The sequence below is a fragment of the Nelumbo nucifera genome, chromosome 4 (assembly GCF_055504915.1).
Source record: "Nelumbo nucifera cultivar China Antique chromosome 4, China Antique-T2T, whole genome shotgun sequence".
Classification (NCBI taxonomy): domain Eukaryota; kingdom Viridiplantae; phylum Streptophyta; class Magnoliopsida; order Proteales; family Nelumbonaceae; genus Nelumbo; species Nelumbo nucifera.
In genome coordinates, this window is record NC_142652.1 from 12,438,138 (window position 1) to 12,499,394 (window position 61,257).

The window sequence follows — 61,257 nt, forward strand, 5'->3', positions numbered from 1 at the left end:
ACAGTGTTTAGTTCTTCCAGAGGATTCTTGTGAAGGATCCTGTGTGTAGGACGCACCCTGCTGGTTCTGTTCCATCCACAGCTGTGTCATCTTCAGCAGGAACGGATCTTGGAGCGTTCTTTGGGCGTGAACACCAACTTTGGGAGATAGTGCTTCTCCGGATCAGGTATATTCCTCCCATTTACCTTTTGGTACAGATCTGGTTTGATTATGGTTCAAGTAGGATCCTTGAATAATATATTCTAAATTTAGGGAATATGATTCCCAGTTGGGAGAAGGTAGGAAATTTTTGAAATTCGCCCACCCATTCCGCAACCTTTATGGCGTCCATTGGATGGATCCTACCATTCTTTCAGTAGGAACTACCAAACTAGTAGAATACTAGTTCAGTTCGGGTCGGGTTGGTTTCGGTTTTCACGCAAGAAAACTGAAACCGACCCGAGATTTTGGTTTATGTGTGTGCCCAACCCAAAACCGACTGGTACGGATGAAAACCCGGCTGACTCGGGTTGGGTCGGTCTAGGTTGGTCGGTTTGGTCGGGTTGGGCATTCTTATGAACAGCCCTACTAACCCTTCCCTCCTCTCAGCCGCGACACCCAACCGATCACCTGCGGCGGCCACAACCTATGGCATCCGATGACGACACACAGCGACCGATGGCAGTGAGCTTTATCTATGGCGGCCAGCATTGATTTTGCAGCAGATCCAGCCGTAACAGTTGTGGGTTGCGGCAGTAGCAGGTCTAGCAATGGACAATTTTGCAACCTTACCTATAGTGACGGTGATTCCTACCCACTATTCTCCCATGCTTGCGAGAGTAAGTTTATTCTTCTATCTGCAACTTCTAGGAACCACCCAACCTTCAGTCCTTCGAGCTTGAAGGTATAAAATTCAAAAAAAAAATGTAAAACTTTTGGTTTCCCACCAATTTCGAGCTTGACAAGCTGACACTCAGTTGGGAACCCAAAAGTTTTGCTTTTTTTTTTGAATTTTATACCTTCAGGTCCGAAGGACTGAAGGTCAGGTGGTTTCCAAAATTGAAAATATATTTTTTATTTTTTAATTTATTTATGACATCACGGGCCAAATCGTTCGACCTGGATGATTGAACTGCTTAACTGGAAACCAATCCCCTGATCGGTTCTGTTTCCAATTTGTTTTTAAAAACCTTGGGTAACTCCATGCTTGGAGGACAGTTTGGACATCGGGCTAGTGATGTCACTTGGTCGAGTTACAAAACAAGGCAATCAGAGTGCATGGAGTGTTTTACCCGATGTGAGCACTTCGATGCTTAAGTTAGCGATGTGGAGATTTGAGAGAGATGAGAACTTAATTGCAGGGAAATTCGAGAGTTAAATCACGCGTACCTTGTGAGGCTAGATGTAAGGCCTTTATAAGTTCATATAGGCAAGCTACTATGGGCCTCACAATACGTGTCTGAGATCGTGGGTCCGTCTAGTCCGGAGTTAGTTTCGCACCCGAAGATGGACTCTAAGTAAACTGATAAGGCTTATCCAGGTCCGTCCAAATCGGGGGGGGGGGGGGGGGGGAATAGATAAGATCCATTGACATATATTGTGATTCTGATAAGATTGAAGATAGCTGGATTGCTTCTAAAAGAAGACTACGTGGCACCTTGGCAGGTTGGTGCATGTAATTGAACTACTTGGGCCTCAGTCTAGCTAGGTGACCCGAAATGTCCCAAGGTGACTGGAATCGCTGAAGTGTCATTACATCATTCCGTCACTCCACATGTCATATCATTGGACATGCCAAATTATTGCTCACCAATTTCTATTATTGTTTCTCTCACATAGTCATTTTTTCCATAAAACATGAAATGTTGTTTGGTCAAACTGTTTACCAAATAGATATTTTTTTTGGGATTGCGTGAGTTATATGTTCGGGATATTTTCCCCATCGGATTTCATCCTCACAATATTGTGCTCACACCATTCACGCAGTCCCTTACAGCCTTTGCATTGGGACTATCTCCCCATAATAGTCCCAATGCATGACTGTAAAAGGCTACAAGGACGGTCTTGTAAGCATTGAATCTGATCTCTTCCACCTCAGTGTCGGCTTTGGCTTTTGAACTTATGCGGCACCTAATATTGTCAAAATGCGCTTAAAAAAAAAAAAATTCAACAATTTTTGTTGCCTTTCAAGATATGTCATACAAAACATTTTTGTAAACAAATGGCAATAGAATTAAATAGAATTAAACAGCCCCTCCCCTACATTATCGAGTGTCCAAGTGTGGTATCACAAGGGACCATTCCAACGTTGTAAGACCACAAAATGGGGGCCTTTTCCGGGTCCTGATTTTAATGATGGTTTTGGCAGTTTTACAAGTTTAATGGGATAACTACCTGGTTGATAAGCAAAATCAGAACCCGTAGAGCATTTCGAGTCTTGGTCCAATTCAAGGATTGCAACATTGGACCGTTGCGAACATCTCCATGACAAATACAAATATGTAGAATACAAAACCTTAAATATTGTATGTAATATTTGTATTTGTAATCTTTCCAAACTGAACCATACTATTTGAATCTACTGAGCCCCACTAATGATGTGGTTGAAGAAACCATACCACACTTCATAAGGTGATTTGAACTGTGGCATGGTCCGCGTGGATGCATTGTTAGAAAATTTTTAAGGAAAAATCTATGCTGACAAAGAGCTTTGACCAATCAAATCCCCCTCCCCTCCCCATGAGTTGTAATAAATAGAACCTGACTGGTTCCAACTTTTATTTCAGCGGTTTCATTGGTTAAAAGTTTTTCCGGGTATCATAGTCGAACCCAAATTTTAAATAAAATATTTCAGCAATCATCCAATTAATGCTGTGTGGACTGCTCCACAAGATTAAAGAAATTGCAATATTTTGTTTTCCGCTCCAAAACCATGTGTGACTGGGTGGAGGATGTGGATCACTTGTTCTTTGTCCTTTTGCCAGAGCAGCGTAGTTGGAATCTGTGGTGAGTTGTCTAGTGAAATTGGATGGCCAGTTTGTTGGAATTGCTTGGCTGTAGCCTGTGACAACAGATCAATGCGATGAGGAGAGATTTTGCCAAGAGGAAGCGACTCGTACCTTTGGTGGATATGATCTATGAAAGCAAGAACAAGGTTATCTTTGAGGGAGGGGAAGCAGATCCGAGATGGGTGTGGTTGAACTCTGGTGTGGCGGTGGGGGATGCCGATCCAGCACACAGACTGAATCCATTCGACTGGATAAACTGCATTGTTTCAAAATTAAAATCATGGAGCAAAGGGGTCACTATGGCTTCCGAACACCATTTCTAAATTAGTTAGTAAGAGAGAAGGGAGCAGAAAGTGAAGCACTTTCTGGGACTTTATTCTTCAAAGTTCAGAATCAAGAAGACCATTGGGATAGAAACTATAAACTAGAAATTGACATATATTCACATAACTATCCAACTTGTACTTACAAACAAGAGTCTGAGTGCATAAAGTTTCATTGAAGAAAGCCATCCTCAGCTTATCTTTATCTCCTCTTAACTATCCAACCAGCAGACAGAGACCGCTCTGATGGGCTTTCCTGGCGAGTGAAATCCATAATGGCAGCTTGTATCATTCCATCTAATATTCCACCATCGTAAGTTGAGACATCACTGTTTTCATGTTCCTCATCTCCTTTCTGGAGGTCTTCCTTCAGAACCATGGATGTATCCGGCTCACCATCAAAACTAATCATATCCTTCAATTGGTCAGCTAAGATTTGTTCTTTTGACAACTGATGGTGACATGAAACATCCAAATCAAGCGAGTAAACAGGCTCCCTACAAATCTTCTGATTTTCTACTTTATGAATCTTAAATATTAGACAAACATGAGACTGAATCAGCCCAGCAAGCCTAAGCAAAAATGCCCAAGGAGTTGAGCTAGCAACTGCGCTTCTGATGTCGGAGAAGATTATCACTACTTGAGTCCCCAGAATGATTTGGCAATGCTTCCATGTCTTGCTGAAACAGTGAGGGCTGAAGACGTCCTGTCTACACATTGACATGTCAAGGTATAAGTATTCAATACTCTTCATGCAATACGGGTATGAAAGAAGAAAAACTCACGCGAGCGAGAAACCGATGAGCTGCAAGCCACATTGCCAGGCTTAGTAAACATGCAATTCCCAGTCCAAGCGCCCAGACCCAGGTTGATCCCAGCTCTGGAAGAAAACAGACAGATGTTACTTGATTCACATATGAGAAAAGAAAATCTTCATTCACATGGCAAATAAAGTTCTTATAATGTTCCCAGGGTATGAGAATGACACTAAAACAGTATACTCGGCAGATGTTGTGTTCCCAAGAATAAGTATACAATTGAAAACCAAAAGCATGAAATACAAAAAAAGGCACCAGAATACTAGAGGTATAAAAACCGGTTAGAGTTCCCAGAATGTTCTGGTAAAAGAATTCTCTTAGCCATCCAGCCAGGTCATTGCGATCTAACTTTGTATTACTGTGTAGTGTCAGCTGCAACTTTTGGTTTCATGACTGTCCCTTTAGTCCTTAAACAACACTAAATTTTAAACCTTTAGTTATATTATATATGACCTCAATGGTAAATTAGCTGCTAGGGACCATAAAGAAGCATCCTCCATGGTTGCCATGGCATGTGTACCTACAATCTTGATGACAAATGGGCTTCACAATACCTGTACTAAATCAGTCAAATAATTGTGAACCAGTCCATGTAAAATTTGCTGGAAGCTTACTTAATTGAGAATGCGCACAATCCTCATGCTTCAGAATCATTTCTCGGACCAACCTATTTCCACGATCAGAAATCAATAAGGAGCATCTTTCAGATATGAAGATAAGCTCAAAATCTTCTGAGAAAGATGCACTCTGTGCAGGTCCATCCATTTTCCCTGGACCCTTTGAGTAGCCTCCAGCAATAGTAGTAACACCTGAAAACGTCATCAACAGTCCAAAAACTCACTCATAATTACAAAAAAAAAAAAAAACAATAATAACAGAGATTTATTCAGGTAGGAAAAAAAAAAGTAGAATGAATTGGATAACAAGAAACACACCGAAGACAAAGTAAATCACAAATATTACCACAAGGTATTATTGTTATTTTAATTGTAGGCATATCAAATAAATTTCATTCTGTATCCAGTCCAGCCTTCCCAATACCCCACACATCTGTGACCAACATCAGGTAATGGCCCTTTTCACATTTCATGATAAATATCAGTAGGAAGAGAAAATAGAAATTAGATACGGACCACCTAAACCCTAAGCACATTAACTTCCAGATTTCCAAATCTCCAAGTAGAAATTTGGTATCTGTGTTGGCTCTGAAAGAAGGGACCTACTTGCCTCCTAGAGTTGCAAGTGAACTGCGAAGACATAGAGTCTAAAACTCTAAATCCGTCCAAGAAGTTGAAGTTATGCTGTAAGGAATGTGGTAGGTGCATAACCATCTAAGCTTTAAATTTTGAAGAAAAGGAAAATATAACAAAAACAAATAATATAATACCCAAACAAAACATTGACCTTTTAACATTTCCAAGTAATTTTGTACAAATAAAAACAAAAAAAAAATCACCAAGTAAATGGCACATCCTAATGTCAATCCATTTGATGTCATCAGTTGGAAAACCCCAACCAATAGGCGGCATCTACGGTTCAGTAGGCTGGCCAGCATTGTTCTATCTGTGTACATTCTTAGGAGCTATTAAGATGAATGAGAAAACACATATTACATTGTTTTTGAACTCCATAATTGTAATTTGGAATTCTATGTCTGGAAACAGCAATTTAGCCTCATAATCAGTAGCACCTGTAAAGTTTCAAAACAGCATTAGTGCAATATGAAGGGAAAGGTCCTCTCCATTTGGACTGCTAAATTGTTCTACCACTCCCCTTCCCTCTTGTAAATGTTTCCTTCACACCCACCATCCCGTCAGAAATATGCCCACTTATCTGGATAATCCAATGAAAAAATAATAGAGCCACAAAGAACTAAAAATGAATACAGGCAAAACTACGTCAAAGAAAGTGGTTAGATGTGAAATTAATTATCATTCACTTTGTTCAACTGGTGGGAAACCTATTGATGAGTCTCAGAATCAAATCAAAGTTGACGAAAACTACTATTTCGTGAATTCATGCTCAACTTCAATTCCATGGGTATTGCAATTTTTTTTTTCACTTGATTGCTAGGAGTAGCCGAGTAGAACTACTCGATCTTGTGCAGTTGGAATCTTCATTTTATTGTTAGATGTGAAATTAATTATCATTCACGTTGTTCAACTGGTGGGGAAACCTATTGATGAGTCTCAGAATCACATCAAAGTTGACAAAAACTACTATTTCGTGAATTCATGCTCAACTTCAATTCCATGGTTATTGCAAATTTTTTTTCACTTGATTGCTAGGAGTAGCCGAGTAGGACTACTCGATCTTGTGCAGTTGGAATCTTCATTTTATTCTGAAAGGGCAGTTACAATCTTCTTGTCTACAGCCAATATTATGGCTTATGGATGACCAGACCCTCTGGATGCCCAAGTTCAATGTGCATGAAATGTGAACAATAGTGGAGGTTAACTGGTAAACTTGGCTAGGTCGACCTTTTTATTCTTGATGACATAAAATCAATCAATAGAAGAGATCAATGGAGATAAAACCAAAAAAGACTACCCAATAAAAAGAATTTTCACCCACTTAGCATACCAAAAAAAAGGATTTAGGAAATATATGTTCTTCGCAAATCTCAATCCAGAGGGGGGTAGTGATGATTACCTATCAAAAAAAAAATTGTAAATAGCGATGGAAATGTAGTATCTAAAAGAAGTAAAGATAACAAAGTTTCTACTGTGCAATGACAACAGATGAAACCCCGGAAAATAAAACGAAGAAGTCGAAATACCTGACTTGCTAATCTTCCGTATAGCATGGTTGGACCTATCAGCGACGTAAATATTTCCCTTGAGATCAACAGCAAAGCTCCGTGGATGACTGAACATTGCAGAAACGGAATCTCCATCAGAGAATCCGCGAGAACCATTTCCCGCTAACTGCCTGACCTCACAATCTGCGAAAGGTAAACAGCGAAACCCTAAAAAAAATCAACTACATTCGTCTCCCTGTGTTGTTTTAAGCTTCTGGGTTTAAGGTGTTACATACCTTGAGAGAAAGGGGACGAAACAGTGTAGAAGGCATTGCCAGAGGAGTCGAGGATGATAAGGTCATGAGTTCCGGGTCGGGGGAGGACGGATGAAGGGTTAACACGTAGTTTGTTACCGTCGAGTATGGTCGACACTGTATATCCCTCCTCCAATACGAGTTCAGATGTCACTGCAAGAACAAGGAAAACTATGACCATTGTTGCTTTGTATAAGAAGCCAAATAAGAAATAGAAGAAGAAAAGGAAGAAGTTAAGCCCATTAATTCAGAGAAAGCGTGATGTTTGTCATCACCTCGATTCGAAGCTAAACAGAGGATAACTAGGAGAAGGAGATGGAGTAACATCGCCATGAAGTTCCAAGTTTGGGGGTGCTTCTGCTTGCTGCCTGAGAACAAAGATGACAGTGCGGACTGCGGACTTTATAAAGAAAAAGGTGACACTCGGGTGACCTCTGTGTAAAAAGGTGAATGAAACAAAATTTGGTGAAATTTGTGAATTACTTTGGAGGCCTGGTTAATTATTAGTGATTGATTCTCGTTCTGCGGCTGCGTTATTACTACGAGTGTAAGTGCTCGCCCACGGCTCGTTCGACAGTCATGGCCTGAACAAAATATCATGCGCCCGTCCCATCCACCGGCCGGTGCGGGGTGTGCGTGTGTGAATGATCCGTTCACAGTACGCGACACCCTGCGTAAGTACTCCGGATCTCCACATTTCCAGCATCTTTTTATGAGATCGTAAAACCCCTTAGGCTGTGTTTGGTTGCAAACTTGCAATTCAAATTTATTTTCACTTATGCAAAAGCATGGTAGTACAAATGATTTCGGTGCAAATTATAATTTATTTGTTTCAAAATTTATCACATTTTGTTTGATTGTCGTACAAAATGAAGTAAAATAAGACTGACGCAAACAAAATTAAATCAGAATTTGCATTTTTTTCATTTGCACTCTTAGCCACTTGTATTAAAGACAAACAAAATAGCACTACAACCAAATACAGCCTTAGGGGTGTTTTTTTTTTGGATTTTGGGAGGTGGAAAAATTGGTTTATAGGATTTTGGTTCCCATTGATCATTGGGCAGTGTTTGGTGCCGACATCGTTGCCCCAAAAAATGGTGCTGCATTGGTGCTATGTCAGAAAAACGTTGCCCCATAAAAATGGCCTCATGTTTGGTTCCATTTTTTCAAACAAATGTTGCCCCAAACCACACCTTGAAAATCAGGAAGCAAGGTTCAAAGTATCATTATGGTCGATACGTATTGTATCGAGAGCACCCCGATACGCCCCTACGGAGGATGTATCGGGGTTTTGACCGATTCAGGGGGGGGAGGAACCGTAAACCGCCCCCTAAACCGGATTTGAAAAAAAAAAAAGTACCGATACATAGGGGTGGAGCTAGGGGGACCCAGGGGAGCCATGTCCCCCCCTATGGTTCAGAAACTCCCCACTGAAAAACAGTTTTCCCTATAAATTTTATCCTCTCCTCACTCTCCATTTCAATGGTTGGCCCCCCTATGGTCCCATCCATATTTCATTTATGTTTTGCCCCCCCTTATAACAATTTCCTAGCTCCACCCCTACCGATATGCCCCCTACTGGCGTATCAATATTTAGAACCTTGTCGGGAAGGTGTGGTCTAAGGAAACGCCAAATTCAACATTTTCTAAGGTTCCAACTCGTTGTTGTTAACGGTACAATGACATGGCACCAATGTGGCATCATCTGAAGCATCGGATAATGTAAACCAATGCTGAAAACGGTTATACAACATTGGTACCAAAGAAAAACAGCGTTGTTTCCCCATAAAACTAATTATGTGGTAGCATCAATGCCAAACAAAAAAAAAAGGAACTGTTTTTCTCAGAAAAACAGTGTAACAAAACCCTCATCCATACATCATTGTTTTCTCAAAAAATAACTCTGAAGCAATAGCATTGATGCCAAACACCTACCAAGATATTAATGTTCTTTTTTCAGATTTATGTGGAATTCATATATTCTTAGGTATTTTCGGATAAGTAGTACCAATTTCTTAGGTGGGTGAGTAACTTTCCCACATGTGGGAAACTTGTCAACACTTGAATGGAACAAAAGTGTCCCTTTTAATAATGGATTGATAGGGTTAAAACAATCATTATCTTATTTACTTGAGAAATTAAAAAAAAAACATAAAATAAATGCATTGATCCAAATAAATAAATTATGGAAAAGCAAATGGGGTCTTACCATTACAATATGCTTACATGTATGGTTTCTTTTAAACTTAACTTTATCTTTTTTGGTCCACAATGCCTTTTAACTTTGACCCCTTGGAATTATAGGCAACCTTTTTTCCTATTTTATTCTTCATCAGTCATGAAAAAGAGCATGTTCTATATCTCTAATGGAAAACTTGCACAAAGTTCCAACAAGTGAATCCATGATTCATGACTGAATAAGAACGAACTTAAACTAAGCTCTCCTCGAAAGTTCTAACACCTTCCTTGACATAGTAACCATGGTAGTCTTGCAAGGGTTTCGATTCCAAATGGGTCATGTTGATGGATGTGGAGTCAAAGTTCAATGTATCGACACGTATCAGCCCGTATCATCCGATACATATCATGTCAATGACTTTCCGATACGTCCTTCCAGGGATTGTATCAGGTCAGACAATGGTTTAGAGGGTAATCGGGCCTTAAACCAACCCCTCTAAATCAGTTTTGAAAAAAAAACAAATAAAACTTTAAAAAGTACCGATACAGGCTGATCAGGCTGATACACCCTAGTGGTGGTGTATCGGCCTGTATCGATATTTTGAACCTTGTATAGAGTTTAAGGGCATGGGGACCATGTTCGGAGTGATTTCATGTTTTTGGGTTTCTCTAGATCGATTCAAAGAAGTATTAAGAGAGATAACAAATGTTTCATTAAACTTAATTTTTTTATGTAATGGCATGTACCAATAATAACTACTAATAGAAATAATAAAGGCTTTAAGTTTTGCCTTTGTTTTTTTGTAATGGCATGCATCAAAATTTCATTTTCATTCGTTCATAAAAGTTTGGCTAAAATTTTATTGAATGATTCAATAAGGTCACTTTGACCAAGTTCCCTTTGGCTGAGTTTGGAAGGAGTACAAATGCAAATATGTAGAGCACAAAACCTTATATTTTGTATGTATTTACATTGTACATATTTGCATTTTTACTCTTTCCAAACTGAGCCAAATTTAGTTTATAAGAGGTATGATGCAGTTCATGATTACTAATGCCAGGTTTCACAGCACTGCAATGCAAAGAATGAAATAATAGTTGTGAAGATGATGAACCTAACCGTGAAGAAATCCAGCCTTCTATGAGATTCCAGCGCATAGAAACTGCTATGAGGCCCCAGCGCACACTAGTAAGCATTGCAATGCAACTATTGTAAAGTGTGATGATGACCCAAAGGTTTAGGGTCCATTTAGTTTGCAGTTAGAATTGAAGCCGAAATCTTTTGGAATTGGAATTTGAATGGTATATTCTCATAATCTGTTTGGTTCAGACTTCAGATAGGAATGAGAATGAATATTGTAATCAACAGAAATAAAATTTCATTCCCAAAGGAGGGAAAGGAAATGGCCACTCTCTCAAATGAAAAAATGCCAATAAGAATGAAAGTGGGATTCCAATTCCATCCAATCAAACAGTTAGAATCGGAACAATCCCAAACCCCTATTCCTACGACCCAAACGAGTGCTTAGTGTTCCTGTCATTGGCCCCTCTACGAGTCTTCCTCCATTTAAGAGTACCCAGCCACACCAAGATACAATGGAATAAAATCTCTTTTTAAGCTTAGTTTTGATGTCTCCACCATAGCGTCCTAAACCTGCTTCCATTTAATTTAATATTCGAAAAAAAAAAAGAAAATGAAGAAGAGAAGTCGATGGGAATAAGGGGAGAATAAGGGGATTGACTTCAAATATGATGGCAGTTGCACTGATCACTCATTTCTCAACCACAATAAGCGCAAAATAAATAAGATTTTATTCTTTCAAGAAAGGATTAGAAGAACAATTTCAAAATATGGGTTTCTTGTGTCCATTGCCCAATCCATACCAGGTAAATCTCCCCTTGTAAATCACAGGAACTCAGGAAGAAAAAATGTATTGCCCATTTGCATCTTCTCCTCACGTCTTGAGCATTGACTACTATGAATGTTTTGAGAAACAAGCTTCAATAATTAGATGTTTATTCTCCAAAGTGGCAATATAATAAAGGGAAAATTCCTAATTAGTATCCTCTATAATTTGTGCCTAATGCCACTTTGGTCTCTAAACTGTAAAATGCGATAATTTAGTATTCAAACTTTTAAAACTAACAATCCAGTACTTGTCATTAATTAGCAGTTAACTTGTCATTAAGTGACATTTGAAAAGCACATAAATGCCCTCCGAGTATCATTTAATTTTCTTTATCAACTATCTAAACATTGACAAAAAATTAACAATCCTAAATCCTCGCTTCTTCCATTCAAGAAAGTTGGGGTTGCATTTGAGTGGACATTCTGGTGACCATAACTTTCTTGAATATAAGAGTCAAGGATTTGAGACTATTAATTTTTTTGTTAGTGTTTGGGTACTGAATTGTCGCATTTTAAAGTTCGATGACCAAAGTGACACTATGCCCAAAGTACAGGGTATTAATCGAGAATTTTCCCTATAATAAAATGTATTTTGGATTAATCAAACACTTTACATGAACCCCTTGATCCATAGTTAAGAAATAGTGCCCTGAATCAATAGTAAGTCTAAGCTAACAACCTCAAAGCTCTTCAATAGCAGTAAGCCTATAACTACTGTTTTAAATTTTGGACCAGACCGAATGGTTGAACCGTTTGACCCAGGAACTAGTCAGTTTTTAGGTCCATTTTAAGATTGGACTGCTCTTTTTTTTTTGAAAAAAAAAGTTGAATTGGTGAAAGAACCGTTAACCCAAATGGTTGAACCACTAAACTGTTTGACCCAGGCAATGATTTAATATTTTTTTAAAGATTATTAACAGATAAAATAAATGAGATTGAGAGATGGGGGAGGGACTGAGAATCCGAGACACAATCTCATATCTGAGATATCGATGAAATCAGAGAGAGAAAAAGAGGTTGGAGAGAAAGAGATACAAGCTGAGATTAGAGATTAGAGAAAGAGAAAATCGAAATATGAGATCTCTAATCTGGGATAAGAGAAAGAGATCATCGTCTCCATTGTTGTTGCCAGAGAACGTTGCCTTCTTCTTCTTTTTTTTTTTATTATTATTTCCGTCTTTCTTCCTTTCTTTACTTCCCTTCCTTTCCGCTTTTTCCTTTCTTTCATTTCCTTTTTGTTTTCTTAGCCAATAACCACATAGCTCTAGCTCTCTCCTCATAAAAGAAGAGAGATAGCACCTTAATATTCCAAAGGTCAAACAACTATTTGATACGGTTGAACCATAGACCTGAAAACCAGTGATCAAAGAGGTTCCGTTTCCAGGTCGGTTTTTTAAATCATGCATAAAACTTCGAAGATAGTTATGTTTGCTCCTCATGTTTCTCTTGCGGATGTATTTAAAAGGGTTGTTACTAGATTTGAATTTGGGTTATTTTCTCTAAATTTGATGTTTATGGTTAGAAAAAATGTGTTTGTTTGTAAATAAAATATTTTATTTTTGTATTTTCTACTTAATCTTAGCATTGTTGAAAATTTGGATCCATTGGGTATTATTTTGAAAACTCTAAGAGAATGAAGGCAAATTCAACATTTGAATATTTCCTTCACGATGTTAATTGACATAAAATTTATGAGTACTTAAAGGGATTTTGCAAATAGTATGGAAAGTTTTAGTATGTTTCCTAAAACTTGTGGTAGCTTAAGGGATTTAGCCTTTTATATAAATAGGTACTAGAGAATGACCCCCCATACTAAGTATGGGGCCAATATTCAATATTCAGAATTTTTTTCATGTATTTTGATGAATTTTGTTTGACACTTACTTTTGTTTAAGAGAGTTAACTTTTTATATAAATAGGCATACATATATACCATACACATCCAGTTATACTTCAATCCATTTTATACCGATTTTGGCTCTGACAACCCTTGAGCTTTGTGAAAGGGCCAATTTCAATCCTAAAGAATTTAAAATGACCATTTTCAATCTTAGACTTCGGAGAAAAATGACAACTCTAAAAAAAATAGACAGCATTTGAAAGGATGTTGATAGATTTGTTAGACAACGTTATGTAACACTGCTAAAGTTCGAAAAATGTCACTTTTGATCCTAAAGTGTGAAAATGTGCCGATTTAGTAAAGTTAATTAAGTAAATTACTTCATGGTCTAATTAAATGACCATAAAATATTTAATTTATTTAATTAAATTATATTATTTAAGATAATTAAAGGAAAATTCTGTACTTTAGGTCAAGTGCCAATTTAATATCCAAACTTTAAAATACCACAATCTAATACCCAAACTTTCATTTTGGACAATCTAATAGTTTATATTAATTCATCATAGGAAAAAAGACCCCTTAAGTTTCATCTAATTTTCTTTATCAAATGAATCCCAAACGAAAAAGATAATCTTTTCAAACTCCAACGTTCCACCACCCCCACCACTTATTGCCCTCGCGAAGTCCAACCACCTCTGCTCGCGGATGGGGGCGTTATCTGCCCCTCCTGAGAAAAGGCGAACTCAGGAGCGCATGGAGAGCGTTTTGGACCTTGTTTACGTGCTTGTGGTGGCGGATGCGTCGAAGGACGTTGTCTTTGTCCAGAGTTTCGGAGGCGTGAGAAGGTTTTAGATACATGCAGTTTGTGATGGGGTTTTGGGTTTCAGGGTTCTTCTTCTAATCTCGATTTTTTTACTGCTCATCGTCTCCTTCGTTGAACAGCGGCGGCACTCCTACTCTTCTACCACAATACTCCTATGATCCCTTCATCCCTCATCATTTTCCTGCTTTCTTCCATCGAGCAAGAATCAAAAACTCCATTTTAATTTGCTAATTCGAACCTAAATTCACTGATCACCTTCTTCGATTCAACACAGCGGCGGCTAACACTCAATCAGCTCGCAGTGGTGAAATCCAACTACTTTTTTAGCCACATTCTAGTGGCTCCTGATCATTTCTTGGGGGTAAATCTTCGTACAAAATGCTTCATCTGTCTCCCCGTCATCGTTGACTCCTCAAACACATCCAAAGCCATTACCTAAAGACAAAAAGTCAAAACTGAGCGAATAGAATCGTCTCTTGCCACATCGTCTGAGTTCAGGTTATGACATAACCCATATGCATTTTAATTCAACCTATTGAAAATGGTGCACCAAATACCAACCGCAGACCTAGCTGATGAAGCAAGCAGCCATCGGAAGGGCTTAAACGCAGTAAGTGGTGGCCAGCGCGTGCTGTTCATTAGACGGACGGTCTTAAACTCGTGATCTTCATCGTCGGTCTAATGCAAAATCAACCCATAGCTTTGTTTTCTATGAAAAGAAACAAAAAGGCTTGCATCAACACCGGGGAGCACTAGACTATCTTCAAAGACAACTAATTAATTATTAACGATTGTCTTAAACAGGGGAATATAAGCTTGCCTTTGCAATCTCTCCGCGAGGGTGGGAGAGGCTCTCGAAATTTTTGTACTGCTTCAATCTCGTCTCTTGGTACTTATCCCTCGTAAAGTTCATCCTCTCCCATGGAATTCCCTGAATATCCTTTCCATTTTGAGCCTCAAGAGCCGAAGTATCAGGCTTCGCCTTATTCTGAAACAAGATAAAAAACAAAGCCAAAGCCCAAATCAAATCAATTACTTCGACTCTAAGGTCAAATAAATTTAGTAAAGAGCCAATTACAATCCTCTAAACACACCATGTCGAAGTCGTCTTCAAAATCCGTATCTTCTCAATTTCTATTTTGCTATGTTTCTTCAAAAGGATCATCCTCGAAATCAATCAAGTCATAGTAATCATCAACCATGTATTCATGCTCGTCGTTCTGGTACTGATCCATTAGCCTATAATTCAGATAGACTTTAGTGAGCAATAGTAGAATAACCTTTACATGAACCGTTGAGTCCAAATGAAAAAAAAAAAAAAAACTAATGAGATGAAGAGAAAATAAGAAAAACAATAAGCGAAAAAATCAACATCTCTCAAACACACAAGGTCAAGAAAGAAAAGAAGAAAACAAAAGACAACAGAAAAGGCAAACCTGTAAACAAAAATATCATATAATCAACATTGGGTGGAACACAATTATCGATTCAACCCAAATCATAAAAGATGAAACCAGACAATCGTAAAACATAACCAAAGCAGGAAAACGGGAAAAAAATCGAACAAAGAACTCCACGGCACCGCTTTCTCAAAATAAAAAAGCACTGACCACAAAATAAGCAAGAGCATAACTCAAACAACGAAAGGACGACCACGAAACCTTGATTAGCACCAGTAAGCAACTAAGCACAATTAGTTAAAAAGATGATAGCGACGAATGAAAAGAAGAACATGAATAAAGAACTATAACTCACCTCCGAATCTTGAAAGAAGAAGATCGAGAAACATAATTAAGAAAGGCAGATCTCAAAAGGGAATTTTGACATTTTCAAAAGTCTTAAATCGCACATGAGGTCATGTGATATATATAATTGACGGTTCATTAACGGTAGCTACTTGATTGTTGCAAAATAAAAGGTTGGATACTAGATTGTGGCATTTTAAAGTTTGGGTATTAAGTTGGTACTCGACCTAAAGTATAGGGTACCTATCGGGAATTTTCCCTTAAATTAATTAAGAGACAAAGTTAATTAATTAGATTAATTAAAATAAAAGCAAATAAATAATAAATAATTAACAAAAATATATAATTGAAATGGATCAACCCATGACATTAAAAATTAAAATATAATTAAAATAAATCATAATTTAAAAACCATTTAATATATTGAATAATTTAGCACTTGAATCGTATGGGACAATGGTTTGTTAACCAAATCAATGTTTTTTTTTGAAAAGTTTATGGATCAGACAATTGACCAGTTCTTGGGTTGAATGGTTCTACCACCTAGGTATAAAATGGAACTAGACAATTGATTATTTCTTTGGTTGAACAGTTTGATCGCTTGAAATTTCAACAAACAACTGACCCAAAATGGTTGAACTGCTACATTATTCAATCCGATAAATGGTTTTTTAGGTCATTTTTTTTCAAAGCATCATGGATTGATCCATTTGGACCAAACAAAACGAACCCCTAAATGCCATGCTTTATGGCCATTTTTAGTTGATTACCTTCATTTATTTAATTTAATTTACTGATTTAGTTGCTTAATTATCTAAATTAGTATAATTTATTTAATTTAACTAAATAAATTAAATATGTTAGGGTCATTTGATTAGACCTTGAAGTAATTACTTAATTAACTTTATTAAATTGGCCAAATTTCAAACTTTAGGGTTAAAAGTGGTATTTTTCAAACTTTAACATTGCCACATAACCGTACTAATGGTTGAAATTGACCTTTTTGTAAAATTCAGGGGTTATTAAAGCCAAAATATTGATGTGTGTGTAACCCTTTAAAGGAGCATTCTTTTTTTTTTTTTTTTGAATTTTGAGAGGGGGGAAAGTTGGTCAATGGGATTTTGATTTCCATTGATTAAGAAACCTATGTTCTTATTTCAGATTTATGTAGGGACCAAGAAACTGGGTACCGCTTACCCGAATAAGTGATATCTATATCCTAAGTGGGTAAATAATGTTTTCACCCGGGGAAAAGTCACTAATACTTGAATGGGAATAAAAATGTCCATTTTAATAATGACTTTTTATGGTTAAAATGGTCATTACCATATTTACCTATAAAATAAAAGAACATGAATAAATGCACTTAATCAGGTAAGTATTTTCCAGGAAAGATTTACCTAGATAAATAACTTATTGAAAAAACAAATAAGACTTAAATACATGCACACGATAGATTTGGATTTGTCATGTCTTTATTGCATAATGCTGATGCTTGTGTTGCCTTGATGTCTTAGACCATAAAAGCTAAACTGTAAATATTTTAATGGCCATCGTATAATGTCAATGTTTGCAACTAGTGCTTGTCGAAATATTTTAATATTTAAACCCAATCAATGAGTTAAAGACATCTAAAGAAATATGGTGAAAAAATATTTACTAGTTATTCCCCTCATATTTTTGTTGTCCAAAAGGCATTTCCTAAATTTTAACCATTTTCTCTAAAACTAGTGGAATAATATATGCCTTGCATGTGTTCAAAGTAAAAATAAAAAGGCAAAAAGATAGAAGAATATTTAGATTTTTAAAATATATTTTTCTTTAAATGCCCTAACTCATAGATTATATTTAAAATTTAAAATATTGGAGGCACTATCATATATAAACATTAACATTGTATGATATTAATAAAATAATTCTGATTTCAATCCTATGCTCTGGACATGAAGCCAGTGCAAGTGCTCCTCTAATCTGTAAGTGTAATATATGGAAATTTAATAAAAAGGTGTAGTACATGGAGGCTGTTATTTAGGCGGTGTTTGGTTGATGGTTCTAAAAAATGTTATGGTTCAATAAATGAATCAATTTATTTTTTCTTCCTATAAAATGGATCGAGATCCCATTTTCAGACATGTAAGGCATTCTATTAGTGAGGTAGTGGTTAACTGGTTATGTTTGGACTATACGGTATTGTATATGTTGTTTTGTTTTTGTTTTTGATCAAACACGTTGTAACATTTTTCTTTGTAAAAATTTTATCTCTCACCACAGGCCTTTGATCATACGGCTAATATCGATCGAATGTCATTTTGGATAGAGATCTCAGCGCTATGCAGTACGATTCTAATGTGTAATATATACCAATCACTTGTCTTATGTATATTATTTTAACATGCCAAAAAACCCCATTTTTTTTACCATATATTGCATGGGTGGGAATGCCGTAAATCACGTGTTAACAAATGTCCATTTTCCTCCTGATTATGAAACCATGGATTAGAGGTGTCAATCGGACCTGATTTGGTCCAATGCGATCCAGTCCAATAGAAGACCATTATAAATGGATTAGATCCGATCCAATTGATGGATACTTTTGGTTATTTTAGATCGGTTCAGTTTAATGCCTAAACTCTCTAATATGTTCAAATTGATTTTAATTTTGATGGGTTCCAATGCAAATTTGGTTTATTGACACATATATTTTTATCTTCTATCAATAAATTAGATGATTTATTTGGTTTGATTGATCCAATCTAATATAAATCTATTATGGATGGATTAGGTCCAATCCAATCCAATAAATATTTTGAACCATTAAACCTGGACGGGTCCAATTTAATATGTCTATTGGTTTGTCCTATTTGTCTAAATTGGTTTTGATTTGGACAAGGTGGAATCCAAAACCCCATTGACAATTTGACACCTTAATATCAACAATTTATCAAACAACAATTCCACCTTTTTTTTTTTTGGTAGTTTAGAGATATGCACCACTATTAAGTATTAACCCCCAGTCCCCCTCTCCAAAGTTGGTAGTTGTGGGAATTGAGCCCGTGTTTATGCTGGAGGCCTGGAGCGAACCAGTTAACATACCAGCTTAGCCATCACTCAATTGGCATCAAATAGAGCTGTAAATCAGGCAATGCTTCTCGTGGTCTACACGACATGGGCTGGGCCAGCACGACCAGCCACTGTAGCACACGAGCTGTGCTGGTACGGGCCCGCGGCCTGGCCTGGAACACGATCCATATATATTATATAATTATGTATATATATATGTATGCATGTATGTATATATATAATTCTATAGGTAACAATAATTATAATATATATATATATATTCAATTTCATTATACTATTTTATTCCAATTGTATTATATATTTTTTTTTAATTTCATTTTATTATCTCATATATAAACAATTGTAAACATCAAATTTCATATAAAATAAAATCTCAAGGTTTTTTTTTTCATTTTTTTGTCTATTTTGTTAATTTATTTTAAAATTTTCATTATTTTTTTAAAATATGCCTCTCATGGCCTAGCTTAGCCTACGACCCAGCCGGCCTGAACCCTCCTGAGCTCGTGTTCTAGGCTGTGCCGGGCCTGACCTCTGAAGTATCTAAGAAGAGGCAAGCATGGTCCAACACAGCCCGCCAAAGACTGGCACGACCTGATTTACACCTCTAATATCAAATAATAATTCCACTTGTGGCACATTCTAGAACCAAATGAAACTTAAAATGCATTCTTGACCCAAACGCAACCTTGGTTAGGAACATTTTTCTCCGTCGATACGTGTTGGTGTGGTCCGTGGAGTCGTCATTGTTTTCCAGCGATTTCAATCGTAGATGAAAAATGATCTCGAGTATTTCGATTTCGAACCTTCGATGGAACCGCAGGTGGGCCATGTCTACAGATCTACTGAACTGTAAACAAAATTTACGGCCCAAAACCCATTCAAGGTCCATTCAACTGGGTCCGGAGTTCGACTTCTCGTGAGGACGTTGTGTTGGGATTAATTCACAATGGTACATGCGTTTCATAAAAATAAATAATTTTGATTAAATTTATGGAATTAAAGCCTTGAATTCGAAGATCTGTTCTCTCCCATCCTTCCGTTTACAGGACAGACGGGAGAGAAATCATAAAAGAAAAAGAAAAAAACCATCGCGGAAACAAATAGCTCTCTCAGTAGCACTATATCTTTCCCCGATCCAAATCCCTCCTCTGAATCTCTCTCATTCTCTTACATCCCACTGCGTTCCCTCAAATTGTCACCTCGGATCTTGACCTTTGTCTTCTCCCATCCCTTCTAACTTTCGATCTTCGGCTTCTTTCGTGATTGAGATTTCCCCGCTTCTGTTCTTATTTGGATCGGATCGAGCTCCCCCGGATATTCACAAGGGACCAAATCATGAATCCTTTCTCTTCAGGAACGCGGTTGCGGTAAGTGGCGAAGCACTGTTTCCTCTTTGTTAGATCGAGTATGCGGAAAATGTTGATTTTGTGTTTATGACCCTTATTGATTGCGAGATGTGAGCTTAGAGTGGTTGAACTACCGCGGATTTCAATTGGCTTCTCTATGATAGCAATGGGATTGATAATCAATGGCATTAGAATTCTTACCAACGGATACATTTCTGTGGGGAAATGAAACCAAATTTGTGGAAAAAAGTGCATTTTTTCCTCCTATTTTATGTTTTTTTGCTTAATCTGGAATTGTCACTGGAGTCTGGTTAGAGCTAAATTAGAAATTGAAACTAGATTTGTCCACTGCAAAACGAGATGCAGGTGAAAATGCTCGATTCACGCCGTATACTCTCAAATACAATCTTCTGTGTTAGGATGTTTCCTGGACGTCTTCCATTAGGTAGGGTGCAGATGACCTCAACCTTTTGCATTATGGCACACCTATGGGAGATTATTATTTTTATTGCTCCTAGAGCAAGGGGGACGGAACCTGTCTTGATAAGAAGAGGAACGTGATGTTAAATGGTGCTAAGATTCGGGTGATTTTATTTCGTTCTTATTCCATATTCATAGTTCTAGGAACGAACAAGAGAAAAAATACATAAGGCTTGCTGTCAAATTGTTCCTATAAACGGCCTCCCTTTTAACTCCCTGATCCAAGCGGGTCCCCTATCTATAGTTCTAGGAACCAACAGTCACCAACTTAACTTTCCTTCTCTATGGTTGACATGGTCTCTTTTCTTATTGATTGTCTATTGGTGAGTTTATGGCTTGGGGAGAACACGGGGACTTAAAGAAGCACGTGGGCACTGCTTTGAATTCTTCGTTAGGTTTAGCATTGGGATTAGAAGGCAAGCAAGTTGCTCACTTACTCATGGAGGCAATTGACTAGATCAAGTTGAAGGAAGACATTTTTTTTTTCTGGAAAAAATTATGGGACCTATAATAGTCTTGTTGCTGTAGGAGTGTTTGCTTCAATTAAGGGCCATTACAATTCATGAGTGATTGCTCTAAAAGAAGATAACTTATTTCCTGGAAAAATTACAGGGCCTATAATAGTCTTGCCCTTTCAGGAGTGTTTGTTCTAAAGCATTAAAATAAAGGGCCATTACCCAGTGTTTGTCTCGGCAACCTGGGCTCTTGGGAGGGTTGGCTAGATACGGACCTAACCTTTGGAATATATTAGCATTAAGTGGCTACTCTCAGACTGAAACCTGCATTCTCACAATAGGTGAGTTTGGTTTCTCTTCACCATTTATCAAGATATGAGTTCACAGAAAATACTGTCCTGATTTGTGGACAATGTCACATTCTCATAGGCAAGGTGAGTGGTTTGAGGTTCTAATTGGTAAGTTAGGGGTGGATTTGGGTTGGATTAGTGGAAGAGTGCAGAATGCCAAAAACGGTGATGTTCATGAGGTAAGGTTAGCAGCAAAGGTTTCTTGCCAAGGAGAACCTTAGAAGTACTGGGAATCATTTTAAAGGCACCAACAATCTTGGTGCATGTAACTAAAAAGTTCTCAAGGTTGAAGAGTTGCTTGTGTGGTGCATGCCCATGTTAGAAGTTCAACAGAGTTTATGAGAGAAAGAGGATCAAAGGTCAGGGATGTAGAAATTGCCAATATGAGGAATTGTCACTGCTTGATAATTCATTGGCTGAGTTTAATTGAATGGGATCTTTCAGGGAGGTAATGGTCAAAATAGACATTGGGTAGGATTTAGGCATCCAGTGTGAGACAGGGTAGAAGATAAAGCTCCTAGTGATGAGAAGAATTGTGGGAACATGGCTGAGGATGACCCTTATCAGATCAAACGTTTTAGAATTGGATTCAAGGAGGGGCTGGTGGCATTCAATTGGATGAAGAAGTGCAAGGCAATAAAAAATAGAGATCAAGATGGTGGTTGATAAAGCTAAATTTTGATGGAAGTAGTGAAGGTAACCCAGGCCCTTCAGGTGTAGGAGGTGTCTTCAGAGATGAGGAGGGGAAAGTGTTGGCATTGTATTCAGGCTCCATTGGGATTGGGGATTCTTTGAGAGCTGAGATCTATGCTGTATTGAAAGGTATTAGAAAGAGCAAGGAACTGAATATACAAAAATTAATTATTGAAGGGGACTCAAAGTTGGTGTTGATCTGGATGCAGAGGGGGAGTGGCCTTTGGAAGTTCACTAATGAAAGAAAGGAAATCAAATGACTAACTAGGGAGATGGAAATACAATCTCAGTGGGTGAAAAGAACAGCAAATGCCTTTGCAGATGCTTTGGCAAAGCAGGGTGTGGGAAGGGTTCATTTGTACTGGGCTGTATTTGTGAGCTTGTTGTTGCTTTCTTGGGAGTGTTAAGCCTTTTTAACTCTCTCTGATTGCTGTACTGTTGTTTTTATATATTAATATAATAAAATTCTGTTATTGATAGAAAAAATGGTGGTCGATATAGAGGTTGAACCGTTGAAGAGAATGCAATTTTTTTTTAAATTATTTATTTATTTTTTGTATGGAATTAGATGAAAGAAAGATAAAGAAGATTATATCAATCTTCAACCTTCAAACTGGCTGTTCTCAGGTCCGGTGGGAATAGGGTATTCTACAACGGCTGAGTTATTGGCTGCAGTACAAGGGATCCAGATTGCCAACCAACTTGGAGTGGAGAAATTATTAATTGAAGGGGACTCAGGTGATTTTGGCCTGGTTCTCGAATCCAGATTCAGTCATTTGGAGTTATAGGGATTTCATAAAAAAAGTCAAATGCTTAACAAGAAACATAATATTTAGAGTCCAATGGGTGGGTAGGTCGGCAAATGCTCTGGTTGACTCTCTTGCTAAACAAGGGTCCTCTAGGGGTGGGTTATTTTATGCAGCTTGGTAATCTTTATTTCTGATCTCTTGTAATGATTAGGAGAGGCTGCACCTCGTGCCTCTTCAAGGGATGCTTGTAAAGTCTTATTCTATTTGATTAATGAAATCAACTTTCAATTATAAAAAAAAACTTCAAACTGGGATTAGAAAAAAATTGTACCCAGTAATAACAAAGATCTATTTGGGTAGAATAAAGTAGAATGAATTGAATTACAAGCAATACACCACAGATGAAGTAAATCACAAGCAACTTCCTCACTCCAACTTTGTGATTTGTTTACATTTTTCATCACTCCAACTTCCTCACTTATTTCATATCTCCATACCTCCATATATTAAGGGTGTCAATGGACCGGTTCTGGACTGAACCCCGTTCAGTCCAAAATCAAATTGGGCGGATTGAATGGACCAAAAATATATAGTGGATTGGATCAATTTGGTCCAAAATATTTATTAGATTGGATTGGACCCGATCCATCCGTAATAAATTTATATTGGTGATTTGGTTGGATTAAGTCAATATCTGGTCCATTGATATAAGATAAGAATTTAGGTGTCAATGGACCGGATTTGGGTTGAAACTAATCTAAATTAAAATGAATTTGAACAAATTGAACGGTCCAAACATTGAATTGGACTGATCCAAAATGGTCCAAATTATTCATTGGATTCAATTAAACCTGATCCATTTGTAATAGATTCACATTGAACTGGATCGGATTGGACCAAATCCAGTCCAATTGACACCCCTACCCATACAGCCATACTGCTCTTGTCTTGGGGTCTGTAATTTCATCAAACCACAACCCAGAGATGAGGGCCGCAACCAATTCAGGAAAAGGTCAGTGCAAATCCGATCAAGAGCTTCGTTTCTCTGCATCTTTCCATTCAAATACACCATTTTGGCGATCACCTTAAATTTTATTAATCATTTTCAAAAGAAAAATCTATAATAACAGGAAAGAACTTAACCCGCCTTTCCTCATTACCCACCATCTCAGGCCCACCAGAAATCGAGATTTTAGTTCCCCGTCCAGGAGTTATGGGCCTTGTGGACTCGGAATATAACCAAATGAGCCTTGGAATTTTAAGGTCTATCCACTAATGTCAGGTGCATCTACTCTAGTCTAATCTATGCTTGAGGTTGAAGTAGGGGTGGCAATTCATATTTATGTCTCACATCAAAGGTATGGAAGGGTATTCAGATAAACATGACCTCTTTATTATACAGGTAACACCACGTAACTCGAATTAATATTAATATGATTAAACTCTTTAATTCCTTGTAAATTGACACAATTATTAATTGTATTAAACAGATTGAAACAATTTTAATAACAATACAATTAAAATAAACCAAAACCTACTAATCCTGTTCAAATTATATTCACAAATCGTGTCAAATATTACAAACCTTAACTTGGAGCATGGCACCTCAAACCGTCCGAGCTCATTTATATATATTCTACCTGAATTAACTTTGCCAAACGATTAAGTTTTATAGAGAGAATAGAAAACCTTCTTTCCAGATTTCTCTGTTTGTCCACTAAGACCATTACACTTCATTGATGGACAAGTAACCAAGTTATATGTCAACCGTCAGAGTGAAAAAATAAATGTCATTTCTGCGTTGTTTGTTAGGAATAATTTTTTTGGGGTTTTTACTTTCAGTCTACCCTCAAAAATCTTAACTCGGGGTAGGTGCTAGTTCGGAATTGATACTAATTTATAAGCAGGTATGGGTGTTATAGGTGGAGTTGTTTTAAATTTTGAATTGTTGTAGGTCTGAGGTGGAGTGCAGTCAACTTATCCCTAATTTTTTCCTAAATTACAAACACCATTTTTTGTACTTAATGGCATTGGCATTGTGACACTTGGCCCTCAAACAAAGTAGAACTCGTATTCAGTCCTCACAAAACGATGCTCACACTGTCTTTATAGCCACTTGCAATTATGTATTGAGAATATCTTTATATTTAAAAGTTTTTATTCATGGGGAGATATTCCCAATGTATAATTACAAGTGGCTGTGAGTATGGTGTGAGAACCGTTTTGTGAATATTGAATTCGATATCAACAAAGTAACCCTATTCTATTCATTATTTTAAAAGGCTTAAGCCTTGAGGCGTGAGGCATATGTCTTGAGGCAAAGCGTGCAGATTTTGCCTCAAGCTTTGTGAGGCTTAAGCCTTTGTTAGAATGAGGCGTAAAAAGGCGTAAGCCCTAAGTGTTAACGATTAATTAGTGATTTAATGCAAAAAAAATGTATTTTTATAATTTAAAACATATAGAAAAAACACTTCAATAATTATCAGCCAAATAAAAAATAAAAATGAAACGCCAACAAGGCAAATCAAATTCTATTAGCTTTTCTTAACATTTTAAGAGAGTCCAATGCAAAAAGGACTAATCAAGTTCTTAGTTTCTTGTACATAAATCAAGTGAGATCTTTCTTATTATTCTAAATGTGATGCCCCAAGTTTGTTATTTTTTCTCATTTCTTCTCATAAAGAAGATGACAACAACAACAACAATTATTATTATTTGCATAGATTAAATTAACTAAATTGTTTCCTTTCTTTTTAACTCTTGGATGGCCATAAATTTAATATCAATTATGTGGATGATTCTTCATATATTTCTTTTCTAATAAATTGGTTTGGTTTTTTATATGGATATGTGTAACTTCTATCATTTTAATTTGGTATATTATATATTTACAAAGTTTAATTAATTTTTTTTGTTAAACTTTGAGTCTTTCGCCTGACCTTTTTGGGCCATTACGCCCCAATTACGCATTCAGCCTTTTAAAACCTTGATCCTATTCCAACACTTTGTTCTTGATTAATTAACAATTTAATCATACAAGTAGAATTATCAAATTACCCCTCAGATTTTATAAGCTAACTAACAATAATGACAATTTTCAAAAAAAAAAAAAAAAAAAATCAGGATGGACTCGTTCAAGACATGGAAGATGAACCATTGGTTCAGTACCACTTCGGTAGAGGATAGATGGTGCGACCGTGTGAGTCTCTATGAGCCTTTATCGATCGAGAAAAACGTGTGAGAGTTATATATATATATATATATATATATATTTAAAAGGACATAATGGTCTTAAGGTGTAGTTTTGAATTTTAAAACTTGCAGATAAAATCAAATGGAAATATTCCATATGATTAAAAGCTGGGGGCAAAGTGACAAAATCCGCAAGTGTAAGAGGTCTTTGCTGTAAAACAAAAGTGGGCTAAGTATCAATTCAAAACTTCTTTAAGTAGAGAATGGGTAGAAGAGGGAAAATTTGTCTAAGAAGAGCTGATTTATTGGAAATGGTATCTATTTATTATCTGAATTAGATTTGAATTTGATCTTTATATATATATATATATATATATATATATATATGATTATACTCGTAAGGTTGTCAACTGGCTAATCGGTAAGGTCTCCAGCAGAGACTTGGGATGAAAGCATGCCTACACAAGGGTTTATGGGTTACTAAAATAAAATTACAACATTTCGTTCTTGAAATATAATATTAAAGTATTTTATTAATAAATATGATATTTTGAGAATTTTGAATTTAACGGATAATACTATTCAGTTGAAATCCAAATTCGATATACAGAGAAAATGGGGACTCGGGAATCTAACAGATCGACTATCTAAAGTAACGCTAAAGATCAGCAAGATCCTGCTGTGCACGCCAACTGTTCGATGGAGTTCAGTCTAGATTAAGATGAGCGATCGAAGATCATGTGGTTGGAGTTCAGTCTGTGTAGTTCACTAATTAATCATCACATGCATTTCTGTTTGATTGTACAAACAAAACAAACAGAATAAGAATTCTCATCTTCTTCACTAAAACACGTATCAGGTCACAGGAATAAGAATATTGCCCATCTTATGACACATTATTTTCATACTTTACACAATCAAGTTTGCGTTTTGAAGTTTGAACTACTACTTATATAAGATATCAACTCCTCCTCGTCCAAGCAACTCAATTAATATGATGAAGAATTAAAAATCTCTGTCGCTAATCGCTATGAAGAAGAAACCGTCGTAAGTCGTAGGTACAGGCCACCACTAGTGGCCAACTCCCGGACTTGGGCCGGATTTCTTTATCCCTTCCATCAAGTAGTTAACGTCTGCAAATCGGTTCCCCTTCTCTCTAGAAATCTTTATTGCCTCGAGAGAGAGATTGCTAATAAGTTGGAATGTATCTCCTTCTTCCATGCATCCGTGCTGTTTTGGATCGCTTAATGGTCGGGCTTGAGTGGTGGAGAAGAGAGAGGCGATGGAGCCCAACAAGAGAATAATTAGGAGAAGGAAGCGGCCAAGGTGGGAGTGGGATGATTTAGACTGCTTTCTAGCCATGAATATATCTTGTATGTATGTGCGGTATCCTAATTAACCAGCTTCGATAAATTATTCTCTTCTTGCTAATGCCTAATGCTAGGGAGGAGGGCTATATATGCTACAAAACTGAGCAGTTTGGTACTAGTATTTATAGCAGTAGTTGATAAGTTCATTTGACCAGGGAAATTAATTGCATGCATGGGACATTTCTATATTGATAATATTTTCTTCAAGCTCATGTGGTGATGGGTCTTTGAAGGAAGAAGCATCGAGGGGGATTCATGGAGGGTTTATGTTAACATAAATTAATTAAAAATGTGAGAGAAATTAAGTTGGATATATAGTTAGAGAGAGAGAGAGAGAGTTTATTATATCATTTTATATATGGGCTTAATTAATATTAGACATGATATTCTGTCAAAGTGCTTTTCAATAGTCAAAGATGAGCATGATAGTAACCGTGAAAATTTTCCAACCTCCAAACAACGGTCATTATTAGCCGTTATCTCAAAAGTAATAATTTTATAACTCTAGTTTTACTAGTCTTGACATATATAGAGACTAGAGAGAGAGAGAGATGTTAAAATAAAAAAAAAAAGTATAGTATAGTGCCGAGAATGGTGATCGGGATCGAGGATCCAAAACCATTGCTAGCGGTTTGTGTGATTTTCTTCACAAGAATGGGAATGAAATACTTGTGGTAGAAGAAAAGAAAATTTGATCCAATCCACATCTTTGAATGGAATGGAGTCACTCGATCGGAAGTTGGAAAAGTAGAAAATGGATTCAAGTCAGCCATTCTTGGTTAGCTACCTACCTACCCATGTGACGTTGCTTTGATCGAATTTGAAGGAAATGCAGGAGCCGTATGCTGTATGCATGGAACCTCATGAGTCTCGTTCAAAAGCTTATAATTAACTTAATTTGGACAATGATGGTTGATGGAGGTTGGTTCTCGTTGGGGATCAAAATATATACATATATATATATATATATATTCCCATTTGATTAATAAGATCGATCCGACCAGCAGTGTATCATCGCTCGGTATATGTGTATGTGACTCGCACTCGCTCCACTTTGTGACCCGGCCCGGCCGTTCTGGTCAAAGTACGTACGTAGCAGACCACCAACCACCCAAACCCTTTGGGTTACTTTCTGTCTTGCAAGCCAAGTTTCAAGCTGCAAGCATTACTGGATTGAAAATAGTGTGGTTAGGACTTGGAATTAATTAATTCCATTCGCAGCTGCGATGATATCGATGATGTAGAGTAGAGTCAGTCATGCACGTGTTGAGTACTGCTTGTGAAAGTCATCAAATTGATGGAGCGAAATGTTTGAATAAAAAACCTCACGAGAATATGTTTCAACATTCAAGAGCGTGTTGCAACCTTTATTCATTTATTTTCCTTTCTAATAAGCAAAACCAACCCTTCATTCCATCAGTAATCAATCCCTCCTGATTATTATGGTTATGTTGGAGAATAGCTTAATTTCTCTAATCCACGTCAGACCCACATCACATTCAGTATCCCTTTAATTTTTTATTCTCCGTCTGTGAATGCCGCTTAGTTAACTTAGGATTAGGAGGGTGACAAGTGACAACTACTTGGAAAATAGGAGGCTTTATTTTCCAGAGTAAGAAAAACCAGCCCAGCCCAGTCCGGCCCTAAGCATGGACTGATGATGCACTTTAATTGGTAGGAAAAATAACTGCAATATCAGCAAAAACCAATGACTTAGATGATGTTGCACATTCATGTGGGTTGTCTTGTTCTTTCCTAGACCATCTTATTTGTGGGCTTGCTTGAGTTCCAAGTCTGACAGAGCCCATCTTCTATAAAAATAGCCCAAAGTTTATATCCAAAGAAAGGCCATTTTTATTCACAGCTCTTCTTCAAAACGGTTCAGTCGGTGTATGCAAACTCAATCAAATCTGAAAGCCTCCCACACCCAACACCCACACGGGCTCATTGTTTCATCAATCCAACATTCTGTATCACTAATTGTAATTGCGAGCTCACAACTTTGCTACTTATTCAATGTATAAGAGGTGGTATCTCGATAATCCCCTGAATACTTTCAATAATAAATAAAAATGATAATTCACATCCCATTCAAATATATGTAAGATATAAAGAAGTCCAAGACTAAAGTGGGGCCTATTGGCTGATGGTAATCGAATTGGCATTGGCATTAGAATTCACATCACAGCAGCGTGCCCCAAAAATGTCCCACAGCACATTCTAACCGAATATTGAAAATATTTCTCAATGACAAGTAGAAAAATGTTCCCAAAATACAGATTGAAATATGATGTGAGACATTTTTTGGGCGTGCTCTATGGGGGTGCAGATGTGAACTCCTGGCATTATTGGAATTTGAAGGAGTGGTTATCTCATGAAGACGCTGGTATTTTGTTAAGTTCATTTTAATAAATTTATATAATATTTTAATTATTTTTTAAATCAAATTTGGATCAAGATGAATATAAGAGCGCTCTTATATTTATTTGTTTGGGTTGGGTTTTATATATAACGTCTTCACTTATATATATATTCCCTTTACTTTCTTCGATCGTTACAAGAATTTTTTTTAGTACGTCCACCCACCACATTAATAACCCCCTCAATCAGCGGGATTGAATCGGCGTTTATACTGGAACTTGGAACTGGAACGAACATGTTAACGTACAAATTATCAACTGAGCCACCCCTCAGTTGAATAACGGGGATTTGCGGGAGAGACGGGCGGGCGGTAGGCCTCCACCTCCAGGCTCCAGCAAAATAGTTATTCCGATGCAATGTCAATGAGCCAGCCGTTCCAGGAGACAACTGGCAACTGGGAACTACCGGTAAAATTATTCAATAAAATCCAGCAGCTTGGAAGAAATAATAAAGAGAGAGAGAGAGGGTTAGGGTTCGGCGGTTCGTAGGACCAGGCAAGGATCTTCTCCTTGCTTTTCCTGCTAACCTCCTCGATCGATCCCTTTGGATCCTCTCCGTTCGATCCTCTGAACAGCTTTTATGAAAGATATGACCACAGAGATTCTAGTGTTGGTGAATAAAGAAACGGAAGCGGGTGAAGACTTGGATCCGGATGTTGTGCATGTCGGGCCCAAGAGAGGGTGTTGTTTCTGGATACCATGTTTCTCTTCGCAGCGACCGACGAGGGGCAAGGGATCACTGTGGTGGGAGAGAATTCGGACGGCCGACAGGAAGGATAGATGGTGGTTGAAGGGATGGAGGAAGGTCAGGGTGTCGGGGCCGCGGTGGAAGGCTTTCATTCGTCGTTTCAAAAAGAGCAATGGCCGAGGTCGAGGTGCTAGGCTTGGGAAATTCCACTACGACCCCTTGAGCTATGCTCGGAATTTCGATGAAGGTCCAGGGCAATACGATCATCTCGACGATGATATCGGGTACCGCCATTTCTCATCCCGCTTTGCTTCAATTCCATATTACGCTAAGTCGTCTATGGATCCCCGTAATTTCTCGCCCGCCTTTCACGTAAGAAAACATTTACAGATCTGAATGAAGGCGGTAATGGTAATGCGCGCGGCGGAGAGTCTGAATGAAGGCGCTTCCGTCTCTGTGGGAATGCGCCGAGGAGACGAGTTGACTTGGGGGTGGACACCGCGGGGACTCGAGAGGATCTCCTATTCTCCTTCCTGCTTTATTATTATTTTAGAAACATTATTACTAAGCAGTTCTAGAAATTTATTATTGTTATTATCATCCTCTTACAAGAATAAGAATATGAAAGAAATAAGAGATCATTTGTAAATAAACTTAAAAAAAAAAAAAAAAACTAGTTTGAAACATTGTTATGTAACTTCAATTATTGTATAGCAGTGTTGTGTGTAAATGAATTTAGGGTGTGAATTAATTGTTTAAGAGTCTTGGATTTTAAATTCATGAGTCAAACTTAATTTCCTCTCTTTTTTGCTTCAAAATTTCTTATTGTTTTTATTAGTTTAAGAATGTATGTAACAAGATGATATCAGAGCAAATGATACTTGTTCCCTTAGCTATTGGATGATATGAAAGATAAAAGGTCAAGTTATGAGCTTGCTTTGTTAGTGCAAAATGAAAAGAATTCAAATTCTTTTGTTTTGAGTTTTACTTTATTGGCTTATTTCACTTAATTTGCACTGCAATCAAAATAAGGTAAAACTTGAAATAAAAATTAATCAGAATTTACACTCAAATCATTTAGGCTGCATTTGGATGCGATGTAAATCAAGAACTGATATAAAATTTACACCGGTTCACTTTTGTATGTGTTTGGCAAAAGAGTGTAATTATTGTCGACGTAAAACTACACTCTGGTTTAGTTTTGCGTGCATTTGGATGGAGCATAGTTTTACGTCAATAATAGATGTAAAACCTCATCACCTTTAAAGTTTTACATCGATTATTGATGTAAAAACTACATCGATTTTATCGATGTAAAACTTTACACTTTTTTACATCAATTTTCAAATTGTAATGGTCATTATATATACAGTTCAGTGTAAAACCTCATCAGTGTATTTTTACACTAATGACATTTTACACCTCTTCCAAACACTGTCTTATATTATTATAATTTTGTATCAGTGCAAATGAATTTGCATTGCAATAAGATCAGACCTTGGCAAATAAATTTGGCATTCTTTATTTTAAGGGCTTATCTCCTTTTTACTGTTAAGTCTGACCCCAAAAGACACATAAAGTCAGGTCAATGTTGATTTACCATTTAACCTGACCCATTGACATTACTAATTTTTTTTTGTTTACAAAATCTCCCTTGTAGTTTCACAAAAACTACCTTGGATCCCTTTTATCTTTGTCCTAGTAATGGATATTTCAAAGCTACAAAATTATTCTTGCATCTTATTAGGGCTTCTTTCAATATAATTCAAAGGGAAAATTCCGATTAGTACCCTATACTTTGGGCGTAGTGCTACTTTCGTCCTTGAACTTTAAAACATGATAATTCAATACCCAAACTTTCAAAACGTGTCAATCTAATACCTATCTTTAACGAGTTGTTAAGTGGCATTTGAAAACATATAAATGTCCTTCAAGTGTAATCTAATTCTCTATATCAATCATCTAAACATTCACAAAAAAATGAACAGTCCCAAATCCTTGCTTCATCTATTCAAGAAAGTTGGGGTCACGAGGCAAGGATTTGGGACTATTCATTTTTTATCAATGTTTGGATGGTTGATAAAGAAAATTAGATGACTTTCGAAGGGCATTTATGTCTTTTCAAATGTCACTTAACAGTTGGTTAATGGTTAGTTAACGGTAGGTTCTAAATTGGCAAATTTTGAAAGTTCAGGTACTAAATTATCGCGTTTTAAAGTTCAAGGACCAAAGTGGCACTAGGCCCAAAGTACAATATTAATCGAAATTTTTTCCTAATTCAAAATATCATATTTTCCCTTTTAGACTTCACTAGACAAAATATTCTTTTCAATCTGACTCAAGGAATTTTTTAATTAAAAGTGAAATTCTTTTGGGGTATTTTTGTAAATTTTCATCTGAATTGATAGGTATAAGGGTAAAATAGCTACTTTTGAAAAACTAATTCATTAGGCCAATATTTTCCATCGAGAACAATAACCAAAGGGATGCAATGCAGGTTTTTTCAATACTACAGGGGATGGTTTTGTGAAAGTGCAACCTCAAGGGGGGGTTTGATGATTGCCAGAAACCTTAGTGGAGGTTTTTATATTTGACCCTTTTTATAAGCAAAATATAGTCATTAGCTAAACAAACAAAAAAGACACAAAAGGGTTCTAATTAGGGCTGTCAACATGTTGGGTCTAGGTAAAACCAGTCTAGAATCAATTATTAATTGGACAAAATCACAGACCCAGAACCATTATGGTTAATAGTCGGGTCTATCAGGTCCAGACCTGATTATACTGAAAACTATATTTGTTTATTTAAATAATAACTTAAAAGTTAAATTTTGATAATATAATCTTAATGAAAATAATAAAAAAGTACTAAATTATTTATATGTTAATAAATTAAACATCTTTAACTAAATTATCTTATTTATTATCTATCAAATTTACCATTTCAAGCATAAAATATGATACAAATTATAAGAAAATTATATATATATATATATATATCCAGGTCTTAGCCAGTTCGGGACAGGTAAGAAATGGAACTCTCCATTGACCCATTTCTTATCAAGACAAAATCATGAAACCAGAACCATTATAATATGTTCTGTTTGTTTGGGTCCATTGGATAAGCCCAACCCATTGACAGCCCTAATTCCAATCAGTCGTGTAAATCATGCCAACATCCCTAGTCTTACACTGAAAATTCATAGTCAGTTGGGCTTTGGAATTCCCATGTCTTCTCACTTCAAGCTTTTATGACAAAAAATTTTAATTTCTAGAATGCGTTCTGTGGACCCAAAAAGGATCTCTCCGTTTTATTAAAAAAAAAGAATAGTAACGAATAATTCTTCCTAAGCTAGCTAGTTCAGTTATTGTGAAATTTAGCTGGCCGGGAAACCTGCAAATGCACAAGGCCGCAATGAATTTTTCCTCCTTTCTTCACGTTTCGATATTAGTTAACTACTTATTAAATAAGTGATTATTCCGGTAAGTGCTAATGATCCTTTTAGTGGAAAAAAAAAACACTTATTCCAAACAGGGGTAGTACAGATATTTTCAATGCGAACCAGTATAGGCCAGGAAGGAAATAAACACTTAAAAGAAGTTCAAATTTTAGAGTTTTCAAAATTCAGGCTTATTTTTCTAACACAAATAAGTGTTTATTAGTGTGGTCCGGGCCCATTAAACACTCCCAAACTTAGCCTTATAATCTGGGCTGTGCATTGTTTATATTTAGAATGAACTGTCTGGAACGGGCCAGACAGTAATAAGTTAGGCTCCATTTGGCACGTCTTTCCATAGTCTTTTGGCTGTTTACAAGTCAGGCAGACCATGCCATGATCTTTTTTTCATTTGGCTCGTAACAGATCGAGCCACCAAAAGTCGGTGCATCAAAAAAATACAAGAAGCCCATTTTGGGCTGATTTCAGGAAGGTCCAAATGAAGCTTTTCGTGTTTTTCTCGCTTTATTCAAGCACGGAAAGATGCACGGCAGTCAAACTAGTTTCAAGCTGCTCAAATCTTCATGCAAAAGCTCAATGTGTCTTTTGATTGTCAGAGCTACCAAATCTTCCCAAAAAGACTTGCCAAACGCCCCCTAATAACCCAGCCCAGAAATTGCCATTCTGCATCATCATGCATTTTCCGGTTCCGTAGGGAAAGGGAAATGTCATAATACCAAAAAGCTTTTAAAACACGCGTTGTTCCTTTAGATACAGTGTCACTACACCTAAACATTTTCCACAACAGCCAAACTATTCACGCTTAGTTTCTCATCTTCTTAACAGACTTGATGTTCAGTAGAATATCATCTAAGATCCATGGAAAACTCAGACTGTTCATGCCATTATGACAATACTTTGGGTGGTAAGTTACATGATACCATGCGGATGCCATCTTGTGACATTCATGAGACTTGCAGCTACTATGGAACCAACCCTTGGCTTCTTTTTGTAGGTTTCTAACTGCAATCAAAACCCGGTCCTTCATTTCCCCATACCTAATCTTGTCTCTCTGCAAACACAATGATGGGCTTCGCAGATTACCCGTCAGTATCTCATCTTCACTCCTGGCCCCATAATAATTCATTAATGTACTTAATTTCTCAGTGTATAACTTCTTGTGACTTTCTGCAGTTTCTACAAAAGATTCAAACCCTCTCACTTCAAGATCTTTGTCATAAGCAGCTTGAGCAACCTCTTCATTCCAGACAAAGTCAGGCTCTTGATTCTTGGTTGAGTCAATGGTGGACCGGTAGAGTTTACCTAATATACCAGGGGAGGCATACATTGGTCTGTCTCCTCTCTCCATGAAATCTGGATACTCTTTTGGTTTCAGTACCCTTGGCATCTCAGCTGGTGCCCCCGTCTTTGCAAAGTCAACAGCCATGGAGTGGAGGGCTGCCAACTGAAGGCATTTTGGACTCCTTGCTTTACTTGGTTCACGGTCTGCATGAATTACATGTGCAGTCGAAATGACACCAAGGGTATCATTGATCATGTAATTGACAAAATATTTCTGAATCTCCTGCATATTTCAGCAAAGACAAGAATAAGACGAGGCAAAGGCATAAAAGGAACAGTCGCAAGAAATAGAGACGCAAAATGGATCTCAGCCTACGTTACCAATTAATTGAAATTGATGTTGTTTCAACATTACCTCTAAGGTTACTTCATGATCCATCAAACGTGATCTTCTCCCAATGTAATCCATTGGGGTATCAGTCTGTGATGGGATGAGATTTTCATCCCAGCAGACAAAGAATAAATCGCCATCAAGATCACCACCAGAACACTCATTTGGATGAGGCCTGCATATGCAAATATCATTGATTAGAAGGAAATAACCTTTAGCAAACCCTTTCTTGTCTTTGTATCTTACTTCCAAGTTGTAGGAATAGGATTCACCATACAGTTGAAAGATTGAAAGCATTGCTTAGTAAGGAAGAAAAAATTAAAATAAAATGACCATGTTAAGCTTCCTATACTCTTGATCATTTTTCCTCAATTCCTCAATTAGAATATGGTTAAAAACTGCTCTACCAGAGAGGCCACTCTCAGTCATTATAACAGTAATAAAAAAGTAAAATGTAGCCTATGCCTGTCATGTGGAGGGATGATACGTTAAGTACAAACTTTTCACCATAAATGGGATCCCATGCCACCTTTTCACTCAACAACATCCCTTTATTTATTGATAAATAATAAAATGGTTATGATAATGATCTTCATCTGTTCCTTTAAGTATCAAATCAAACATTAAGCAACCTATCAGAAAAAAAAAATCAGACATTAAGCAGGAAATATGTCAAACAATTTGTTAAAAGGCTGTTATTTCTCTTAGTATAGTACCGCAGGAGTACTATTGTAATTTTCTCCTTTTATTTTTTTATATTCTGTCACCCTAGTATATATACCAAAAGCTGGCGCCACCAGCAGTACTTTTTTGGCTCTCAGTTCTCTCTTCTCTCTTCTCTCTTCCTTTCTTCTTCTCTCCTGCATAACATGGTATCAGAGCGGGACTTTCAGATCTGAAAGGAGAGGTCGAGTGAACAGTTTTCTTTGCACCAGATTTCCAGATCTGCCGCCCTCATCTCTTGTTCAGCTGATTGAAGATCAAGGTTTTCTCACACATTGAAGTAACTTCTCTCCCTCTCCTCTTTTTTTTTCTGGTCGTGTGCCAGGGCAGAACCTGTACTAGGTCTGCTGGTTGGATTTGAGGTGATCAGCACCTCTTTCTTTCATTTTTTGTGGGGTCGACTGACCCCTGTATAAACTGCAGGTCATGAAGACCTTTTGTGTGCTGCAATAGCAGCTTTTATGGTGGACTGAAGGTCAGAGAGTGACCTGTACTTGATGTAAGCCTGTAACAGCTTTTCCGTTGATGCGTAGGTCAAGAGATGACCTGTTAGTGCTGTAACAGCACCTGTGTTTTACAGAAAAGAGTTGTTTTTCCGAAGAAAAAAGGGTTTCCTTTCTCCTTTGGTGTTAGACCTTTTTTAAGGTTTTGTACCCACTTTAAGAGTGTTTTGAATCTGTAATCATGAGTGGTGAAGATTCTGTTACATCCAGTGTTTCCTCAATGCAGAATGGAATGAGTGGGGGTGTGGACCTATCCTTTCCCATGGCTGTTATTCCTCTCGATAGCTTAAATTATTTAGAGTGGTCAAGAGGGATAAAGCTGTACATCACTACAAGGGGAAAGATAGGCTATATAAATGGGAGAATCAAAGGACCCAATTCTAGGAGTGCTGAATATGACAGATGGAACCAAGAAAACAACATGGTCATGTCCTGGCTTTTAGTGTCTATGCAACCTCAAATAAGAAGGAATTTTATGTGGGCTGAAATAATCACCAAGAGGGGAAGGGAAAATTGTAGAACTGATAGTATATGTTGATGATATAGTTATCACTGGTGATTGGAATGATGAAATTTAGAAGTTGAAAAATTTTCTTGCTACCCAATTTGAAGTGAAGGATCTAGGTCCTCTAAGGTACTTCCTTGGGATTGAAGTGGCCCGTTCACAAAGGGGTATCTTTATTTCCCAAAGAAAGTATGCCTAGATCTACTCCAGGATACAGGAAAATTGGGAGTGAAGCCAGTTGATTCCCCTATTGATCCTAACCACAAACTAGGTGACTGTCAAGGTGAACCCATCAAGGATGTGAAACAGTTCTAGAGACTTATAGGAAGATTGTTATATCTTTCTATGACTCGACCAGACATAGCTTATGCAGTGGGTGTTCTTAGCCAGTTCATGCATGCCCCTAAGACTGTCCATCTTGAAGCAGCAAAAAGAGTTCTCAGATATCTTAAGAAGTTCCCAGGTGCAAGCTTGTTGTTTCAAAAGCATGGACATTTGAAAGTTGAAGTGTATACTGATGCAGATTGGGCAGGATCCCTGAATGACAAAAAGTTAACTAGTGGTTACTGTACCTTTATAGGAGGCAATCTAGTTACCTGGAGAAGCAAAAAGCTGAATGTGGTAGCTAGATCTAGTGCTGAAGCTGAATATCGAGCAATGTCTCATGGAGTGGCTAAAAAATTTGTTAAGTGAGTTGGGTTTTCCAGTTGACGGACCTATGACCCTATTCTGTGATAACAAAGCAGCCATAAACATCGCTGCTAATCCAGTGCTGCATGATAGAACTAAACACATCAAAATTGACTAACACTTTATCAGAGAAAAGGTTGTCACAGGAGAAGTGTGTACTCCTTATGTTAGCTTTGAAGATCAACTTGCAGACATCTTTACAAAAGGGTTACACCACTCACGGCATCATAATTTATGTGACAAGTTGGGCATGATTGACATCTATGTCCCAACTTGAGGGGGAATGTTAAAAGGCCGCTATTTCTCTTAGTATAGTACCGCAAGGGTACTATTGTAATTTTCTCCTTTTATTTTTTTTTTATATTGTCACCCTAGTATATATACCAAAAGCTGGCGCCGCCAGCAGTACTTTTATGGCTCTTAGTTCTCTTTTCTCTCATCTTCTCTCTCTCTCTTCTCTCTTCTCTCCTGCATAACACAATTCAAATTAATATTCCAGATTATAAATTCAAGTTAGATCATATCACATTCAAGCAGTCCTTGGGTAGTCAGGTATCAAATTATGCTTCAAATCTTTGGAATCCAGGTTGTAGTGCTCACTAAGATGGCTCCCTAGATCAGCAAATTCAGTGGCAATCGGTTAGCAAGACAGGGGGTTGGAACTAACAATAGTTCATGTGTACTGAGGGCAACTGGCCTGGGGTCATTGGCTGTACTCTCATGCTAGAAGTATGCTCTTGTTTTTTGTTTACCTTAGTCAGCGGTTTTCACTGTACTCACCCCACCTATATTCAAATCCAGATGTTGTAGTGCATTCTTATCTTCTTTCCTTAGTCATCATGGGTATCATTCTTTTTTTGATAATTTCATCATGGGTATCATGTTAATGATCAATAAAAAACAAAACGTAGAAGCTGAAGTCAGTATCCTAATTTAGTTTCAGAAAAAAGAGTCAAGCCCATACATATTGGAATAAACCCAACAGTGTGATCAGTAAGAGATATCAAAATCCAGGGACAGGTTACACATGGATGAAACAAAGATTTGACCATGGTTTTCAAACCATTGTTGACCTAGACAGTTGGATTGTTTGGCCTGGAAACTGGTCAGGATACCGTTTTAAATTTTACCCCAAACCATTTTTTACGCAAAAAATGTTTACTTGGTCAGCAACCCGCTTGACCCGGGCAATCGAACCATTGACCCATTCAACTTGAAAAACGGTTTTTGGGCAATTATTTTTATTTTTTTAATTTTTTAATTTTAAAAATTTTTAAATTGTCATGGGTCAATCCATTCGGACTGGATGGTTGAATCACTGACCTGGAAACTGGTCGTCAAAGCGGTTCCAGTTCCAGGTTGGTTTTTAAAACATTGGATTTAACTCTTATGTAACAGTTTACTGATAAAAAAAAAAAAACTCTTATGTAACAGTTCTAGTTCCAGTCCCAAGCTGCAACAGTGTTATCACTGTACCCATGATGCTTATGTTTAATCAGCTAAGCCACCAAAGAGATCTCATTTTAGAAAAACTATCTTTTTCACTAAACATCTAATCTTTCTATGCGGTAACATCATCTGACCTTATCAGCTTTGGGGATTGAAGATCTCTTAAGTCGCATGCTTAATCTGGGCTATAAGTTGATCATTTAAAATGTGGGGAGCCAATATAAGAATGCAGCAATGTTATTTATTTATTTATTTGCTCCATAGGCAAGTTCTGCCATACAAGGCAGGTCGTTCATAGGATAATAATAAGAAGAAGAACATACCTTTCTCCTTTTTGAGGGAAAACAAGGCAATCAACTAATCCCTTTTCCTCTAATGCTGATTCATAGATAGCATCAAGCACTCTGATATCACCAGGATGGAGACAAGGGTTTTTTGTGATGACCACCTTTCCTATTACTATTGATGTTGTCTCATCCACTTGGTGAAAGAAACTCTGATCATCATGACATTGCTCGGCCTTTGTCATGGTTACTCGAATAAAAACTTGACCATAGTTTAAAATGCCAGTCTCATCCAAGCATCCTAATAGTACACGGCCCTTTGGAACCAATATTCGGCATTTACTTCTTATATCAGACAACTGATGCTCCCGATGTGCTCTAAGAATCATTGACAGGTAAGGCTCCACACCTGGTTCATAACCATGCAGCAACATCTTTACTAGAACAGTCTTAGCATCTCCAGCTGTGCACTCCAAAACATCCAATGCAGCCTCTCTATTTGTTAACATTTTGTCTAGAAGGCTAATTTGCTTGCATTGCAGCATTTCAAACTTCTCATCTTCCACTCCCAATGTAGACAACAGGGAAACAATCTCCCGGTTCAAGTAGCAAGGCATGGACTCGCTCCATTTTGTGACATTAAGTGTTCTGTCATTAGAATCAAATTTTAGCATGCTTGGACGCAAAGATAGCTTGCAGAAAGAATTCCGATCAACAGCTATAACACCTTTATAGCCACCATACCGGATTTGGAAAGCAGAGGGAGTTTGACTCAGTCCACATTTCTGAGCAACTTCTCTGGCAAAAGATTGGGAAATTTTTCCAATGCCATCTGAGAAGCAATATTGGATACCATCTCTTGTAATTTCAACATCTGGAATGATCTCAACATGGTGTGCCTGGACTTTAGATGCTTCCACAGAAGAACTGAACAATTGACCCATTCTTGCAGCACATTTGGACACACTGCGGATCTTATTAAAAGAGCCCATCCATTCCCTAATGTTTTCTGCTTTCACAGTTTCATTAGAAGCAAACATCCAAACTGAATTTGAACGGAGTTGGCTTGCTGAGAAGGCTAAGAATTCAAATCTCTTAGCCCCAATCTTAATCCCATCTCGGAGAATAGACAGTATTCGATAGTATATTCTAGTTCTATATGGCTTTGAAAAAATACCTTCCTCTATACTTGTTGAAAGGGCACCAGAGTGAAGCTTGGTCCAATCTTCTTCAACAAAAGAGACTCTTAGAAAGTCAGAAGAATATGCAGCATAGTGCCGCACAACACAATTGGATTTCTCAAGCTCAGGACCCAAGCAGTAAATTTTTGTAGGGGTAACAAGTACTCGGTGGCAACTCATTAAGTTGCCTTCCCTTAACCCTCTTTGAGATGATGAGAGCAGACTTTTCTGATTTCTTAAGAGACTACTTAGCTGTCTCTGAATAATTGGTAGTGGATCATAACAAGTGGACTTCATCTTGTGCAACTGCAAAAGAAATCCATTAGCAGTATCTACACTTAAACAGCATAGAATCTCAATCAGGTCATCAGACTTTACTGCCCTCAAGCTAACTTTTTGAGTATGAACCAGGGAATTGAGCTGGTAAAGGATCTCATATGCCAATGTAGAATCTAATCCAGAATTTATGAGTGGAACTAACTCAGATTCACAACAGAACTGTTCCTCTTTTTCAACAATTAGATCACCTAACTCTTCTTTATAATATGGGAAACTTCTTAAAATATCTGAACTTAATAATCCCTCTTCAAGTTCCCAACAAAATGAAGATGACCACCCAATGGAATTTGACTCCGAAAAATCAGTTGTGCGAACCCAAAGAAACTCTACATCTTCCTTGCAAATATGGTACCGATCAGTGCTAAATTTTGAAGCAACAGTTGATCCAGAAATTTTCTGGTAGATCTTTGGTGCATACCTAAGCTGAAAATTACAGTTTTAAGGGATCAGTCAATAACAAAGAAATTTCACATAAAATCATGATATGAGGCCAGAGGTGGATGTGAGAACGATTGCAAATAGCCTCTAGAGAAGGTCATCTATACTACAACCATGATTTGCAGAAACCCAGAGGTGGATGCATATTGTGTCTAAATGGGTTCCCTAAGGTTCTCCTTCTTCTACAATATACAGTCCTAAAAATTTCAAAAGTCAAATAAATCTTTAGGGTGTCTCTTTATCAATATTAATGGTTTTACTTTTCAGCCCTACTTGCTGTGGTGTGGACTATATGGGAGGAAAGAAGTCAAAGAATTTTCTTTGAAAAAAGCAAATCAAAGGAGGAAGCCATAAAAATCAGAGCTGCACATTGGGTGATAACCATGGAACTATTCAAGAACATCTCCACAAATGACATTCTCAGGAACTGGACTGAAGTGGCACAAACAGATGTGCCAAAAGAAATTGTGAGAGTAGAGTGGAGACACCTGCACTAAATAAACTAAAACTAAACTTTGATGGGAGTTCCTTTGGCAACCCGGGAAGGGCAAGTATAGGGGGTGTGTTTAGAAATCATCAAGGAGAAGTTGTGGCATTGTTCTCAGGACCAATAAGTATTGGTGACTCAATTCAGGCTGAAACTATGGCTCTCCTACAAGGCTTAAAACTGGCTGAGCAGATTGGAGCAACAGATTTAGAAATTGAAGGAGACTCACTACGGGCCATTTCTTGGGCAAAGCAAATCACTGCAGCACCTTGGAAGCTCAAATTTATCTTTAGGGAAATTGACCTTCTTGCAAGGAGGTTCAATTCTCAGTTTGGTTGGGTGAAAAGGACAGCAAATAGTTTGGTAGATGCCCTAGCAAAACAGGGAGCAGATAGACCTACTTTGTTCTGGGCAGTGCTGTAATTGTTTGTAGTTTGGGAATGAGATGCTGATACCTATCTCTTGTACCATAATATTATCTTTGAAATTAATAAAAGTCTTATTTTCTGATAAAAAAACAAAAATAACTGCCATTTCAGAAAAACAATTGCCTATGGAATTAGGTATGCTATCTCAACAAGGCGGGAAGGTTGGCCTTGAGGAGAATTAGAATAATTGGCAAGGTGGTTGGGGGGTGAGGGAAGAGAACCCTCATTTTTCATTTTTTTCCTCCATCCAATCTCTTAATATCTCTGCACCATAAGCAAAATGATTGCTACTTAATATTGCATATTATACATGCCATCTTCCTTTTTCTCATTATGAGCTTAGCTTAGATCTTTTATTGATTTATTGACAAATAAAAGAAATAAGGGTATTGATTTTGGTACACTATAAACCAGGTGCATCTCTAGTGGAAGGACAAAGAAATCATTGATTGCAATGATAAAAGCTAAAACGTGAAGGTGTTTTTTTTCTTTTGAAGTATGTACGTTTTTGTCTCACGCTTAGACCCCTTTATCAAAAAAGGAATATGCCCAATAACTCCCCCAAAAGAAACTATCAAATAATTTACAATGGAACAGTTCACTGTTTCTATGAAAATCTAAACACAACTTTGACGGATGTTTTATACATGCATACCCCTCCCCCCCACTTAGCAAAAAAATGCCAGGGATTAGATCTGTATCCAGGCCATCATATTACAGATTGATGGGGGCTAGCATTGGGCAAGGTCTTACTTTAGTACTAATTAGGGATTTTTCATTCGTGGTCTTTGAACTAACCTGATTTGTTAGGGACAGCCTTCTAAATTTTGCTCTCTTTGTTTGCTTGTTTCCACATAGTACAGATTTTTTTCTTGGTTTGTTCTTTTTGCATCAACAAGTATGAGCTGGCTAAATATCAATAATATGTTTCACTTCATTTAGCTTAACTTAAAAGATTTTAAAACCAAAAGCAATTACTTGGCATCTGACTGTAACTTGGATTCTACACTTGAGTGCCCATTTGAAGACTGATCAACAATAGGAGTTTTCACCCTTCACAATAGAAGTGAATAATATAGAAATACCAGGCTTGCATATTCTTTGAAATTCTCCATCCTTTTAAGTTTCTGCACATTAAGAAACAACTTCTGAATTGGTTTGCAATGAACCAGTTAGAATTGGAGCTCTTTGCAGAGACCTCTTTACTCAAAACAAATGCCACCGTCATGCTAAACTTCATGCTTTGAGTAAAACTTGCCTTCTTCTCTTGAAAGATCTCCATCTTTCCTCTCATTTACAGGAAGCAAGTCAAAATACTGTCTCATCTCCATTCTTCAATTCCAGAAATAAGCAAGTGTAAACTTCCCCAGCAAACTCTTAACATAAACTGTGTAAAGTAATTAGCAAAAGTTTCAAGCTAAATAGTACAGCTTATAATGAAAAGGCGGAAATGTAACAATATCCTTACTGATAAAACGGTTTTAGCTATATCCATTCAACTGGTATTTTCTAGTCACTTCGTAAATCCAAAAAGTTAGGCACCCTCATCCCTTGCTAACTAGTTGGTCAATTATAAACTAAAAAGCAACAAAAAATGAAATATTGATATGGTAGTGAAGAGCCAAAGTATGCAATTACATATGCAGATAAGTTAGCTACATTGAACAAGGAATGGTACGCTCTATAAGATTGGCATAAAGTATGCAATTAAGAAGTCAAAAGTGATGAAGTTACTTAAACGAGTAAAGGATTGTTTCTTGACAAATTATTAACTGGCAACAGACACTGTAATAGAATCCCATAAGTTTCATATGAAACACACCCAGAAGAAAATGAAAATGAGACAAACATACCCTCAAAAGAAGGGCATTTGACTGCCTTCCTCTCAGACGGTACCCTGAAGCCGTAAAAACGTCGCTGAAATTGATCTCCAACTTATAACACTCCTTGCCTTTAAACACAAAAAACTCAACCCTTTTCCTCTCGGGCATAATGTTGGCTTTGACGCCTTTCCACGACTCAAGAACACTCAGATGATCCACTCCAACCAAGAAACCCACGTGTAAAACCCCTCTGTCGACCCGATTCCTAGCCTCAACCGGTCGAACAATGATATCTTCGAATGACGGGGAGATGACTAGGACGCTACCTCGGAAAACGAGTTTTCTTTGTTCAGAGAGGAGACTCACGGTGTTTGCTGCATCAATAGTCTCGAATTGAACTCGACCCAGCCCTTTCGACTTCCAGTTCTTATGCTCCGTCGCGATTTCACAGGCGAATACAGAGCCTTTGCCGAGTTTGGCCTCGAAGAAGTCGACGAGCTCTTGAGCAATGGCTGTCAACGGAATGTTGGAGACTCTCACCGTGGTTTTGCCTACAGCCATGGTACACTACACATAGACAGACGGACAGAGGGGGCCTTTCGCGGTTTGCGGTTTTGAGTGGCATTACTTATATATACCCTGTGGTTTGAAAAAACTTCTTACATAAACCTTAGAGTTTCAAAAACTAGCCCTTTCAAACGTTGACTCTAACAGATAAAATTTAAAGAACAAAAAAATCCTTAAATAATCATTAAATTTTCAAAATATGCCCTTCTCTCTTTTCTTCCTCTTCTTCTTCTTCTTCTTTCTCCCTTTCTCTCTTCTCCGCCGCTGCAAACACCACTGAAGGACAGAGCGATGCCGACTTTCAAACTACATGTGCACTATGCTAATTCATCATCACTTTAACGAAAAACAGAATAAAGCAAAATTTACCATCCTCTCTAGGGAATGGTCTATCTTCTTGCTCCGGTGAAAATTTATACACGAATTAATAGATCTCCTTAAAAAGTATATGTTAAGGGTAAATCCATGGTGTTGAAAAGGCAAAAACTTATTGATATTTACCAACATTTTCGTGTTTTATGATAAAATGTAATCACTTGAGAACGGAAAAAAGGGGAGTCTTATTTTGTATAATTTTTTTTCATTTCTCCTATATTTTCTGGGATAAAGGCCTCTTTCTCTCTTTCTCCACATTCTCCGCCATTAACAAGCTCCATTGCGGACGTCAATCATTTCCCTGTCAACCTTGACCTGAAATTTCATGGTTAAACTTGAGTGCTTAAAATCTAGCATAAACTCTGTATCTAACTATCTATCTACTTTCAATAGGGGAAACTGACTCTCACAATAAAGAGGCTTATGTAACAATGCAGATTCTCCTAACGCTAGATGGATGCAAGCATAAACCTCTGTATCTGCACTTTAGCCATGAAATAGGCGTAATATGGAGGCAGAGACCTCTGCATAAACTCTCCGTATCCACACTTTATAAGCATTAATATTTCTTTCCTTCAACTTGCCAGTCTTCAGCATTAATGTCTCTTTCTCCACGCACGAAAACCAAATGGGTCACTTTTCATCTTCGAGGTGAAGTAAGCAACAACCAACCCCAAAACTCAAAGAGGACTAGGAGAGAGAGAGAGAAATAATAGGACGATGAAGAGAAAACGGAGAGGAAGGAAAGATGATGAGGGGTAAAAGAGAATCGGTTCTTCTAAACCCCTTATCCAATCCGAAAAATCCGACAGGATTAATCCGATAAAATATGATCGGGTTCAAATTCCGATCAAATCATAATCCATTCAGTTTACAATGTCCTATTTATGTTATATTAGAGGGACCGGTGCTACGCAGGGCTTTGTTAAAAGAAGTTGAGTAGGCCTAACCCGATCCAATTCAATCAAATATTTTGTATAAGTTGGGGTTGAGTTTCAACTTCAAGTTAGGCTTAGGTCAAAAACCTCAAACCTAATCTAGGCTTAGGTCAAAAAACTCAAACTTAATCTAAATTCAGGTTGGGCTTGGGTTGAGGCCTTAGGTAGCCTGAGTCCAATTCGATCAATTTGGATCTGCCCAACATTTTGTGATATACATATCTATATATTATCAATATATTCTATCTAAAAATTGGGTTACAAATCTCAACACATCCAATCGCAAGCCCAATTCAAGACGTTGGGTTAAAGCTTAGGTTAGGCCTAGGTTGGTAAGAGAAAAATTACTGTTAATTTTCAATAATTACTGATAATTTACTAACCCAGGCCCGAGCTTATCAACTTAGGCCCAATCCGAGCTTAAAATAATAGGGCTGGACTTGGGCTTAGGCAAATTTAGCTTTATAGCTAAATTTCCAAGTAGAACATATTGATAATATGTAGATATGCATATCATAAAATGTTGGCACAAGCTCAAATTGGGTTGGTTCGAACTTAAACTATCCAAGGCCTCAACCCAAACCCAACCTAAGTTTAGGTTAGCTTAAGTTTTTTGGCCTAAACTCAGCTTGAAGTTCAAAAACTCAACATCCAACTTGTATGAAAGCTTGGGTTGAACTAGGTCGGGTTCAAGTTAGACCACCCAACCCAAGGTACACCCTTAGCTCCTTTTGCCTCAAATTCTTTTAACAAAAACTTGTGCATTGCAAGGTCCTCGCTAATAATTAATAGCACTAATTTTGATTTATGGTATTTTTTTTTAATTATTCACAAACATAGTTAATCACTATATTTTAAATTTGTTGAGTTGGGCCTAGTTGTTTTTATTCTTATTTTAAGTTATTTAGTTAGGAAGTTGTTGGACTTTAGGCCCATTAGTTTATGTTTTTAAGTTGTGATTGTTCAACTACATTAGTAGCCGCCTACTAAGGGCATTCTTGTAATATCTCAACCTTTAAGTTAAGTATAAATATAATGAGGGGTTGGCGGCTAGCGTTAATCTAAGAATCCTGGTTGACTTCCTACTCCTTTCTTCTCTACTACTGAAAATCTTCATCTTCCTCCTCTTTCCCTTTACAAGAAATTCGACTAAATCTGCAATCAGTGATTTCTACTAAATTTTATAATCAATATTTAAGAAATATTAATAAACTTATAATTATAGTTAATAATTCTTAATTTTGAATTAATAAATTTTATAGTTCTTAATTTATAAAAATATTACTACTATTAACAGTAATAATAGTTAATTTAATAATCAATTTAATTATTCATGAAACAATATTATTTTTTAAATTTTAATATTAATAAAATATTTAATTATTATTGGTAATTAATTAATTTGTTAGTAATATATCACTAATTAATTAATCATGAATTATTAATATATCACTAATATTAATTACTAAAAATAGTAATATATTTTGGTAAATTTTGGCAACTTTTTATAAATCATAGATATAAATAATAGATTTTAAGTGAATTTTGGTATTTTTCAATTAATCCTAAAAAGAATTAATTAATTTTTGGTAAACTATTAGAAATTTCAACAATATTAGTAATTAATCCCAAAAATATTACTAAAATGAAAATTATTAAATATTAAAATAGTAATATTGTTTGGGAATTTTTAATTAATCACGAAAATGAAATGAAATTATTAATTATAAACAATAGGTAATATACCATGCATTCAAAGTAAATGGGTCAGATTAATGAAAACCAAACCATAACCAATCCAATAAACCACATCACTTTAGTTAAATGGATCGAATAGTGAGTGAGTGAGTGAGAGAGAGAGAGAGAGAGGAGTTGAGCTAATCACGGAGAGTAGTTATTCGGGTAGAGAGAGTGAGAACTTGAGAGGCATGGTGATGTGGATTATCTTGCTTTTCTAATGTTTAGCCAAGTGGCATCACTTTCTCCTAAATTGTCTCTAATTCCTATTTATCACCGAAGTTATCTCTAACTCCTATTTATCTCTAGGGGTTTTCAAGGTCCAGTTTGGAGAAGATCTCAAACCAAACCGGTAAATTATGGTTAGAGAAATTTCTAAACTGAACCAAATCGTTTTGGTATGGAAACCAAACCAAACCAAATCGCTTTATTACGGTTTGGGAACTTTGGACCATTCTATGATTCTTTTGGGCTTAACCCAATTAGAATGACCAAATAGCTCCCCTAAAAATTAAAACATAAAACATTTATTTATTGTTTTGTTATAAAATAAAGAGTTTATTATATATTTATTATTTTATGCATTCCATTTAGATATATTATATATAGTATTTATATAACATATATTCATATTATATATATGTATATAAAATTTTGGTTTATGGTTCAAGTTTGGTTCAGTTTTTAAAATTCAATAAACCAAACTGAAATTGCAAACCACAATTTAAAAAATTCTCAAACCAGATCAAATCGTTTATAGGTATAAACCGAACCAAACCGCGAATTCGGCTTGATTCAGTTCGGTTTTGCAGTTTGAAGCGTATAATGAACACCCCTATTTATTTCTTAAATTAACTCTAATTTAGTAGAAAGACTCCCTCCTAAGCCATCTATAATTCCTATTTATCCTCTCCCCCACATTTTATCTAAAGAAAGTTTCAATTAAAACTTTCAGAATTATTTAAATATTACAATGAAATTATATACTAACTTTAAAATATTTATTCAAAACACAAAAATTAATTATAAAAGATTTAATAATATTCATATTATTAATAGTTCTATATTTTTACAAAATTCTTCATGAAATTATGTAGTAATAATATAAATTATAATTTTACAAATTATTCAATTTAAATGTTATTAAAATAAGGGAAAATTCCCAATAGGTATCTTGTACTTTAGGTCGAGTGCTAATTTAGTACCCGTATTTTAAATCGTGACAATCTAGTACCTGAACTTTCAATTTGCGACAATTTGGTACAGGGCGTTAAATTTAAGTTAGTTAGAAAATAAAAAGTCCCAAATACCCCCAGCTATTTGGATTACCGATTAAAATTGCAAAAATAACCCATCATCTATTTTGACCAATGCAAGTGGGAACCACTGATCATACTTGCTTTACATAGAATCTCAAAACCAGCTCCCTCACGCTGGTGGTGTCAAGCGAATGTACCGCCAGAAAAGTTGATTTTGACGATTGTACATGACACCGGAAAAGTTGAAGTCGAAGAATCTAATACCATTGCCGGAGGACGACTCCTATTGCCCGTTGCTGGAACATTACTGTGCCCACTGTTTACTCAGTCATTGCTGGAGAAGATGACTTATTGCCGGCGCCGAAGAGACAGCCAGAGAGGAGAGGGACTTCACTCAATTCCGACCATTTTACCCGGAGTTAAATCCCGCTCTTCATTCTGAGCATGCTACACTCAACTCCGGCGTCACATTTTGAGTGCTGGCTTCACACGGCGCTTCACCTGGCGGAGTACAAGTGCTGGTTGGTAGTGTTTGACAGGGGTGAGAGCATGCATTAAAGCTTCTCTACAATTGTTTCCATGCATTCTGTGACACTTGTTCGAACCTAGTTGTCTCAAGTCTCAACCCGATTTGAGCAAAAAGGTTTGCTTCACCCATATATAGGAAAAGGGAGAAAGAAAAGCGATGGATTACCGGAAGACACACAGATGGGCCTCTTCCGTTTCTTTCTCCAATTACATAACGGAAAAGACTTCACGAACAAGGTAACACATTGAGATTGCCAGATTGGGTCTCTCCTTCCTCATCTAGTTCGTCTAAAACATTGTTGAAATTGTTTTTGTTTTTGGATCTTGGGTTTTTAGCATATAAAGGCAATTTTTGGGGTTTAATATCAATAAAAGTAATATATTTAAAAAATTTTAAAAAATAAGTTAACTTTTTAAAAATAATATCAAACAGTTAAAATAAGTTGACTTTTTAACTGTTTATCTTCTTCTTCTTGCCATTTATTCATCAAAACCGTTGTTTGCCGCCCGCCACCACCCGCTACTGCCGTCCGTTGCCACCTGCCACTGTCTCTGCCTCTGGCAACATTGCTAGAAGTGGGGGTGGCGGCGCTGGTGGTCATTCCTCTGCCCGCTGCCGCCGCCACCTCTGTCTTCACCCATCTCCGGCAATGTTATTGGAGGCCGAGGCGAAGGTAACGGCGTTGGACAGAAAAATCACCAGCGCTGCCACTGCCACTTCTGCCTCCGGCCACCTCCAGCAACATTGCTGGAGGCGGAGGCAGCGGTGGGCAGCGGTGGGCAGCAGCGGGCGACGGTGGCAGGTGATGACGGACAGCGGCTCTGGTGAATAAATAGCAAGAAAAAGAGGATTAACAGTATTTTTACTCTTTATTGATATTATTTTTTAAAAATTAATCTATTTTTTAAATTTTCTTTAAATATATTACTTTTATTGATATTAAACCCCAAAACTTGCCCTTATATACTATTACCCCTTGATCTTTCTCCAAAGCTCTCCTTTTTTTATGATTCTCTTTTTCTCTTTGTTGTTTGTTGTTTCTTTTATATGCGCTTTCATTTTCTGGCGTTTAGTCTAATATTTTGTCTCTTTTACTGTCCGTTTCTATGATTGAGATCTAGATGGAATTGATCTCCGTCGTTGGAAGATAAGGGAAAAATGTTGCCACTGAAGCAAGCCGAAGAAGCGATTGTCTCGAACTTTAACGAGACGGAGCATGAAGGAAAGGAGGAGGAGAAGACAGATCAGTCCATGTTTAGCGTGAAAGCCTCCTCTGGCGTGGCGGCTCCGTTTATGACGCCTGGTTTAGTTGCGCTTTGAATCAAGTAAAACCCACAAAGACCGAGATAATAAAAATGAATTCCATTAACTCCTTTGCTCAATCTTGTAAGAGGAAATTCAATCTTGTCTTTTGATGAATCAATTTTTATTGATGTATTGATTTTTTGGCTAAGTACCTTATCATTTAGTCTGCTTTCAAGTGGTCGATGACTTAGGCCGAAGTGAACTTTGGCCACCGAGCTGAGTCGAGCTGGGCAGGCTAGGTGGCGAGCCGACTATAGTGCCGAGCTGCATATGAGGTGCTGAGCTGACTAGGTGGCAAGCTGAATTGATGAGCTCCGTTGCTCTTTAGAGACCTGCAAGGAACCAAATGTCAGAGGACCCGGGGTGACTAAACCGGTGAGGTCGCTCCGATGCTTAAGTCAATACTCTCATAGTAGACTGCGAGATAAAAATCACAAAGTCTGAGAGCTAGAACTTGTTTATTTGCTTTCTCGCCCCCTTGCCATTGGGGTTGGTGTCTTTATATAGACATTGTTTGGCATGGGCTTCACGCACCATATCCGAGATTTCTATGAGGTCGTCTAAGTGGTTCGAAATTCCTGGAGGTAATCGCCATGCACGTTGACCACCCTTCGAATCGTTCGGCATGTGGGCCAACTTCCAAAGGTTGTGAGAGTGTTAGGATATGCATGTCGAATTTTTCGGCGAGCACGCCTCACAGGTTGCGCCTGGGCCAGGCCGCCAAGTGGGACACCATCAACTTGACTAAGGCAAGTTGTTGCCAAAGTGGTTCCGGGTGTCACCTAGTTGTTCTGAGGTGTCATGTGTCACAATATCATTGGAGGGCCAAATCCACCCTCATCATTTGCCCCCTCACTCCCGAGCCGAAAGTAACTCGGCGAAGGAAGTAGATTTCTCCTTTTGGCCCGGAATGAATAATTCGATGAGCTCGTAAGCATCATTTCAATTCCTTAGGCTCTAAGAGCGACTCGCAGTCCACTCCTCGATTTTGCCCATGCCGAAGAGGCGACTAGGTCTTATATGGTGAGGAGGTTTTCGCTAGTTCGGTATTTTGGCCCTTAGGCTCTGGGAGCGAATCGTAGTCCACTCTCCTTGATCTTGCCCATGCCAAAGAGGCGACTGGGACTTCTCTGGTATTTTAGCCCTTAGGCTCTAGGAGCGACTCGTAGTCCACTCTCCTTGATCTTTGATTTTGCCCATGCCGAAGAGGCGATTGGGACTTGTCTGTCCATACCGAAGAGGCGACTGGGACTTGCATGCCCATGCCAAGGAGGTACCTAGGACTTGCATGCCCATGTCGAGGAGGCACCTAGGACTTGCATGCCCATGCCGAGGAGGCGATTGGGACTTATCATAGTGCCAAGGTATTTTATCAGTTCGTCAGCTCGCGCTTGGGCCAAACCGCGCCTAGTTGGCGCCAGGGCCAGGCTGCGCCAGGGTCAGGTCGCCAAGTCGCTAGTGCTAGGCTGCCAGCTCGTGCCTATGCCAGGCTGCGCCAGGGTCAGGCCGCCAGGTCACGCCTGGGCCACGGCTGCACTGCATCAGCCTCGTTAGTGATGTCGGTTACCCACTCCTACAAGAAGCTACTAGGAACTCAACCTACGGGGGCAGCACTATTGACTTTAGGTCACCAGCTCGCACGGGAGCCTTAAAAGGCTCGACCAATAGGGGCGTCCATGCAGTCTGTTGGCCGCCTACTCCCGCGGGAGATACGAAGAGCTCATCTTTGTAGAGGGTACCTCGCGAAGAGGACTGATGAGGCTTTATCCGAATTGAAATAAAGTTGGTAGAACTGCTTAGTCTGTTGGCCATCAACTTCCTGCATAGTCTTTGAGCTCATAAAAAATGGAAACTATAAAGCGAGAGTTTTAGTTTCTAAAAAGTGAGGACTTAGCTTTCTAGAAGAAGAGAACTTAGCATTTTAGAGGATGAGAAAGCTTTTTGTAGCGATTCCCACAGACGACGCCAATTGATGAATCAATTTTTATTGATGTATCGATTTTTTGGCTAAGTACCTCGTCATTTGGTTTGCTTCCAAGTGGTCGATGATTCAAGGCGAAGTGAACTTTGGCCGTCGAGCTGGGCAGGCTAGGTGGCGAGTCGACTATAGTGCCGAGCTGCCTATGAGGTGTCGAGCTGACCAGGTTGCGAGCTGAATTGATGAGCTTCGTTGCTCTTTAGAGACCTGCAAGGAACCAAATGTCAAAGAACCCGGGGTGGCTAACCGGCGAGGTCACTCCGATGCTTAAGTCAATACTCTCATAGTAGACTGCGAACTAAAAATCACAAAGTCTGAGAGCTAGAACTTGCTTACTTGCTTGCTTGTTTGCTTTCTCGCCCCTTTGCCATTGGGGTTGGTGCCTTTATATAGGCATGTTTGGCGTGGGCTTCACACCCCATATCTGAGATTTCTCCGAGGTTGTCTAAGTGGTTCGAGATTCCTGGAGGTAACCGTCATGCACGTTGACCACCCTCCAGATCGTTCGACACGTGGGCCAACTTCCAAAGATTGTGGGAGTGTTAGGATATGCATGTCGAATTTGTCAGCGAGCACATCTTGCAGGTCGACAAGTCGGCGCATGTGCCAGGTCGCCAGGTCGCGCCTGTGCCAGGCTACCAGGTCGCGCTTGGGCTAGGCCGTCAGGTAGGACACCATCAACCCGGCTAAGGCAAGTTGTTGCCAAAGTGGTTTTGGGTGTCACCTATTTGTTTCGAGGTGCTATGTGTCACAATATCATTGGAGGGCCAAATCCGCCCTCGTTACCTTTTATTACCGGTAGATCAGTCGATCTTCGGAGCTTGTTGTGCGACGATGGTGTTCATACCTTCCACAACTATCGGATTTGGTCTTTTCTAGGGCTCGGGATGACCACTTACACCGTATCTGGCCAAAACCAGCAACAACAACTCCTGAATGATTTGTCATGCTTCTCTCAACCACGTCTTAGTTCATCCACTATTAATAGATCTGTTCGTTCCAAGACCCTAACCCCTTCAAACCTTGAGGATCACTTTATTGCTGAAATCTCCTCGTCGTCCCTATCTCACAAATCAGCGGTTCTCAACCAGTTCCAGCAACAACAGAGCATGCCATCGCCAATCAACACGAACGTTTTCTCCCCAACAATGGTTGACAATTCACTCTTATAGGCATCCTTTGGTGTTCCATCCTCGGGCAGGATGTCACCTCAAAGCATGAAACCTCTCTCTGATGAGCTATCGACTCTTGCATTTGCTCAGTGTGAGAAGCATCAACAGCAGGGTACTTGTCAGGACTTGGAGAGAAATTATAGTTGGGGTCATTTTTGTAATTTCAATCAGAATCCATGCATTATTTGAAATAGTTGGGGGCATTTAAGATTTTTTTTCTTTTAATTGACGGAAATTAAATGTCGAGCACTAAAATGTTGCAAATTGAAAGTTGTAGATTGTTGCGATTTAAATTACGAGTACTAAATTAGCACTCGGCTTAAAGTACAGATACCTATAGACCTGTTCATGGGCTGGGCCGGGCTTTTACTATTTATTAACAAAAAAATGTTAGGCCTGTGCTCGAGCCCGGCCCGACCAACGGGCCTACAACTTGGGCCCGAGCCCGGCCCTGATAAAAAGCCCGAAGCCCGACCTAATAAAGGAAATTCGAATTTTTCCCTATTCAAATGAACATTATCTATTTTAATTCAGATGTTTTTTTCCCTTATTTAAATGAACAATGGGCCTACAAGTGAATCAACAACCTTCTTAAATCAAAAAATTTATTCAAATGGACATCACATAGGGTTTTTACTTAGGTTTAACTATAGGTCGGGTCGGGTCGGGCTATTTTAGCAAAGCCCGAGCCCGGCTCGAATTTTATGCGGGCCAGGCTTTTTGGCCCGAGGTTAAGCCCACGGGCCAAAAAACTTGTTCAAACTCGTCCGGGGGCCAGGCCTGGCCGGGCCGGCCCGTCGGGCCACCTGACCCATGAACAGGTCTAGATACCTATCAGGAATTTTCCCTTAAAATAATAAAAGTTTAACATTAAAAAAATAAAATATTATTTAAATATTTCAATAATTAAATATCTTAAATAACAAAACATTAAAAATGGTTAAATAATTATATGACAAAATATTTTTAAAAAAATCTTAAAAGTAAAAAAACAATCATAATAGATTTTGTAATATTTATATCGATAATAATTTAATATTTTACAAAATTAATGACGAAGATATATATATATATATATATATATTAAATTATAAGGAAGATGGAATATTAACTTAGAAATTAGAAATTATAGAGTAGCTAAGGAAATGATGTTAGTGAATATAACATATGAAAAACTGGGTTTGTTATTGATAGCTTTTAATAAACATTTGCCATTTCTACAGGAAATTCCCTTGGCCATCCAACCATATACATAACTCTTGCATTTTTGACACTGTTGCAAACTTGTACATCAAACCAGGACGGATCGGCTCACAACTCAGTTTCATGGTAAGATGTGGAGATACAGATTATGTGGGAATCAAGTTGGGACGGATTTTGTTATGAGTAGATCTTAACCCCATCAAACGAGGTACATATCATATATTATTTATGTAATTTTTTGGCGGTTAAAACTATTATTATTTTCTTTTCCAATTCACTGCTTTGTAACGCATTAATTGAGTGACTTCCATCAAATTCTATTTTACAGTGTTCACTTGCACTGTTGCACTTAAAATAGTTGTGGAAGACATTCATTTTCCAATAAATAAATGAAGCTATTGCAGGAACATGACATCCCTTCGGATTTTCTTCAATCATTTATTTTTAAACAGAGGTTGGTCCTTTCTCCTCATAAATTTAGTTAATTTTACTCTCAAAATTAAAGTCATATTTATTGCTATTATCTGAAATGTTCTGCTATACCCTTTTTTTATTATTATGAGAAAAAAAAAGGAAAAGACTATGAAGCCCCTGCACGTGGATGGCTTAACGAAACTAGTAATTAATGATAATGCGCCCATTGTTTGGGCATCTGTCCAACTCAAAAAAGGAAGAGTCCAGCATGTCTCTCTCTTACATTAAGCCCTTTGTTGTTTGTACAATGTCCTTTCCTGAATGAATCAGTCCCATGCCACTGCATTTAATGCACTTTCCTACAGCTTTTGATTTCTTTTTCTTTTTCTTTTTTCTGTTGACACAAACGAGAAAGTGATTCTTGTTTGCCATGTGACAATGGGTCATCCGGAGAAGGGGGTGATAGTCTGATAGATAGTTCATATTTCAAACGTTGGGACAGATTAAGGGTTGCCACAAGCGTTGAACCATATATAGAACGTAAAAGTATGACAGGTCTAATGCATTTTCATTATAGAGTTATAAACATTCAAAATAATAACAACCCATATTTTATGTATCAACACCGTCTATGAATTAGCATCAATTCTGTGCCCCACAACGTCCCACAGTGGGATACTGTGAGATGTACCGTGAGATATTATAGATACTGTAAACGTAAAAATACGGACAGGTCCAATACACGACCGAGATGTGATGTACTGTAAAATACTGTGGGGCACCCTCTTATGAGACACAGATGTGAACTCTCAATTCAGAATCGGCACCTACCCGAATAGCACTTTGTGCCTATAAACTGAACGGTATTAGAATGAGTTTAAGTTATGGGCACTCGGGCCGAGCAGATTTTAGAAACTATTTCGAGTTAAGTAAAAAGATCATTCCTACATTAAATTGCTGAAACTTTTCCCATATGTTATGACAGCTGTGGTTCAGTATACTTAATAGCACTGTCCTTTTTCCGAGGGTTTTGACACATCTACATCAAGGGATAAAATGACCAAAGTACCCATTTGTTATGAAAATGGATGCTCAATATTATCACTTCCGTTGTGGATCATCATCATCATCTGCATTTTGCCACCACAATGTTCATGTCATGACCACTGTTCTTAGGTGGCTAGGGTATATTTACAAACCTCCCATCTGCCACAGCTTCTCCTATTGTTGGAATGAATGTGAGCTTCATGTGGAACTCATCAATGGAATTCTATAATACAAGCCGATATGCCAGGTGTATGGGCTTGTATTGATACTTTTTTTAAGTTTTATTTATTTATTTTTTTAAACTGGTTCAAAGGGGTCAGTTTAAGGTTTGACTATCCTTTGAATCATGGTCTAACCCAATACAACCCCTAGATGAATTATCGAGAAACCATTGGCACGTTTGAACCTTGAATCTGTCTATATTGTCTTCTTGAAGTTGTCTTTGACAAGATTCGAGACATTGATAATGCAAATGACAAAGTAACTAGAGTCAACAAACATATCCTAAAAATTCAAAGACTTGATTGGTGCATGGAACTTAGACTCATGTATACAGTTTAGTAACATTGGGAGGGAAACATCTCTCGAGATTAAGATGAGAGAGTTCCACTGAGAAGTGGCATGCAGTTACAAAACCAAAGACACCATGAAGTTTCCTTGTTCAACTGCATTACAAAGAAGGTCTACAATGGAATTCATGCATATAGTTCTTCCTTAAATGGCAATAGTTGCCATCTTGTGAGTTATGGCAATATTTTTCAAGCTAGTTTCTTATAGAACCTCAAAGAAGAAGTATCTGAATGAGGATGACGAGGTTGGTTTCATCATCCCTCTCTTTCTAAATTTGGAGAGCCTGGTTCTAGGTTTTGAGTTCATTTTCATATTCTTAATAATGCTGAAGAGTCACTGTTTCTGCTGTGTATTAGCAGTTTTCGTTTTAGCTTCTACTCCCTCTTTAATTCATTCTATTGGGTAGTTGACCCGATTTGAAAGACAAATTGTTTTTTGAGTTCAAGAACTCTAAGAATTTGGATGTCCACCGGTGTTTGGCGTGGAGAGATTTCTTACTCACATTCTCATAATACAAATACAACTTGGGGATGTATGGCTGTAATTCAAGGCAAGTAATGTGTAGATAGAGAATAGTTGGCAGAAAATCCGGTTTGGTGTGTTATGGACAGATTTCCTATTCACCTTCTCTACCCGCACCCTACCCACAGTATATTGCAACCGCACATCTCACAATACAAGATGGCGATGTGTGTCTGCAATTCAAGGCGGGTAGAGAATAATAGGCAGGAGTTTCGGATGTCCTATTTATATAAGCTTCGTTTCAAATTTAATTTCATTTGATTCTCTTCAACGAGAAAAATTGTTTCTAACAAAGATTGGACGTTTGCCGGATGTGAAGAGCTTTAGAATTCAAATTTTGTTAAGCCACTTGTGGTTTTTAGAGGTGTAAATCAGGTCATTCTGCCCGTGGCCTGGCACAATAGAATGCAGGCCATGCCGGGCATAACATGATTGTATGGGCCTTGCCACGCCTAGGGTTTCAGGTCTATGGGCCAATATGGCACGACACGACTATGCATTTCATGCCGCTCCCCTAGTTCAAGAGGGTTAGGGACCCAAATTTTAAGCACGAGTGGGATTTAGGTGACGTTTGATAAATCTGAAATCTGAAATATGAAAAGTTAAAAAGTTATTATTTGTGTCTGAAATTTGAAAAGCAGCATAGATACTTTTCTACTTTATAAAGGCTATGAATAGATAATATTGTTTGTGTTGGATTAGTTCTTCACCATCTGAAATTGCTTCATTTTACTATTTTACCCCTAGAAGAGATAAAGAGATCAACTGAGAGAGAGAGAGAGAGAAGAGAGAGAGAGAGAGAGGGAAGAATGAAATGTTTTCCGACGATCGGTCTTTGCAACCTCTAAAGCACTTTAGGGTTTCTTCTCCATGGTGTTTTCGACGACTAGTCTTTGTGACCTGTAAAGCACTTTAGGGTTTTTGCAACCTCTAAAGAATGGGATGCTTCTCGGTGATTGGTCTTTGTGGCCTCTAAAACACTTTAGGGTTTCTTCTCCGTAGTGTTTCTAGCAATTGGTTTTTCTGATGATGTATTAGTTTATCCAGTAAGGCTCCATTTGGTTTATGGGATAGGGATGAGAAAAAGTGAATATTCCAAAAATATTCTTTTTTCTCTTATTTGTTTTGAGGGGAAAAGGGGGATGAGATGAGAAAAATATGGGATGCAGGATCCCAAAAATGTGTAATCGGGATCACACCAAAACAGTGCGACCTTGGTGGGAAAACTTGAGAGCGGCAATGAACCAACGACAACAGTGGCGATGAACTAGCGACGGTCCCTTCCCCTTGGTTTCTCTCTCTCTCTCTCTCTCTTTCTCTCCCTCTCTTTCTTTCTTCTTCTCCTTCGTTTTTGTTTTTGCTCCCCTGTTACCATCGAACCAGACACTATTCATTGCCTTCCCCATTCGGACAGAGAAGGTGGTGGTGGCAAGAGAAGTAGTACAAGGGGTGCATCAAAACACATTCTCCCACTATGAAAATCTGTAAAACACAATCTCCCTCTCTTCGAACAAGGGTGGCAGAGGAATAGCGTCTCCTCTCCCGATCTATTCTCCATCTCTCTGTCTCTCCCTCCTTCCTCCCCCTTTGAATATCTTTCTTTCTCTGATCTCGCCGCAACAACTCTTGGCAGCAGTGATATGCTTTCTCAACACTCCCATCTCTCTCTCATTCCCTCATTCCCCCCCCCCTCTCTCTCTCTCTATTGGTGTGCTTTTTGTTTCATCGTTAGGCCGCTCAACTCATCTCTTTGTCGATGATAACAAGGGAGTTGTAGTCATGGAGCTCTTTTCTTCATCTTACATGAATCCGATGAAGAACCAGGTCATGGCAGTACTTTTCCTACTATTTTCCCATATAAAACTAATCAATGAAAAGTTAAATTTTTACACCTTCCCATTTCATCCCATCCCATCCTACCCAAATCTTCCCACAAACCAAATGGAGTCTAAGGTTGCAGTGGTGGTAAAGCGGTGGTGATGAATAGGGGGAGTGATGAAGACAAAGGGGCAATGAGAACAGGGGAATCAAACGAAGGGAAGAAGAGAGAGAGAGAAGAAGAAGAAGAAGAAGAAGAAGAAGAAGAAGAAGAAGAAGAAATTGCAATGACAATGATGTGAAGCAGAGGATGCAAGAGAACGTCTGGGAAGAAGAACATCTCAGAGAGAGAGAAAGCTGATGGAGGAAGCTTGTTGCAGTTGCGTCAAATGGAGAAGATGAACAATGCCTAAAACACAAGTCTTGTTAGTTCAGATCATTTTAAGGTTATTTTGGTCGTTCGGCCAGGTCTGAAACGTGTTTGATAGCATTTAGTGCCTGGATTCATTTTACATCTCTATTCAGATAGACATCCAAATTTTATAAAATTATAAGCTGTTGTGCTTGGGATAATGAATTCTCACATCGGTTAAGGACAATCCTGACGTTTACAAAAGATTAGAGAATGATGCCAATGTTTTCTGTTATCATTTATGCGTCAACTTAACAGAAGGGATGTAGGTGTAATAACGACACAAACCTCAGGAATATAATGTTATTAGCATAAAGCAAGGTACTGAAAAAATTTAACTTCCAACTGTCAAGAATTTAAAGGGGAGCTGTACCTTGATGCTGCTGCTGCATGTAGGGATGGCAATTTTAATTTTCTCCATTCTCGATGGGGAACGGGATCTGTTCCTCACACTTGGGCGCCTCACATGCACATCCACCGTGCATTAGGAACATTTCTTGTAAAAAATAACTTATAAGTACAGGAGTTGCTCCCGATGCACAGTAGATGTGCATGTGAAGCGCGCGTGAGGCGCCCTATGTAAGGATCAGATCCGGTCTCCCCCGACAGGGATCTGACTCTTCGATATGATGGGATTGGAGATGAGAACTGTTTTGGCGGAGTAAGAACGAAAATTAATAGGAATCCCCAATCAAGATTGGGGTTGGGGTCGAAGTCAAGGTTAGGGATGGGGATTGAAGTCCCTATCCCGCCCTAACCCTTTATATATATATATATATATTTAAATATCATATATATATATATATCAAAACATATTTAAAACATTATTTATAATTTAAAATTTTTATTTATTTTAAATAAATTTATTTTTTTTAAATACTATTATCTATAACAATTTCGAAGATTCGGGTCCCATGGGGAATCC

The 61,257-nt window shown here is 37.8% G+C and overlaps 2 protein-coding genes and 1 long non-coding RNA gene across 7 annotated transcripts; 1 reads left to right on the plus strand and 2 right to left on the minus strand.

Moving 5' to 3' along the window:
- Window positions 1-2,744: 2,744 nt before the first annotated feature.
- Window positions 2,745-7,617, minus strand: LOC148792023 (uncharacterized). Of its 4 annotated transcripts, none has more exons than XR_016085720.1 (7): window positions 7,458-7,617; window positions 7,165-7,335; window positions 6,908-7,072; window positions 4,743-4,937; window positions 4,096-4,190; window positions 3,457-4,016; window positions 2,745-3,040 (listed from the first exon to the last, which is right to left on the minus strand). XR_016085720.1 is itself a non-coding variant. In XM_088903930.1 (6 exons), the coding sequence occupies exons 1-6, from the start codon at window positions 7,513-7,515 to the stop codon at window positions 3,513-3,515; spliced, it is 1,188 nt and encodes a 395-aa protein (XP_088760056.1). In that variant the 5' UTR covers window positions 7,516-7,617; the 3' UTR covers window positions 3,342-3,512. The 4 variants fall into 4 exon arrangements, 2 of the variants coding, with proteins under 2 accessions (XP_088760056.1, XP_088760057.1); XR_016085719.1 differs by lacking the exon at window positions 2,745-3,040 and adding an exon at window positions 3,068-3,243; XM_088903930.1 differs by lacking the exon at window positions 2,745-3,040 and having other exon boundaries at window positions 3,342-4,016.
- A 22,304-nt stretch (window positions 7,618-29,921) lies between these two features.
- LOC148792024 (uncharacterized) lies at window positions 29,922-31,180 on the plus strand. The gene is made up of 2 exons (XR_016085976.1): window positions 29,922-30,791; window positions 30,898-31,180. It is a non-coding gene; the product is annotated as an uncharacterized LOC148792024 (long non-coding RNA).
- Window positions 31,181-34,669: 3,489 nt separating this feature from the next.
- RDR2 (RNA-dependent RNA polymerase 2) lies at window positions 34,670-46,159 on the minus strand. 2 transcript variants are annotated; one of them, XM_010273685.2, is made up of 5 exons: window positions 45,839-46,159; window positions 44,517-45,743; window positions 39,830-41,733; window positions 35,661-35,811; window positions 34,670-35,528 (listed from the first exon to the last, which is right to left on the minus strand). In XM_010273685.2, the coding sequence occupies exons 2-5, from the start codon at window positions 45,045-45,047 to the stop codon at window positions 34,767-34,769; spliced, it is 3,348 nt and encodes a 1,115-aa protein (XP_010271987.1). In that variant the 5' UTR covers window positions 45,048-45,743; window positions 45,839-46,159; the 3' UTR covers window positions 34,670-34,766. The 2 variants fall into 2 exon arrangements, with proteins under 2 accessions (XP_010271987.1, XP_088760055.1); XM_088903929.1 differs by having other exon boundaries at window positions 44,517-46,159.
- Between the last annotated feature and the right edge of the window lie 15,098 nt (window positions 46,160-61,257).

Coding starts and splice junctions, on each gene's coding strand:
- RDR2 (XM_010273685.2), bottom strand. CDS start 45,047: ATGGCTGTAGGCAAAACCACGGTGAGAGTCTCCAACATTCCGTTGACA. Junction 41,734..44,516: donor CAAATGCCCTTCTTTTGAGG/GTATGTTTGTCT, acceptor TGTAATTTTCAG/CTTAGGTATGCACCAAAGAT. Junction 35,812..39,829: donor TTCCCTCAAAAAGGAGAAAG/GTATGTTCTTCT, acceptor TTGCATATGCAG/GCCTCATCCAAATGAGTGTT.
- LOC148792023 (XM_088903930.1), bottom strand. CDS start 7,515: ATGGCGATGTTACTCCATCTCCTTCTCCTAGTTATCCTCTGTTTAGCT. Junction 4,191..4,742: donor TTGTGCGCATTCTCAATTAA/GTAAGCTTCCAG, acceptor GTTTTCTTCCAG/AGCTGGGATCAACCTGGGTC. Junction 4,017..4,095: donor CTCATCGGTTTCTCGCTCGC/GTGAGTTTTTCT, acceptor ATGTGTAGACAG/GACGTCTTCAGCCCTCACTG.